The sequence below is a fragment of the Plecotus auritus genome, assembly GCF_963455305.1.
Source record: "Plecotus auritus genome assembly, chromosome: 8".
Classification (NCBI taxonomy): Eukaryota; Metazoa; Chordata; class Mammalia; order Chiroptera; family Vespertilionidae; genus Plecotus; species Plecotus auritus.
The window spans coordinates 65354770-65425370 of NC_137782.1; the positions used below are offsets into that span (position 1 = coordinate 65354770).

The following is a 70601-nucleotide window of genomic DNA, read 5'->3' on the forward strand; positions in this document are numbered from 1 at the left end:
ATGGACTATGGCAGAAGCTGGGGACCCAGGAAGGAGGGTGGCTTGTAAGGGGGCGGGTGTGAGTGAGAAGTACTCAGATTCTGGATGAAGAGATGGAACTCGGGGATTATTGAAGGGCACTATCTGTCAAGACTGCAAGTGCATGTACCATTTGACCTAGCATGTCTGCTTCCGCGATGTAGCCTACATTGTACTGGCACAGGGATGAAATGACCCATATACAAGAACGTTTACTTCTGTGTAAAGGGAGAACTGAACAGGCTGCATAGAGCTAAGTGTGGGTGGAGATGTGGAGATAGTGCTGGGGGAGTGGGGATTGGAGCTGCCATCTGGAGAGCAAGCTGTCAAGTTAAAAAATATATATCAGAGTGTATAAAACATGGCCACCAATTCTCTGGCATTCCTCCCATTGAGAGGCGAGTCTATGTATCTATTCTCTGAATCTGGGCTACCCCGGGACTGCTTTAACTAATGACTATGGCAGAAGTGATCCTGTGTCAGTTTCTAGGCCCAGGTCTTAAAAGACTAGCAGCTTCCACGTCCTCTTTCTTTGAATGATTGCTTGGGAGAAGCTAGCATTGAAAGAAGTTCAACCATTCTGAGACTGCCATGCTGTGAAGAAGTCCTTTTGGCCATGGGGAAGTGCCCCCTAGGATGAGATGCTCTGTGTGCGTGTGTATGTGTGTTGTGGGGAGGCCTAGGTGCATCAAGGCTGCGGATATGAATGAAGAAGCCAGCCATCTTGGAAGGGAACCTCCAGCCTTGGCTGTCTCAGCTGACACCACATGGTTCAGAGATGAGCCACCCAGCTGAGCCCTTCCTGAATTCCTAACTACAAAATGGTTGTTTAAACCTCTAACTTGAGGGTAACTTATTGTGGTGCAAAATATAACCAAAACACATGTAGCTGATGACCCAGCAATTGTACTCTTGTCTGTGCAGGAAAATTCTCATAGAGCCCAGAGAAGGACATGGCAGTGCTGCTGTGGTGGCAGAGACTTAGAGACCACTCAGGTGCCCATTGCTGGGGCACTAGAGAGGAAATGAGGTAGATGCAAACCAAGGAGTTCTAGGGGCCACAGCTTGAGCCACAATCCCAATGCACATTAAACAGGAAATGAGCACTAGAGCAAAAATAAATTTAAAACGCATACACAGAAAGCAACAATACATATACAATCATATTATGTCCTCCAAGAAGGCTAACATATCAAAGAACACACATAGAATCCATCAGAATGGGTCTACAGAGGTACATAAAATGGGAAGGGGAAATGAGATTGTTGGGAGCGACCTCAGTTGACAAAGTCCTGAGAGGGCAGGTTTCACAAAGTGGCCTGCCTGTTCCCAAGGTTAGTCATGCATCCTGTCCCCCTTAGGCTTATAGACCCTTAAGCACAATAGTTTAGTAATCACACATTCTGCCCCCTACAGCTTAGTTAATCTTCAAGCACAGTTTACGTAGAAGCGTAATTATCCTTTAGCAAGAAGCATAGCTAGATTATCTCATGGAAAGGAACTTAGGTGGCGTCAAAGGTGTATGTACAGGTATAGCCGTTGGAATCTTAGCCAAGATAAGGAGCTTTGTGTAAAGGTCAGTAGGAAACCTGACACAAAGGGGTATAATTATGTTTACCACATAATAGGAATGATGTATTGTATGGAATGTAACTGACCCTGTATAAAAGTATGGTGAAAAATAAACTCGGGACTGTAAGCCGGAAGTGCTACAGTCCTCCCGACCCCATTCTGTTTTCTGTCTGTCTTTTCTCATCCTCTCCCCGCCTTGCAGGTACTGTTCGACTGATGCCGGCAGGCTCCGGCATGAGATAAATGAAACAGAGAGATAAAAATAAAACCAAGTGTGTGTGTGTGTGTGTGTGTGTGTGTGTGCGCGCGCGCGCACGTGCGCATGTGCGCACGTGTTTGAGAGAGTGTGCACACGTGCACACACAAGGGTCAACAATGAGAATCTGCTATGAACTGAGGAGTTGTTTTTAACTCAACTCTACATTTGAAGTTCAAGAAGTAATTACAAAGGCAAATAAGATAAATGTCTATAAATCAGGGGTTGGTGGAAACAATTACAGCATGTCCTTATGATGAAGTATTATGAAGCTATGAAAAAGAATGAAGAAGCTTGCCATGTACAAATATGGAAGAATCTCCAAAGTGTATAGATAAGGGAGAAAATGGTGTAGAAGGGTGTGTATAATAAAAGTGTATGTATTTCCATATAAGTTTCTAAATAAGGGGTATTTCTATGGAGGAATATCCCTGAAACTAATATAAGTGGGTGCTTCTGGGGAAATGAACCAGGTATCAGGGGTCAGGAGTGGATGGGAGACTTCAGAAGAGCAGGTTCCTGGGAGTGGTGTTCAGAGAAAGAATTGCCACCAACTTTGGGACTTCCTCCAGGCCAGGCTAATGCCAGGTGCTGGGACTCGGAGGGGAAGCAGAGCCCACGCTGCCTTGCTCATGGGTTCTACCCACGATGTGATCTTGGCCGACAAGACCTTGAGTGATGTGGGCACTGCCCACCCCTCTGCCTTCCTCGGCTGCCCCTCACTCACCACTGCTCAGCTTCCCCACTTCCCTTCTCCTGCTGTGCTTCTAAACACATAAGAAATACAGAGAATAATATATTACGTTCTCACCACCCACTTTAAGAAAGAAAACTTTTCAAATCCAATTGACGGTGTCGTGGTTTTAAAATATGTCCACAAAGCCTTTGACACTCCTTTCTTCAAGAGGAAGCGTCTATTCCCCTCCACCTTTGAGTGTGGGCTGGGGGCTTAGTGACTCTTCTGACGAAGAGACTGTGGTGGAGTGATGTTTGAGGCCAGGTCACAAAAAGGATAGAGCTTCTGCCCAGATGTCTGTCTCTCAGTGCTCACATTCGGAATCCAGTCACCATGTGATGGAACCCAGGCCACAGGCAGAGGCCACCTCCAGCCCTGGTCAGGCCTTCAGATGTCTGCAGCCCCAATTGACACTGAATGTAACCTCCTGAGGACCAGAACCCCCCAGCTAACCCACTCCCAAACCCCTGATCCTCAAAAACGGTGAGGTCTAACGAATGACTGTTGTTGCTTTTAAACACCATGCTGTGGGTTTACTTGTTACATAGGATAGATCGCTAATGCAGAGGCCCCTAGAATCCCCCTAATAACAGTTCCTTTCTCTATGCTGAAGAAACCACTATCCTGATATTTATTATTCCCAGGAATGTTTTAACTTTTACTACACACATATAAATCCTTATACAATATATAGGACTGTATTTCATTCTTAAAAGCATAGAGAAATTCCCATGAGATATGACATATGGTTGTATTTATGCTGTGTATCCTGTTTCACTTGCTGTTATCCTTTCACAGTGTGCTTTGGAGATCCGTCTGTGTTGAGGCATGCAGCTGCAGTTCTTTTTCACGGCTGCATAGTATTCCATTGTATCAGTCTGCCACAATATATTATCTAGAACTCCATGTTGATGAACATTTGGGTCATTACTGGGTTTTGCGATTACAAACAACAGTGCTGATAACATCCAATCGCCCTCTACTCTTTTTTACATGACAAAGCCTTTTTGAAGTCTCAGATATCACATCACTGACCACCTCTTCTAGCTAACAGGCTTTCTGTCCCTAACGGTCCCCCAAAGTGGGTCTCTATTGCTACTCCCTCTATTTTTCCTTCCAGCACCTGCTATGCTTGGTCAATATTTAGTTATCTGTTTCTTTTCTTGAGCTGAAGAATAAGTTCCATGAGGGCAGGGGTAGTAGTGGGTTTTCTCCCCAGTCTCTCCGCCATCACACACCTAGCAGAGGGCCTGGAACACAGTAGGAATTGTGCTAGGAATGGCTGAGAATATAGCTTCTTTACTTTGGCCTCAGTTTTCCCATCTGCATAGTAAAGCCTTTAGATCAATTTTGGGTGACTTTAGATTCAGCTTCTGAGAGGCGTCTTGGTGGCCACTATAAGGTATAGAGGAGAAGACCTTCAACTTGCACTAAACAGCTTGGAGACCATTTTCTATTTGCCCATAAAGAGAGATCTCTTGCTGATTAGAGAACCTTATATCCGCCTGAGATGCAACCCCTTCACATTCACAAATGAGGAGCCCAGAGTGGGAAAGGAGCTGGTCCCCAAACTTAGAAGGCAAACAGAATGGGAACCAGCCTGGGACCCCACCAGATTTCACCACTGGGGAGCCAGGCCTTCCTAGGGCCTTCCCCAACAAGATGCCAGACCCAGGCTCATGGCTCTGTCCCAGCCTGGCTTCTCCTCGCCCCCCACCCGGGTTCTCTTCGTAGCTCTCCAGCTCTTGTTAGGGACTTCCCTGCAGCTTCCTGCTGGGCCAGGCCTTGGGAGCCCCATTGATCCTCTGACAGCCCAAGACAGATCGTTGGGGAGTGTGTATTCAGGTGCAGGCCAAGCACATGGAGGCCAGATGAGAGTGGGGTGGCGGGGTGAGGGGCCCACTTGGGTGGGGGATGGAGGGCTGAGGAGGGCGAGGATAGAGGATCCCACAGACACCTGCCTCCTCTCCCCCTTTCCTGCCACCCCCGCCCTCCTTGGAGCTCTGGCTCCCCCAGCTTCCTCTCACGGGGGTGGGGCTCACCCGACCTCTCCTCTCTCCCTGGCCTGGGAGGCCTCGGCATGTGGCAGAGAGAGGTTGGGATACAGTCAGCCCTGCCTGGTGAGAGCACGGCCAGGGCCCTCCTGTGAGTCAGGCCGATGAGAGCTCCTCCCGAGCTGTTCCTGGGACCTGAGGAGGGGTCACGCTTCACATGGGTCCAGCAGGCAGGGAGGCGCGCCTGCACTGTGGCCTCCTAAAACTCCCAATGCTAGGTCCCTCTCTGGTTAGGGAAGCCGCCTCACACCCCCCCTCAACTCATTCGCCTCAGAAGCAACTGGGGTCGGGCCTGTTGACTCCTGGAACCGGCACCTGGCTGCTGAGTTGTCTGCTGGCAGAAGACCTTCAACTTGCACTTAACATCTTGGCGGGGGGGTGGGGGGTGAGGCTGTCCCTGGGCCTCAGGTGATGGGTGCTCACTCCCTCTCGAGATAGCCCTCAGCTCTGCCTTCCTTCTCCTTCCAGAAATCTGTTCCCAAAGGCTTCTGCAGGACAGTGTGGTCCCCAAAATGGAGGGGTCTGCCTGGATGCCCTGTGACCCCCATCCCTAAGGCCTTTAGATGGCATGTGCATCTCCAGTGGGTACCTGAGCATCCTGTGGTATGTGAGAGGGTAGGGGGTTGGGGTGGGATAGGCTCAGAAGGGGAGGCAGGCTGGGTAGAAGTCTGTTCAGAGAGAGGGATTGGGGGTAGAGGAATGGGGCTCAGTGAGGGGAAGAGAGGGCTCAAAGGAGATGTGAGCACCAAAGGGAACAGGGATTCAGTGAAATAGACGGACTTGGTGAGGGTGACAGTGTCTCTGAGAGGCTGGGGGCAGAGGGAGCTGGCGGAACAGAGAGAGGATGGGTTTCAGATGGGAGAGGGTGCAGATTCAGACCAGGGGGGGTGAAGGCTCAGACAGAGGGAGCTGGGGGCAGAGGGAGGGTCAGTTTGGGGAGCAGTGTGTGCACACGGTCTATCCACTGCAGCCAGGGAGGAGGAGGGCTGTGCCTGTGGAGGTGGCACCAGAACAAAGGCCCGGGAGCACCTCCTGCCCAGCTGACGGACCCCAAGCTAATTATCATTAATGAGCAGCTGGGCCTGGTTTCCTGGGATTTGTACTGGCAGCACATCAGCACCTTCCAGCGCTAGCCTTCCAGGGGGTGGCAATTCAGGGAGCCGAGGTGAGGTATTCCCAGGCCTCCTATGGGGCAGGGAAGGTGTAGTTTGGCCTTCCCTGCAGATTAGGAGATGGTAAGAGGGCAGTATCGACTGGAGGCAGGGGGCAGGCATCAATTATCCATCCTAGGCCAGGGCCAAGGGAAAGGGCCCTGGGGTGGAGTCAGGGGTTGTAGCTCCTTGTAAAGCCTAGGACATCAGGCTTGGAGCCCCTTAGGTCTTGTGGTGAGCTGCCCGCTGCAGAAACAAAGGAATAAGTCAGAGAAGGGTAGTGTGTTGCTCAAGGTCACACAGTACAACAGAAACACATGTTGAGCCTGTCTGGACCAGACGCTGTCCAAAGCACTTTACTAAATCCTCACTACCAACCCCAGGAGGTGTCTACTATTATTAACCCCATTTTACAGATGCGAGGAGGCGCGGGCACAGAGAGGTCAACAGCCAGGAAGTCCCCTGGGGGATGGAGCCCAGTCACCCTGCTGGCCCTGCAGGGGTAGCAGTGCTAGGGAGCTCTCAGACCTGGGCTTCCCTGGCTACAGGCTGAGTGCCCTCTCCCCCACTCCTCTCTCTGCAGGGATGCCGGTTTGTTTGGTGCCCCCGGCAGGGTTGGGAGGTGAGACTTAAGTATAAATAAATAAATAGGGAGCAGATGGTGGTGGTGGTTGGGTGGGACCAGGAGGGGCAGGGCCAGGGCCTCCTGCTTCTCCCTGGGAAAACATTGCTGGCCAGAGCAAATGGATTCCAGACTCAGGGCCTAGGAGCTCACTCCCCAGGCTGGCTCTGCTGCCTGCTGGTCTGGACCTGGCCCAGCCCTTGGAGGAATGGCAAGCTGGGCCCTAAGTCCTAGGTTCTACCCACCTCTCATTTCCCTCTCTTTTTCCTATGCAGCCTTGAGCAAGTCGCTTTACTTCTGTATGCCTCCATTTCCCCATCTGTCAAATGAGAGGAGAATAATGAGTGGAAGGGGGTGGTCAAGTGTCTGCTCAAAGGCCACCTCCTCAGGGGAGCCTTCCTTCATTGCGCCAGGTAGACTTCGTTAGAGCAACAGCTTAGAATATCAGGGAGGATAATGGCATTTGTGTCTTTCATTTCACAGCAACCCATTCAGCAGACACTTGTTCAGAGTCTACTATGTGCCAGGCACTATGCTTCTCTCAAAACTGACATAGTGACCAGAATGTAGTTTTTCTCTCTAGCTCCAGCAGCTGGCCCAGAGTAGCTGCTAATAAACACTTGTCATGTGAATGAATGAATGAGTGGGTGGATGTTAGAGGAGATGAGGTGCTGCCCTGTGGAACCTGCATCACTGGGATGAGGGAGGGAAGTGGACAAAAGATGATGTGGGTGAATAGCAACAAGGAACAGTCTATATTCATGGGTCCTGCATCCACAAGTTTGACCAAATGCAGATTTAAAATAATTCAAGAAAGCTGATCCCTAAACAATACAACTAGAGGGTCTCCCCAAAAATGTATACACACTTTGAATAATTATAAAGGCAGTGTTTATTAAAACATATCTCATATCTCATTTGCAAAACGTAAGAGCTAACAGCTATTAAAGTATGTATACATATTTTGGGACACCCTATATTTACATAGCATTTACAGTGTATTAGGAAATTGTAAGTAATCCAGAGATGATATGGGAGGATGCCTGCAGGCTATATGCAAATACTATGCCATTTTATTTAAAGGACTTGGGCATCTGAGGATCTGGGTGTCTTCAGGGGTCCTGGAACCAATAGGGGATACTGAGGGGGAGACTGCATTAAATAACAGCAAACCCAAAGTGAGAAAGTCATTCTTTTTTCAACATTTCCCAGTCATTCCAATAGGCTAAGCAGAAAGTCTCCAATGATGCCAATAACACCTTTCTAATATTGGGAGGCTTCTCTTTCTCTTCTTTCTTTTTCTAATTTGGAAAAAGCTGGTCTTGGGCTCAGAGTTTCTTATAATGGTATCCACCTAGAATCTGAGAATATTATTTTGTTTCCACTTTTTATCTCGGTCAGTTACTTTTCAGTTGTGGTAAGAGATTCTGGTTCTTCATGTCTGTTTGGATATTGCTGGGGGGTTGCAAACTGGTCCTGGAGAACCTCTGGATGTGTGTTTGGCACTTTCCGATAAAGTGATTTTTTGGGGGGACAAGGGTAGTGATGGGGGCCTGACTAAAAGGGGCACCAGGACACTTGGGGCAGGTGATGGAAATGATCTCTGTGTTGACTGAGGTGGTCGTTATGTGGGTGTGTATATTTTTCAAAATATATTGCACTGTACACTTTAAATAGGTGTATTTTATTGTATGTAAATTAAACCTCAATGAAGTTATGTAAGCTGACTTAAGATGTTATATACATTTATGTACTTAAGATGTTAAGTACAGGTGCCATGAGGGTGTGACCAAAGTTATGAGGTTGTTTACTACACAGTAAATCTGGGAAACACAGAGTCAATGAAAAATGGATAGACAGGAGTCAGATTGAATGAACAAATGGGTAAATGAGCAAGTCAATGAATATCTACCGCATGTATGGTACTGAGTCCATCCCACATAGCCCAACACATTGGGTGGTCCTGATCCAGGGTTGTCGTATCTCGGCTTACATAACTCCTGTGATAGGGTCCTCACTACCCCATGACATAGTCCTTCCCATTGTCTGATCACTAGGACTGTGTGAAAGACCTTTCCTCGTGTTAAGTTCATCTTCCTCATGACCCCCTGCCCTCTGCAGCTCCATAGACACAGGTGCTCCCCTACCTGGGGACAGCCTAAAAGCTGCCTCTGCAAGTCTGCCTTCTGTGGGCTCTTCATCCCAGATGCTAGCTGCTCTGTCCACCAAGTTCTGCATACACAGAGCTTACGTCATGATGAGGCAGCAGGACAAAGAACAAGTATACAGGCAAATAAGGAGTACAGTTATGCCCTAGCCGGTTTGGCTCAGTAGATAGAGCGTCTGCCTGTGAACTGAAGGGCCCTGGTTTTGATTCTGGTCAAGGGCACATGCCCGGATTGCGGGCTCAATCCCCAGTGGGGGCGGGTGAAGGAGGCAGCCAATCAATGATTCTCATCATTGATGTTTCATTTCTCTCTCCCTCTCCCTTCCTCTCTGAAATCAATAAAACATATTTTACAAAAATACAATTATACACCACGAAGGAGAAAACAGGGTAAGAAGAGTGGGAAGACCATGGGAGGGATGAGGAAGCAGGAGAAGCCTAAGGAACGGACATTGAGCTGAGCGCTGGAGAACGTGGAGGAGCCAGAAGAACCAGAGGAAGGGCATTCTAGCAGAGGCAAGATCCAGTGCCAAGGCCCTGAGGCCAGAGAGCACTTAGGATCTGAGAGGCAGCCAGCCTGGCTGGAGAGGGATGAGCTGGGGAAGAGCGGATCATTCAGGGCATTGATGAGGAGGAGCCTGGAATTGTTTTCTAAACTTGATCCTTAGGCAAGGGGTGATCTGATATTACTTAAACTTTAGTAGAAACTCAGTGAATACGTACTGAAGGCCCTTCTCGTTCCAATAGTTTGGCACTGTCTAAGTGAAAGTGATATGCCTTCAATGATATGCCTGACTGAATCTTGGCTCTGCCTCATCCCTGCTGTGTGACCATGGGCAAGGGACTTCATCTTTCTGAGTCTCAGTTTTCTCATCTGCAAAGTGGGGATAATAACTTCATGGGGTTGTTGTGAGCATCAAATGACTTTATATTTGGAAAGCGTTTAAATACTGTCGTAAATGCTTTGTGTTTCTTAAATAAAATGAAAAAAAGGGTGAGGACACAGAGAACAAGATGATCCTGACTCTTGCCAGGAGAGTCCTGGGTTGGAGGGGGTGGGTTTCTCAAACGTTTGCTACCAAGAGAGAGCCCCCGTGAGACACCAGATCTGGAGGAAGTTAGGAACAGTGTTATGTTTATGTTGTTTATATTAACAGCTACATTTACTTATGTCACATGATACTGACTTTCCACTTAGGCTGGCTATCTCAAGTTTCCTTTAACATTTTTTAATTTAAGCAAAACAAAAGCAGATGGATTTAATGATTCAAAAACCATGGTCCCTGAAGTTGATTCCAAGCCCTCCTATCCCAAAAAGTGGCCCAAATTGTGAAGGAGGCTCTCAATGGGACTTTTAGAAAGTTTTTTCTAAGCTCACTTTCTCACTGTGTTCTTGGGGAACTGGGGCCCTACTATGAAGGTTCTGGTGGACTCCCAAATCTGGGGGTCACTGGGGTCTTCCCTTTCTGTCATCCCTCAGATCCAGTTCTATCCACTAGAAAATTCTGGAGCTCCCTCTTCAAATTACTTCTGGATTCTGATCACTTTTCACCACTCTGGTCCAATCTACCAACTGTCACCTGGGCCTTGGTGACTGTGGCAGCCTCCCCCTTCACCCCTTCCTATCCCTCTCCACCCAGCAGCCTCACATATTTCCCAGGTCAGTTGGAGGAAAAGGCAAGGTCCTTACCACCTACAAGGCCCCTCCCAAGTTGACGTACCCACCTCTCCTGCCTTATCACCTGCCAGCCCCACCCCTTGTCCTATCCAGGCTGCCCCACCACACTGACCTCTTTGCTGTTTCTTGGACACTCCAAGCAGGCTCCCACCTCAGGGCTTTTACATGTGCTATTCCTTCTGCTTGAAACACACTTCCCTCTAAAATCCATGTGGCTTCTTTCCTCTCTGCTCAGATCAATGCTTTCTCCTCAGAGAGGCCCAACCACCTTAATGAAATCGATATTTCCTATCTCATTCTCTCTCTTTCCCTTATAGCACTCATCACGGGCTATTATATTTTACATTTTATACACATTTTGTGTATGTGTTTCCTGCCTATCGCCCCTGAGTGAAATGTCAAGAAGATAGGAGTTTTATAGCTGCTTTGTACTCTGATAGCCCCAGTGTCTGGTACAGTGCCTGGCACACAGTAGATGCCCGGTAGCAATTTATAAAGTGAACATCAAGGGAGGTGTGTGGTGTGTGGAGGGTGGGGTAGTGGTGGCAGACACTCCCAGCCCTGCCCAGCCCTCTCTGTGGCCCCTTGGTCCCCCTTGGGCATGGCTTCTCTCTCCTCCTGCCCTCACCCCATCAACCCTAACAGGCACAACAGGATGGTGAAGCTTCTCTCTCAGGGGAAAGGTTTCCAGCTGCAGGCAGAGCCTCCTCCTGCTCCTCTCTCCCCTGTAAGACTGATGGGAGCCATGGCCACAGGAGCCTTGGGGAGTCCTCAAAAGACAGAGGGCCCTGGGCGCAGAGGTGCGGAACCACGCTGGGTGTCCCTGGGCAAGCCAGGGACCTGCTCCCAGTCCCTGTGTCCCATCTGGAAAGATTAAGACGAATGAGAGCGACCAGCCTGTGGGAAGTTACTGTGCTTGTGTCTATCGCATAGACAAGGACACAGGCCCAGAGAGGAGAACTTGTGCTCCGGACAGCTGGAGCTGCAGCTCTCCTCTGTGAAATGCCAGCAGCACCCCGCCCCTAAGGTTGGGAGGACTGAATGAGTTCACCTGCAAGCACTTAGTGTCTGGCACGCAGCAGGTGCTCAGGAAAAGCTGGTTTCTGCTGCTGTTGTTCCCAGAGGCGCACTTACCAAGTCCTACAGCCAGCAGGTGGCAAAGCCAAGATTCAAACCCAGGTCTGCGTTAAAGAGCCTCCCCCTGGCTTCCACAAAATCAAACACTGATCGCCATGGTCACAGCCAAGACAACAGTGACAGTGTCTTCCACCCCATGTGGCAGCACTCGGGGTGAGCATCAGGCTCTCAGGTGGCCGCACCTGCCCCGGCTCCCCGCCGGCACCTGAGCACGCATTCCCCCTGCGCGCTCCATTCCTCCGCTGGGACAGGTTAGCAGCCAGCACAGCCTCCTGCGGGGGCGCCCCGGATCCCGCCGCCTGGGGGGCCACGCGGGGACCTGGGCGGCCGCGGAGCCCCCGGGGGGAGGCGGGCGGCTGCGGCTCTGGAAGGAGCTGCGCGGCCTGGAAGACATTACACGGCTGTCGGCCGGGGGCGTCGCCCGGAGTTCCGGAGGGGGTCCTGGCGGCGGACGCGCCGGGCGAGGGGACGGCCCCGCCACAAAGCGCGCTTTGTTCTGCGCTCCCCCCCGGGAGCTGGAACCAATGGATTGGCGGCAGCTGAGGTCATCTGTCAGGCAGTGCCGGGGGTCAGGCCCGGGGAAGGGGCCGCGGGGGCGGGCGGGGCGGATGGGCCGGCGGGGTCGGTGTGTGCGGGCCCATTAACCAGGCTGCTCTCCCAGGGGCTCTGCGGCAGGTCGCTGCTCCGCTAGAGGCCGCGGTTTATCCATCTGTCCCACAGGAAAGGTCATTTCTGCCCTGTCCACCTCTCAAGACTATGGTGTCAAGGATGGAAGCGATGATGATGATGATGATGATGATGATGATGAGTCTCTGTAAGAGCACTCCCTACCTTCCTGTTCTATGGAAGTGACACAGTCGGGACTCGAACTCCAAAGGCTGGGTCTGACTCAAGAAGCAAATGTGGTCTGTAGCACACAATCCCTGTGCCAGGCCCAGGGGAGTCAGAGCGCTTCCTGGTTTCCTGCTTTGACCCTGGATGCCAGACTTGGGCTGCCTTTTGCCAGAGCTGAGAGCTATCAGCCCTGAGTCCTGGGATTCTTGAAAACCATGGTAGGGTGAGGGTGGGGGGATGTTCCAGGGTAAAGCAGGGCTAGAACCCCTTTCCCTGCCCCCTGATAGATGTTTTTTTTTTTTTTTTTTTTTTTTTTTTTTTTTTTTTTTTTTTTTCTGACTGGAGACAGGTCTGGGTCTGAACACTTTCCTCCACCTCCCATAAAACCAGGTCCCATTCATTAATTCACTCACACCCCATCAGCATGTGCCTCAGCGTTCCCATCCATATCATGAGATGATTAGGCTTCTAAACACTCGTTACAGGGTCCCCTGGGCGGGGGAGGGGAGGGCGAGGCCATCAAGTCCAGGGAGCCCCAGAAATTGCCCCAAGTATTTGTGTGTGTGTGTGTGTGTGTGTGTGTGTGTGTGTATTTCTGGGGAAAGGGCTCATGGCTTTCCTAGGATTCTCAACGGTCTTCATGACCCTAAAAAGGCTAAGAAGTACTGCTTGGAGTGTAGGGAAGGAAAGCAGCCCCCAAACTCTGCTGGAGGGGGGAGAACTCAGAACAGCCATTCTGGTGAGCAATTGACTAGTACCTTGGGAGTTGCAAATTGAGCTATGTGCTGGCCAGACTGTCCACTCCTAGGTGTACAGGCGAGAGAGCACAGAGAGTGATGGATGAAGGAGTTCACAGCAGCAAAATAACTGTAAACTCTTAAATGCCCATGGACAGGACAATGACTAATACATTGTTGTATTCAGACCCTGGAATGCCATGCAGCAATGAAAAGAATAAGCTAAACCTATATGGAATTTATTCATTCAACGGGTATTTATTGAACACTTACTATGCACTACCCATTGTTTTGGCAATGGGCCTACAGCAGGGGTGGGCAAACTTTTTGACTCGAAGGCCACAATGGGTTCTTAAACTGGACCGGAGGGCTGGAACAAAAGCATGGATGGAGTGTTTGTGTGAACTAATATAAATTCAAAGTAAACATCATTACATAAAAGGGTACGGTCTTTTTTTTTATTTCAATAGTTTTATTCATTTCAAACATTTTAACAAGAAGAATGTAAACACTAATTATTATAATTTGAAACTTCAAAAAATAGAGGAATCATAGCACAATAACATACCTTATATTGAAGATGGCAAAGGCAAAATAAAATTGCCTAACAAAGGAAAGGTACAAAAGCCTTTCAAATTAAACTTAAATATAATAAAATAATTTAAAACTAAAACAAATAGAAAAGAACAAAATGTGTAAACAGTAAATTAAACATTTTCTTTAGTGCAACTTCCAAATTATGCCCGGGACATAGATGTAGATGGCAATGTAGACTGGGTTGAAAGGTTTTTTGTCTTTAAAACATCAACTTCAGTGGGAACAGTGTTGTTGGTCTCCTTTTTTAGCTAATGCATCAAAGTCTGGAGTTAGTTTTGTTGTGGCTATTCTCAGGATAGATCTGAGGTGTTCGTCAGTTAAGCTGGATCTGTGAGGGGCTTTGTTGATGTTCATGACGCTAAATGTCTGCTCACAAACATAGGTTGACCCAAACAGCACCAGTATCTTCTGTGCCATCCTCCGGATGTTTGGAAAAGTGGCTTCATTAAGTCTCTTAGTTCAAGAGAGCATAAAACTTTTAAGTCATAAACAGACACAGAAGGTGATTTCAAGGAGTGTGATAAAGGCCAAAAAGAAAATAAAACTGAGTAAGGTGATAGAAGGATGGGAGAGGGGCTGTTTTAGGCATTATGGTCAGGAAAGGCCCCTCTGAGGAAGTGACCAGAATGAGAGAGACTCAGGGAGAACTAAGATTCAATGAGATAGATGGCTAGGGCGCATTGACAGGGAAGAAATGCAATCTGCAAAATAATGTATAAAAGAAAAGCATTCTTTATTTGCACACACTAGCACTACTACAAAGTTAGAAAAGATTCTGGAAGGGTATATGCCAAATTAATGAAGGTAATCATCCCAACTAGGGAGGCAAAGGGACAACCAACACTAGGCCTCATGGTGGACTTCAGATTCCCTCTAATATTTAAATTTTTTAATATTTAATTACTCAGCATTTTAATATCTCAATGATTTAAAGGTGAATATACTCACATATAACTTGTAAAATGTTAAAAAAGTGTTTAAATCTACCACGGTGCAGAGGCTTGGTTCCAGGCAGTGAGGGGACTAAAGGGTCCCTACACACTGCCTTTCATTGAACCCAAGTTCCTGGGGGCAGTGGTTTGTTTGGGGAGAGGACACACTGTTGGATCAGGGGAACCCAGAAGAGACATGTAGCTCAGCCTAGAGAATCGGGAAGCTTCTTGGAGGAGGTGCCTACTTTGCTGAGCCTGAGACCAGCTGGCTCAGCATCCCCAGACATCATGATGTGTGCAAGGACACAAGGCAAGAGCGGTCAGAATAAGGACAATCTGAAACTACAAACTGCCAGCTGAGTCTCCTACTCATGCCTGAACCCCTGCTTCCCCGGACCTCCTCTCAGCCAAGCCCTTCCATCCACCCCATTCCCATAGCTCTGCCGGCTAGAGGCCTGGCTGGCTCCGTCAGGCCGGAAAGCATCGCCACCTGCTGGCGCAAGAGGGAAGTGCAGCTCTCACTCTCCACTGCGCAACTAGGTTTCACCCTTCAAAACCTACCTCCTCTTTCTTCAGAATTGACCAACCCCTCCCACTCCAAGTCTGTTCTGCTCTCCCCAAACAGTGCCTGGCAGGGCCCCTAGCGTTGCCTGCTTGAATCTTATCTGCCAGAAGAAAAAGCCTTTTCAGGAAGGGGCAACCATTCTGTCATCTAGTCAATGGGTGCAGAAGATCATTCATTACTCACGTGAAATGGTGGCACCTCACGGCAGCATAGTCTACAAATCATATCTACAGATTCCTGATCCTTGCTACCAACCTTAGGGATAGACAGTCCATTTCACAGCTTGGAAAAAGCCCCAGGGGAAGGGCTTGTCCAATGTCACAGTGAAATGTGTGCACAAGCTGGCCCTAGAACACAGATCCCCTAGAAGTCAGCCCAGTGGGGGTTCAGGGGGTGTCACCATGATGCAGCCTAGATCAGTGATTCCCAGCTTGTGGTCCCTGAACAGCCGCAGCACCTGGGAACTTGTTAGAAAAGCAAATTCTCAGGTCCCACCCCAGACCTACTGAATTAAAAACTCTGTTTTAACAAACCAGTTTGAGAACTGAACCATTGGTCTAAAGTAATTCACTCCTCTTTTTATTAAATAAACTTTTATTTCGGAATGATTTTCGATTTACAGAAAAGTTGCCAAGATAGTACTGAGCATTCCCAGCCAACCCCAGCGTCAACATCTTGCATGGTACTAAGTTGTTACAGCTAAGAGATTGACATTGGTGTGTTATTATTAACTAAAATCCAGGCCTTGTTTAGAGTTCCAGGGTTTCCACTAATGTCCTTTTTTTTTGTTCCAAGATTCAATCCAGGCTATCACACTGCACTTAGGACTACATTCTTTTTAAATTCTATTGCTCACCTTAGTATCTTTCCCTGGGACAGGGAATGGGTGGGAAAACTATTGTCTTCATTACTGGGCTTGGGAAACTGAGACTTGAAAATGCCAAGTGACCAAGATCTGTTGGCCCAAACCAGCTCCCTAAGGCAGGCAGGGAGAGCAAGGCCTGCCTCACTCTACACCCTTCCTCACTCCACACCCTTCCCATCCCCCCAGGACTCTTGGCTTTCAGAGCCCCTTTGCAATGTCCCACCTGACCTACCCCATCCCACCAGTGCAGATAATGAAATGTCCCTAGTAGAATGAGCCCAGCCCTGGGAGAAATCCACCCTGCCCTATCACCTCTTCCCTGAGATTTAATGCCCAGGACAATGTCTTAGAGACTTCAGCCAGGGCAGAGATGCCGTGTGTAAGAGAGTGAGAGAGAAACACTGCTATTTGCCTATGCAAATAATTTGTGAGAGATGAAAAATGCCACAAATTATTTTCCAGTTTCTCTAAGAGGAATAGTCTGTTTCCCCACGCCTTGAATCTGGGCTAGCCTTATGATTTGTTCTGACCAAAAAAACTTAGCAGATATACCAATTCTGGACAGAGAACTCAAGAAGCCTCACAGCTTCTATTCCCATTCTCTTGGAATCCTGAGGCCATTGGGTGATTAAGCTTGAGCTAGCCTGCTGGAGAGGCCACATAGAGGAGAACTAGTCACCCAGCCAACAGCCCGCCAACTGACAGACAAGTGAGTTAGGCTATCCTTGATCCATCTGAGATGACAGCTGATTGCAAACAGTCCTGGGAATGACCCTAGGCGACATCGGAACTGTCCAGATTACACCCAGTCCAAACTGCCAACCCACAGAATTGTGGGTAAATAAACGACTTGTCTTTAGCTGCTAAGTTTGGGGATGGTATGTTACACAGCAAAGACTAGCTGATACAATTACTCATTTCTCTCTTTGTAGTGGGATTCCGATTTTACGTCAGGAGGCAGTGTGCTAGTCGCAGGAGATGGGATATGATTGGTCTACTGAATTGTGACAATTCTGTTTCCCGCTGTCTTAGCTTTCTTTGCATCTTGGGGTAGCAATGGTAGCTGGTTTGGGCCCAGGAGACCTAAGTGGAACTATGCAGGGCAGAGAGCAGGACAAAGGCCTCTGAAAAAGGTCTGACTTTATGACAGAAGTTGACAGGCCCACCTGGCTCAGCCCTTCCTTCTCCCCCACTACTTTCCTCCTTGAATATACCCATGATTCCTAGAGGTAAAGCAGCCATCTTGTGACTATGAAGTCACAAGTAATGAGGGAAAGACTGAAAGGACCACCGAGATGTGTGCCTACCTTCGCTGAGTTGTTAAAGCAATACTGTTAGTCATCTGTCTCCAAAATTGATGCTATGTGGAAAAACAAACCTTTCATTGTTAACCTAGGTTTTCCTTCACTGACAGCTAACTGTATTCCACATAATAGGATATACAAAGACAAAAATGCAGAAGGATCCTTGTCCTTGGGAATGTGGAGCCAGCCACATGTGGTTCTCCAACCCCATCTCCTTTCTCATTTCATCCTCTTAATAATCCCTCAAAAGCAAAGACATGACCCATTTTCACAGTGGTGGGACCTGGGTCCCATGCCATTCAGGAGTGAGTCCAAGGTCTTGTAGCTAGCAAAGAGGGTGCTTAGAGTCAGACCCTCCTCCCTCCAGGCGCAAAGAGAATGCTCCCCTGCTACACCTCTGCACAGCCCAGCCCACTGGAAACCAGGTATATCTTCTTCTGGGCTTTTAGGAGTGGTGGCAGGTGCCAAAGAGCCTGCTATTGCAAGTCCGGCGTGGAAGAACCCAGGTACACCCTTAGGTCTGAGATGGTGGACTGGACAAGCTTGGCAGGGATGGTCTCTCGCTGTAGCTGCTGGTAAGCTGCGTAACGGTGGCAGCCCCCGAAGGAGTAGAAGTAGTCACCACCCTGGGCTCCTTTGATCCAGAGGACATCAATGGGGGGGACGCTGTCTGGGTTCTCCTGGAGAGAAAGGGGCACATGGAACAATGAACATGGAACAATGCTTGACAGTTTGCAAAACAGACTTTGTTAGCCTGTGTTGAGTTCCTACAGGGTGCGCACACTGGTTCATGCTAGCTTGTGAGAAACACTGTCAAATATTCAGGAAGTTTGTGTGTTGGTTGACATCACCTTAGTAACTTGAAATTCAGCCATGGTGAGAGTATTTACACCAGGGAAATGAGCAGATACTACAAATCAGGGCTTTTCCTCCCTAGAAACCAGGTTGTTAAACATTTATCAACACACCACATGCATATATACCTACATATACATACAAACACACTATATATCTACGTGGCACTGTTTTAGACTCTGGGAATAAGGTACAGCCGGACAGACACAGCCCTTGCCTTCATGGGTCTGTCTACTGGGACAACTGAAATGAAGGAGTGTTAGAGTGATAAATGCTATGAATACAGTCATACAGGCTGACATGTCAGGGATGGGGGTCCACAAGGCCTCTCTGAGGTGACAATGGAGCAGAGAACTGAACATAGAGAAGTCCACTTGGAAAGATAGAGAAGTGGAATAGTTTAGAGTAAGAGCCTGATTTCCAGGTTCAAATCTCAGCTCTCCTACTTACTTGCTCTATGACCTTGGACTCTAATCTCTTTGTGCCTAAGTTGCCCTATCTATCAAATGGAGATGAAGAAAACATACTCATCTCACAGAGCTGGTGGGTTAAATGAGTTAATATAAAGCACTTCAAACAATGCTTGGCACACGGAAAGCGCTCAATAAAAAATGTGAGGGAAGATCATTCCAGGCAGAGGAAACAGCAAGTGCAAAAGGCCCAGAACAAGTTCACTGTATTGGAGGAATGGCAAAACTGCCAGCTGACCAGAGTAAACTCAAGGGGGACTGAGGAGTAGAAGAGGTCAGAAAAATCAGCAGAAGCCACCACGCAGGCTTGTTTCCAAGAGCAGTGGGTAGGCCCTGGAGAATTTCATTTTTTTTTAAAGCAAGAGAGGAAGGAAGAGAGAGAGGGAGAGAGAGAGAGAGAGAGAGAGAGAGAGAGAGAGAGAGAGAGAGAGAGAGAAATAGATTTGCTGTTCCATTCATCTCATTTATGCATTCATTGGTTGATTCTTGTATGTGCCCTGACCAGGGAGTGAACCCACAACCTTGGCACATCAGGGCAAAGCTCCAAGCAACTGAGCTACCCAGCCAGGACCCCTGGAGCATTTTAAACAGGGGAGGGTGACATGACCTAATGAACATTCTATTAAGTTGTCACAGGAGAGCAGGCTTGGTGGGGTGGACAAAGGCCAAAGCAGGAGGACAGAGGTGAGGCCTCAGCAGGTATTCATTGGAAGAGAGTGGCCTGGGTGAGGGAAAAGGGAGAGGCAGACAAGTTTGGGATATGTTTAGGGGCAGATCTGAGGGAACTGGCAGGAGGGGTGAATGTAAGGAGAGAAAGAGAAGAATCCAAGCAGACTTCCTGTTATGGACCTGCAGCCAGCTGAAGGGTAGGTGGTCCTCTAAGTGGGGAAAGCCTGAGGCAGGGCTGGGTGGGGGGCAGAGCACGCTGGGGAGACCACATTAATAAGTGTGAGCTGCCTGGGAGGCCTCCTGCCACTGGCCCATGGGTTCTCTCTTATTATGCTGCTTTGATGGATTCATTTATCCTTTTATTCCAGAAATGATCATTAAGCAGTAACTTATGAGCAATTACAAGCTAGGGCTCTAGATCTAGGCAAACCTGAATTTGGATCTCAGCTCCTCCAAAGAGCAGCTGAGCATTGTTCCTAATTGGTACAATGGGAGTAAGACACTCTATAGGGCTGCCGCTGAAAGCCGAGAAGCTGATGCAGAGCGCAAAGCAGAGCCTGCCTGGCAGTGGAGCCCTAACGAGGGGCAGCCATGCCGGGTGCTAGGGGCAGCCATGCCGGGTGCTAGTGGCATGATGGTGGGTGGATGGGCAGAATAACAGCTCCCCAAAGTGTCCACATCCTAATCCCTGGAGCCTGTGAATATGTTACCTTATATGGCATAAGGGTCTTGCAGATGCAATTAAGGATCTTGACACGGGAGATTATTCTGGCAGAAGAGGAGGTCTGATGTTGCTACTTTTGAAGATGGAACAACGATGCCATGAGCCAGGGAATGTGGTGGCCTCTAAAAGCTGGGAAAGGCAAGGAAATGAATTCTCCCCTAGACACTCCAGAAAGGAGTGCAGCTCTGCTGACACCTTGATTTTAGCCCAGTGAAACCCATTTTGGATTTCTAACTACAGAATAACAAATCTGTATTGTTTTAAGCCACTAAGTTCCTGGTACTTGGTTATAGTAGCCATAGTAGAAAATACCTATGGTAAGCAAAGACAGGTCTGGTTCTCGCCCTCACAGATCATATGGTTCTAACGAGGAAGACAGGTGTCTAAACAGCCCATTAAAACCCAGTGGGATCAGAACTCTGCTGGTGGGCATGCAGGTGGCTAGGGGCCTACAGGAGGCCTCTAACCCAGCAGGGACTGTCAGGGAAGACATTGACCCTGAGACAGGAAGATGGAGGAGTTAGAAATAATAAAGAGGAGATGGAAGAGTTTCCCTGGCAGGGTAAAAAGGCTGTGTAAAGGCCCAGGGTGACAGACAGCATGCGGGACTAGTCCTTCATCAACAGCCAGGCACTGTGCTGGGAATGGTCCCTGCTCTTGTGGAGTTCACAGGAGGTGGAACAGACAGACAACAAAACACCCACAAATAAATGTATAATATAATCTCAGGTGGACATAAGTGCTTCATGGAGAAATAACTCAGCTTAAGGGGGATAGTGTGGTGACCAGGCTCTGACCTTGAAAAAGTTGCTTAAATCCTCCTGTGCCTCAGTTTCCTCATCTGTAAAAGGAACAACAGAAGTATCTACCGCATTCTGTTGGCATGAAGAAGCTAAGGCACTTAATGCTACTCCTGGGCCCCTACGAAGTGCTATTTGCTGGCGATCGTTACTTTAATCATTTCATCAATCCCCTACTTGCTCAAGGGAGGAGACAGAGGCTCAGGGAGTCCAAGCCAGCTGCTCAAGGTCACACAGCAAATGCAGTGATCGGAAGGAACCAGGAACCAGCCCCCTCTAGCGTCCAGTGCGACCTGCCTCCTCCGGCGCCCTCCCTCCGGCCGGTGTCCCCGGGGCCTCACCCGGATCGTGTCCACCAGGCTCTGTACCTTGGCCGGGTCCAGCACAGACGGCAGCGGCCGGATGAGCACACTCAGTGGCACGTTGTGCACCGCGGCGATGCAGCCCGAGTGGATACTGCCACCCTGAGCGCCGCCGCTGGGCCCGGGTCCTTCGGGCGCCCCCCGGTCCGCCCCGGCCCTACCCAGCGATCCTCCCGCGCGCAGCCCCATCGCACCGCCGCTCGCCTCGCCGCCTCCCCCATCCAGACCTTTAACTCGGCCCGGGCCGTACCATTCCCGCGGGCGGGAGGGGGGCCCGGGCCGGGGTGCCTTTCTACCCCGGCCCCTCGGTGGTCCGGCCCCGTCCCGGCGTCCCGAAACCCAACTTCGGCTCGGTTCGCTGGGCGCCGCGGAATCCGCGGGGGGTCTGGCTCTCAGCTGGGGGCGCCTCGCCGGCTCCCCTCCGCCCTTTGGAGTCCTGGGAGTGGAAGCGCCCAGACTGTCTGACTCAGGGTGAGTCTGCAGGTCGTGGGGCGGGAGAGCGCGGGTGAGTCACTGCCCGCGGTGACTCAGGCCTGCGGGGTCCGGGGCGGGGACAAGGGGGAGTGGTGGCCGGACCTGTGGGACCAGGATGAGTCGGCAAAACCCACAGTACTTGGCCGTCTGGCGGTTGGAACCCTATAACCCTCGAGTGATAATACAGACAACAGTGAAATTACGAATCTGGTGCTGTGTCAGACACTGTTCTAAGCACTTTGCATGTATAACAACTTACTTAAATCTAAAAACAATCCTGCAAGGTAGGTATGATTATTATTCCCTTTTTACAGATGAGAAAACTGAGGCACAGTGACTTGTCTAGGAAATGGCTGAAGTAGGGTTCAAACCCAGACAGGCTGGCTCTAGGGTGCGCTCTCTACCCCACCGCTGGCTGCCTCCCTTCAGCAGAAGTAACTGTGACCAGGAAGGAGCCTTCTGGAATCGTGCTGACAGTGTGTGCGCACTGCCCCAAAGTTCCACACTGTCTCATCTCACCTTGACACCACCACTAGTGGTTATTGAACAGCTTGTCCAAGGTACAACAGGTGAAAATGAAAGTCAGGTCGTCTGAGCCTAGAACCCTGGGCCCCTTTACCACAAACACCTGCTTATAGATGTGGACACTGAGCCTTCAGAGGACGATGATAATGACTTAGGTCCAGACATGCTGACTGCCAGCCCCACTCTCCTGTTTAAAGCCCTCTGTCCCCTTGTGCCCAAGTTCAGCACCGAGTGTCCTCTGGGGCCAGAGAGAGGTAGGGAGAGGCTCCTGGTTTAAATTCCAGGTATTTATCAGCATCTTTGTCAACATTAGGGCTTTGGCACAGATGGGCCTGGGTTCAGGCCTCATCTGGCCAATCCCTAGCTATGTGGTCTCAGGCAAGTTGCTTAACCTCTCTGACCCTCAGCCTTCTCTTCTGTCAAGTAGCTGTGGGGAGATTGTGGGGACACTCAGAGATGATGGCTGATGGAGGGCAAGGTGGAGGGTAAATCAGTACATAGTGGTCGGCCAAGTACTTAGTGGCAACCAAGGAAGATGACTGGTTTTATCATGAGCACCCAGAATGCTTAAGGAGAAGCTAAGTTTGAGAGTATCAGGAAAGGCTCCCTGGACAAGGGGCATTCAGACTGGTAATTGGCTTGGTCCTAGAGAGGGAGAGGGAAGAAGTGGGTGATGGTTTAGAGCAGTGGTCGGCAAACGAGCCACATGCGGCTCTTTGGCCCCTTGAGTGTTCTAACGCCACTTCTTCAAAATAGACTCGCCCAGGCCGAAAACCGACTTCTGCGCATGGGCCACGAAGTTTCAATTGCACTGTACGTGCGCGCCCGCACGTGGTATTTTGTGGAAGAGCCACACTCAAGGGGCCAAAGAGCTGCATGTGGCTCAAGAGCCGCAGTTTGCCAACCACTGGTTTAGAGTGTAGGCTCTGGAATCACTCGAATGGCATGGATTTGAATCCTGGCTCTATCACCACCTACTAGGTGTGGTGCCTGGGCGCAGGGGTGGTACTCTACTTCTCTGTGCCTCAGCTTCTTCCTTGGATTGCCAGGGAGCATCAATGAGGATAACACATTAAGTGTTTAGAAAGGTACCTGGCACTAGAAATTGCTGGATGAAAGGTAGATGTGAAGGACATTCCAGCCACCGGATCAGCTTGAGAGAAAGCAGGGAGGTGGGACAGTGCCAGATCTGGTTGAAGACAGGCATGTCTGGTTTGGTGTCCTTCTCACCCTGATTGGCACCTGCATGGAGAATGCACAGTCACCTTCTCAGCTGGAGAAAACTAGGAACGGTACTCACTGTGTGTGTGTGGGGGGGGGGGGGGCGACTGCTGCTACATGGGCCAGTTACTGACACTTTCTGAACTCTCTGCAAAGTGGGGTAATGCTGCCCATCACTCAAACTTGTTACGAGTGTGAATTGAGAGGATGCACATAAGTGCTCAGTGAATTGTGTAACACCCATTTTACCATTGAGGATCATTCATGTTGGGTTCTTAGTCTCTTGCAAACCATAGAACGCTGAGGCCATTAAAATATAATCCCTGTGAGCACCTAAATCATACTTTGATTCTGGAAGTACAACTGACACCCACACCTCAGCTCCACAATTATTGAGCCATCAGCTGGGAGGTGACTTGATAGCTGGGGCTGGAATCATCTGGAAGTGACTTCATTTACACACCTGGCAGATGGTACTGCCTGTTAGCCAGAATACCTCCATGTGGCCTGGACTTCCTCATAGCATGGTGCTGGCTTCCAAGAGCTACTGCTTCAAGGGAACCTGGCAGAGCTTCATGGACTTTCCCAGTCTAGTCTTGGAGGTCATATAGAATCATTTTTTGCAGCATTCTATTTGCAGGAGATGAACCAAGTTCAAGGGAAGGGACAAAGACTCCATTTCTTTTTCTTTTTTTTTTCAAACCAGGTGTTGTTGTTTTTTAAGATATATTTTTATTGATTTCAGAAAGGAAAGGAGAGGGAGAGAGAGATAGAAACATCAATGATAAGAGAGAATCATTGATTGGCTGCCTCCTGCACGCCCCCCACTGGGGATTGAGCCCACAACCCAGGCATGTGCCCTTGACTGGAATTGAACCCGGGAGCCCTCTGTCCACAGGTTGACACTCTGTCCACTGAGCCAAACCAGCTAGGGCAAGACTCCATTTCTTAATGGTAGAGTAGCAAGATTCTAAAAGAGCTTGCGGGTGGGAAGTATTGTGACCATCTTAGAAGATACATCTGCTGTAGGAGGTGATCCCAGGAAGGACTGGGGAAGGGAGAAGTGGCAATAGAGGGCACACTGGTGAGCAGGTTAACTTGGCGGGCAACTGGGGCTCACACCTGGGGGCTCTGAGAAGAAACATCATGCATGATGTATCAGCATTGTCCCTCTGAGGGTCAGGGGGTAGGGGGCTGGGCATTTACTCACTGACTCGTATCCCTCATTGGTTGCCTGAGGATGTTAACTCCTTGCCATTTCTAGGCTGCCTGTACTCCAACTGAGCAAGTGTCTGAGGACCCAGAGGATGAAGCTGCCTGCTTATAGTGACCTCAGAGGTGGACTAAGGGAATAAGGGGCAGGACATCAACACATTCTTTTTGTCCAAACCAGCTGGAGTCCCTGTTTGTAACTACCTGTTCTCCCCATCCTTCTCCTGGGCTCCCTGCCCCGCCCCTTCTCTTTAATTTAATTTTTTTTATTTATGTTTAGAGAGAGGGGAAGGAACGGGGAGAGAGAGAGAGAGAGAGAGAGAGAGAGAGAGAGAGAGAGAGAGAGAAACAATGTGAGAAAACACTGATCAGTTGCCTCCCGTATGCACCTCGACTGGGGATTGAACCTGCAACCTAGGTATGTCCCTGACCTGGAATCCAACCCGCAACCTTGTGGTGTACAGGATGATGCTCCAACCAACTGAGCCACCTGGCCAGGGCTTCTCTTTCATTTTCGACTAAGAATCTAGTACCTCAAGCATTTGAGTGTGCAAAAGACTTTTCTGGGGAGACCAAAGGATTTCTGTGCCACAAAAGGAACATTAAAATTTCACATTCTCCTACCCCCAAATTGCTCAAGTCCATTTCTACAGCTTGGCTTACAAGGCCCTGCCATGTTGCTTGGTGCCATTCTGTTTTCTTCTCCATTTCCTCTTTGTCCTCTCTACAAACCCTTAAGTTCCTGTATTTACTGTAGGCAGAAAGTTTGTCATTTTCTTCTGCAGCTTCAGTGACTGCTGAGCATCTCCTTGGGGTCTTGAAGCAACTTCCCACCTTTTTTAAAAAATCAAGTTTTTAATGTATGAAATTTGAATTCTGTCAATGATATGATACCTAGCATCCTCAATTTTTTAGGTCAAAGTTGTGACTAAACTCACTTTTAAATTCACAGTTCTAAGTAGCTGAGCCAGGTCTCTGTACCTTGACAGTGTTTCCTCCCAATGAGATAAGTCTGCTATAACAATCTGTACTAATTCCATCATAATATGTATCACATTGTATTTTAATTACTAGTTTATGGGTCTCATCAGATTGGGGCTCCTTGAGAGCAGTGACTTTCATGTTCACTTTGCCTTTACGTAAGTACCAAATTATTTACTAAATGAGTAATGAATAATATTTCTATTTCAATGGTATGTACCCATAATTGAGCATTAATCTAAAAACAGTCTGTAGCCGAAACCGGTTTGGCTCAGTGGATAGAGCGTCGGCCTGCGGACTGGAAGGTCCCAGGTTCGATTCCGGTCAGGGGCACGTGCCTTGGTTGCGGGCACATCCCCAGTGGGAGGTGTGCAGGAGGCAGCTGATCGATGTCTCTCTCATCGATGTTTCTGACTCTCTATCCCTCTCCCTTCCTCTCTGTAAGAAATCAATGAAATATATTTGAGGAAAAGGAAAAATAAAATAAAAAAAAATAAAAAAATAAAAACAGTCTGTAATTTGATTTAAAATTCTCATCATTTAAACAAGAAACATATACCAAGACTTTGACTTAGTTTGTGCTAAGTCATTTTTAAAATGTGTAGCTTTGGGACATTTTATTATAAAAAGCTGGTTCTCATATACATAACTAGCAAGAACTTAAAATTCATCATACATTTACTTCATTTTTTAGCTTGACCTTCTAGTAAATCTTTAGCTTCATTGATTTTGGCTGCTACCGGTATATAAGGAGATCCTCCCTTGTCTGGGTGAATTGTGTTGGAGAGTTAAAAACTATATTTCTCAGACTTCCTTGCAGTAAGAGTACTGACAGGGAGTTAGGTTCTGCTTTTGTGGGGTTTGGATGGCAGGAGGGGGCAGGACCATTTTCTTATTGCCTTGTCTGTTACTACGGGCAGGGCGGTTGTGGAGGTGCCGAGTTTTCCTCTAACAGTGTCCCATTGTGGAGCCACCAGGGCAGTAGGCGACGGGAGACAGTCACTTACAGGGGCAGTGGCAGAGACCTCTTGATCCCTGGGTCACACCTACTGTGTTGTGTTCTTGAACTCAGTGGGGCAGCCTCCTGACTGGCCCAGTGTGGTTGTGAAAGAGACAGCAGCTTTGTTGCTGGGCTAGTACTATGGTGATGTTCGGGGGTCCAGCTGAGGGCCTTCAACCATTTTGTCAGCAGCCAATTCCCTGCGTTAAATACTTTCCACTTCAAAGGGATTTAACAGAGGAATTAGATGTTTATAATATGCTGATCTAGCGTGGGTTCTTCTCTCTGAGCCTGAAGCAGATGTAGCTGATGCAATAGCCAATCAGGAGCAGTGTGTAGTAGCCACAGAGGACTGTGTGTGGTTGGCTAAGGAAGGCAACAGTGCCTGGGCCCCTCAAAATCCCATTGGAGACTTTGTGGGGGTTCCCACACTGCTGTCATTGCTGGAGACACCTAGCATGCAGCTCAGGACGCGGTTGCCGGTCCAGAGGTGTGTGAAGGGCAAGGTGGACAGGCACTAGGGCAGGGGTGGGCAAACTTTTTGACTCGAGGGCCACAATGGTTTCTTAAACTGGACCGGAGGGCCGGAACAAAAGCATGGATGGAGTGTTTGTGTGAACCAATATAAATTCAAAGTAAAGGAGCGGAGGGGAGAGCAAGAGAACCAGATAGAACAGCCGGATCCGGCCCACGGGCCGTAGTTTGCCCACGGCTGCACTAGGGTCTAAAGGCAGACAGGATGAGGGGCTAAAATTGAGTGCGCTGCCTACAAAAGGAGGAAACCTGAAAGGCAGCACCAAGAGAAATGGAGTTACAGCCTTCAGCCCCCACTCCCTTGCCTAGCATCCAGCCCTCAAAGCACACAGGCCCCACCTTTCAAGGAGTCTGTGTTGAGGGTTGGAATTAAGTGACATGGTGTTGGAGGTCCCCAGTGAAGTTTTTAGTAAGGCAAGGACAGATTTGTGTTTTGAAGGATCACCAAGACAGCACAGAAGATGGATTGATTGTCCAATATCTTCCCGAACACCTTTAATGACAGGTAGCTCATGAGCTCTGGGGGCAGTTCACTGTTTTTGGACAATTTTGAACCTTTTTTGCATGCATGCACTTGCTGCTTGTGCGATCAGTAGGGCTGGCCAGAAACCTGACCAGAGCAGTAAAGCGTGTGGTGGGGAAGAATATAGGGGTTGTAAGCTGGCTGTGAAGGGACAAGTCTGGCTCATAGTTTGTTTTGGAGGTGTAATTTGAATTGCAGTTCTTTAAGCTGAGACATATTCTTTCCTGTTAGTCACAGGCTCCACCATTCCACAATGTATTAAGGCAACCTGCTTTATTCACTTATGTTATTAATGTGGTTCTTGAGCCCTTTTGAGTTTGTGACCCCAGTACTTGAGGAATATTTAGGACTGAGGATGTCAAGGGACCCCTGGATGTGTGCGACCCCTGGTGGCAGCTACTGGCTGGTCAGGCTACAGGGAAGGAAATGGAGTGGAAAAAACCGGGTTTCCTCTCAGGAGCGCTCCCCACCCTATTTCCCTCCATCACAAGGTCTAGAGGCGCTGGAGAGTGGCCAAAGTCCCTTTAATATCCCTGAATTGCGTTACAAGTAATACTGCTGGAGGTGAGGAAGGAATGGGGGGTCTAGGGCAGGAGACGAGGAGGAGGAGAGAGGGGGGAGCGCAAGCGCTCATACAAAATATGGCCAAAAGGCTTAGCATGCATGGAAAATTATTGCTGTCGGAAGTTCCTATTTACAGGGTCAGCACCCTCCATAATTGCTTCTGTGAACCCTCTCCCTCCCCCATCCCTGCCGCCTCCCTTCCCGGGTGGGCCGGGAGTGGAGAAGCCATAGAGAAGTGCCCCTGCTCCAGGGTCCCCCCCTTGTGGCTAGGGGGAGAGGCGGAGGGTTGGAGGCTCCAGGACTGCTGTCCCCGAGGTGGCGCCTAGCGACGGGGCAGAGTGTGTGCTTAAAGCAGAGAGGGCCGGCCCGTGAGCGTGGAGGTGTGTGCTTCGATCCTCGCCCGGGCAAGCCAAAGAGCGGCGGGGGAGGTAGTGGCGGCCAACGGGGCAATGGCAGCCCTGGCCCCTCTGCCCGGGAGAGTTGCATAGATGTGGCTGGGAGGGAGCGCTCCTCCCGGGGAGCGAAGCAGACCGAGGCCCCAGCTGGGTCCGGGGCTCAGTCGGTCCCTGGAACCTGGGGTCCCTCGAGAAGAGGAGTAAATAGGAAACAAATGAGGAGGCTCCTCTCTCCAGTCTCCTGGAGGGGGAGTGGAAGGCTCAGGAAGGTGGGGACCTGCCCCATGACTGGACCTCCTGACACCTCCCCTCCCACCCCCCAGTGAGAGTCAGCAGGCGATAATCCCCCCGTTTTTGTGTCCCCTTCCCCAGCGAGTTCAGGCTCTGATGAGGGTGGGGCTGCTCCCTCACTCCCCAAGATGGGGTGAGGGTGTGGGGGGACAGCCCTCTATGGCCTTTGCTGTCCTCTCCCTGCCTGGCTCCCTGACCTCCCAGTCCAGCTGGGGAAGCCAGACCATCCCTACGTGAGGACAAGAGATTAAATAGAATAATAAATAGATAAATAAATAAATACACAAATAAATAATTGGAGAGGCCCAGCCGGACAGGGGAAGGGCATCTGTGAGGTGCCCCAGACGTCCCCCCAACAAATGAGGAGGGGTACCTGCCATCCTAGGGATGGGGAAAGTGCTCAGAGAATCTGGGGAGAGGGCAGCTTGAGTTTGGAAGCTCAGGGAGGGGCTGTCCTGGGGTAAGAGAGGGACTACTTGAGGGGGTGGGGCCTGAACTGCCCCTCAAGTCTGCCCCAGGTCAGGAGAATTCAGAGGGGTGAGAGATGATAGAGGGATGAGGGGGTCTGGGGACAGTAGGGGGTGGGGGGGGGGCGGTGAGAAGCCCAAGAGGGTGGATGAGTGGTGGTAGTGTGTGAATGGCTGGCCTAAGGCCAGAGTGTGGAGGGGATCTGGACGGATACAAGGAAACTCAGCAAAGAGGCCAGAGGAATGGCCTGGGGTTTGAATGTGATCTGGAGGCTGCAGGGCCCGCATCGCATCGCATCGCATCGCATCGGGAGTGTGGAAGGGAAACCGCAGGCAGGCGGCAGGGGTGAGTCAAGGGTAGGTTTGGTTCTTACTAGTAGATTAGGGCCTCCAATAGAGGAATAGTCACAGGGACTTTGCTGAGCAATGCGAGGAAAGATCTGAACGTCAGAAGAGGAAAGGTGCAGGGTCTGGGTGAGAGAAAATTCCGGCTCTGGGGCCCGGGAGAGGCGCGGACCTGGTGCCTGAGTTGGGAGCCTTGAGGGCATGGACAGGGGGTCAAGGTCCGAGTCTTGGAAGCCAGAAAGGACTATGTGGGCCAGGATGAGTTGGGGAAACAATGCCGGGAGTCAGTTATGGGTTTGGGGCTGGAGAGAAAAGTTCCGGGCTGGGAGGCTGGGGGGAGGGACTGGGGGGAAAGGGGGGTTCTCACAAGAGTTGGAGAGGGCGCAGGTGGGGGTCCCGGGGCGCGTGCAGAGCGAGTTCCGGGCGTGGAAATGAGGCGGGAGCTCAGCAGGCGGGGCCGGCGGGGGGCGGCGGGGGCGGCTCGGCTCCCTTGACGCAGGCGGCCTCGCAGTGCTTGTGGAGGTAGGACTTGAGCGCGAAGCTCTTGTCGCACTGGCGGCAGCGGTAGTGCTTGAAGGCCGAGTGCGTCTGCATGTGCGCGCGCAGGTTGGAGCGGTCGGCGAAGGCCTTGCCGCAGTGCGCGCAGCCGAACGGCTTCTCGCCCGTGTGCGAGCGCATGTGGCCCTGCAGTAGCCAGGGCCGCGAGAAGGCCTTCCCGCACACCCCGCACTTGTGGCGCAGGTTGTGCGTGAGCACGTGCATGGCCAGCGCGGGCATGGACACGTACGCCTTGCCGCACGTCGGGCACTTGCGCGCTTGCTGGCTGTCCAGGCTGCGGTGCGTCTGCTTGTGGCGGCTCAGGTTCGAGGACGTGGCGTACGTCTTGCCGCACTCGGCGCACGCGTGCCGGTGCCCGCCGCCCGCTGGCGCCCCTGCGCGTCCCGCGCGCCCCCCGGAGCTCGCGGTGTCCCCCAGGCCCCCCGCGTCCCCGCCGGTCCCGCCCCGCCGCCGCCTCGAGCGCCCGTCCGAGATGAAGAAGGCGTCCATGGAGTAGCTGTCGGTCACGGCCGCCTCCCCGCGAAAGTAGCGCGCCGACAGGCTGGACTGCGGGCTCTCGGGGTCGCTGTACTCTTCCGGCGCCGCCGGCGGGTACGGAGGCTCCACAGGTGCCAGCTCCAGGCCCGGCTTCTGGTCCACATCATAGCTGGTGGGGGGAAGGCAGTGCGGGGCATAACCTGGAGGGGCGAGAAGGTAGCGGGAGAAGGTGAGGCGCTGAAGAGGGCTTCTCCCTTGGGGCAAGTCACTGCCCAGGCTCTCCAGCTCCGCGTTCCTTGACGTCTCTGGAAAGATGATGGCGGCTGGTAAGACAGTGGTCTCTGTTAGGTGTCTTTGCTCTTGGTGTCGGGCGGCATAGGTTCAGAATCCTTTTGTGTGTGGGCCCCAGTAAAAATAATCCCCACCCCACCCTCATGGAGCACAGAGCCCCCCACAGTTCTACTGGCTTTGTTTTCACTAGCTTCTTAAGTGCTTACAGCCACACAGTGTAGGTCTTATTTTTATTACACCCACTTTACAGATAGAGAAACTGAGGCACAGGGTCTAAGCTCACCACTAGGAAATGATAGAGCCAAGATTCAGACCTGGGCAGTCTGATACTAAAGTTTATGCTTTCTCTCTTCTGACATTATTTTGCCATTCCAGTCCTATACCTTCTCAGAGTCTGTTTCCTCATCTACAAAATGGAGCTTATAATTGGATACTCCTTCCCAGGATTTGGAAGTACTGAATAAAATGATGACTAGAAACATGTATTAAGCTCTTACTGTGTGCTAGGTTCTGCCTTGATGCTTTACCCATGTCAACCATTTAATCGTCACACACCCTACCAAGTAGAAACTCTTATGATCCCCATTTTACATGGAAGGAAATTGAGAGAAAGGGAGCACACAGTAATTGCTATATAAGTGTTAGCTATTATACTAGTAAGTATGCATTTTACTTGGTTGAAAAAGTGATTTCACTGATGATTATTTGTCTGCCTTCCGCACCAGACTATGAGCTTCCCAGGGCTGGATCTGTGTGCCCAGACTGTGCCTGGCTCAAAAGAGGTGTGTAATACATAGATGTTGTGTGAATGAGTCACAATCCTGTTAGACCCCCCAGCCCCACCTCAGGGTTGCTGGAGGATGTAAGGGGTCAAGTGCGTGGTCTGTAATAAGTGCTCTAGGGAGGGGACTTCCTTGTACTTGCTCTAGAGTCTACTTTGCTCCTCTAGAGGCCATCTGATGTCCCTCTGTGAGAATTCAGCTCCGCCTCCTCCTCCCACCTCTCTAGAGTTGTACCAGAAATACTGTGCATGTGGGTTTGAGTGATTGGTGAGTGTGCAGGCTGGGGCTCTCCCAGGGGATTCCACAGGGGTTTCCCAAAGGCATGGGCCACCCCAATTTGTCTCTGCCTCCCAGGGCCTACCATGGTCTTAGCACTCTCCCCAGGACCCTGGGGCTTGGGCTCCCAGGAGAGTTTTGGGCAGACATGTTCAAACTTACTATCCTAGTACTACATTACCAAACGTTTCCACTGTCCTTTGATTTCAGAGAACAATGGAGTTTAGCTCCCTTTACCTCTCATCTGGCGTTTAGGATGGTCACGGAGTGAAATCTGTGCTGTCTGCCAGCCCTGAAGAGAGAATGTGTCTTTATGGTTTCCTCTGTCCCTCCAACTGCTTGCACAGGACCCACTGCACACAGATGTGATTGGGGTTGTGGGGGTGGAGGACTCAGTAGGGAGGGGCTCTGTGGTCAGATGCAGACAGGGCTGTGGTGGTAGCAGTTTTTTAATTGGGCGAGGTTTGCATAGCCTCTCAGCATCCTATTCCCCGCCTCCCTCTTTTATGCCTTCAGTCTGGAGATTCTCCTACTCCAGGAATCAGGCCCGGTATTCAAGCCCCCAGATATTCAGGGAATATTGTTTCAGACTGAGTTAAATATCTGTTGGGCACACCTAGATCCCCTTCTTCTCCTTTAGTATTTTTCCCATTGTACTTATTGATGGTAATAATAATTGCTTATATTTATTAAGCACTTACTATATGCCAGGCTCTGGGCTAAGTGCTTCATTTCCATCACTCACCTAATTGAATCATCACAAAAATTCTTGTATTACAGATAAGGAAACTGAGGTGCAGAGTGGTGATGGTATTTGCTTAAGGGGTGGAGCAAGGAATAGAATTCACTGCATGCTCCCTAGTTTTCCGTATCTTGGGAGGTCCCTGAGGAAGGGGCTGTGGCTGGATTGTTCACTTCCTATAAATAGGACCAAAGCTAGTGGGCACTCAGTATTTGTAGAACGGGTGATAAAGGTTTGCCAGGCCAGCCCAGTAGGGTCTGTTGCAGGCTGTTCTGTCTGCCTGGTTGTGGGATGACTTGATTCCCTACATAGATTCTAGCTGGGTTACCTTGAGTAAGTCATGCATCTTTCTGTGCCTTAGGTCCTTTCTCTGGATATGGGGATAGAATACAAACTATTTGGAGGGGGTTGCTGACCGTGTGACCAGTGCTTTGCATGTTTTCTGATGAAGGGAGGAAGGCATATTGATTAAGTGTATACTTTAGTGCCAGACTGCCTGGATTGAGTTTCAGCATTACTATTCACAGCTGTGTGATTTTGGACAAACTACTTGACCTCTCTGTGCCTCAGTTTTCCTAGCTGTAAAATGATGGTAATAAAAGCATCTAATTCATACAGTCCATGAGTAAACAATAAATGAAAAGCAAATAATAACCAATACTCCTAGAGTACTTATGTGTCAGACACTATTTTAAGGGCCTTACACACATGAATGCATTCTACCTTCATGACTCTAAGGTTGCTGCCATCTTACAGATGAGGAAACTGAGGCACAAGGTAGTTAAGTAACATTCCCAGGGTCACACAGCTAGTAATTTGGAGTTAGGATTCCAACCCGGTGCCTGGCACATTGTAAAGCCACAGTACATGTTGGCCATTATTGTTAAATAATAACAGTTCCCCAGAGATGTTTCTGTGCTGCAGTTTTCTTGGCATCTGCATGGATATATCTTGCTGCTCCTCTCTGTTTCCTCATCCAGAATGTGTGATTTCTACCTCAAGTTCTGATGAGAAAACTTCTGATGGGTAGTAGTTTTCACCCAAGCTGGGCTCTCTGTAGGCATCGCCATCTGGTGGCAGCCTGCAGCACTGCAGCATCTTACTCCTGTCTCATGGAGGCTCTTTATATAGAAACTAGAGGCCTGGTGCACGAAAATCGTGCACACCTGCACCCTCTCCAATCTGGGACCCCTTGAGGGGTGTCCAACTGCCCGTTTAGGTCCGAACCCACTGGATCGGGCCTAAATGGGCGGTTGGACATCCCTCTCACAATCCAGGACTGCTGGCTCCAAACTGCTCACCTGCCTCTGCCTGATTGCCCCTAACTGCTTCTGCCTGCCAGCCTGATCACCCCCTAACCACTCCCCTGCCAGCCTGATCGATGCCTAACTGCTCCCCGGATGGCCTGATTGCCCCTAACTGTCCTCCCCTGCAGGCCTGGTCACCCCCAACTGCCCTCCCCTGCTGGCCCGGTCACCCTTAACTGCCCTCCCTTGCTGGCCTGGTCACCCCTAACTGCATTCCCCTGCAGGCCTGCCCCCCCCAACTGTCCTCCCCTGCAGGCCTGGTCCCCCCCCCAACAGCCCTCCCCTGCTGTCCTGGTCTCCCCCAACTGCCCTCCCCTGCAGGCCTGGTCACCCCTAACTGCCCTCCATGCTGGTCTGGTCTGCCCCAACTGCCCTCCTCTGCTGGCCCGGTCACCCCTAACTGCCCTCCCTGCTGGTCTGGTCTGCCCCAACTGCCCACAACTGCCCTTCCCTGTAGGCCATCTTGTGGTGGCCATCTTGTGTCCACATGGAGGCAGCCATCTTTGACCACATGGGGGCAGCCATCTTGTGTCTTGGAGTGATGGTCAATTTGCATATTACTCTTTTATTAGATAGGACTAGAGGCCTGGTGCACAAAATTCATGCACTGGGGGGGGGGGTTCCTCTCAGCCCCACCTGCCCCTTCTTGCAGTCCGGGACCCCTCAGGGGATGTCTGACTTACTGACGGCTTAGGCCTGCTCCCCACAGAAGCGGGCCTAAGCTGTCAGTCGGACATCCTTAGCACTGCCGCGGAGGTGGTAGAGGCTCCCACCACCGCCACTGCGCTCACCAGCCGTGAGCCTGGCTTCTGGCTGAGCAGCATTCCCCCTGTGGGAGCTCACTGACCACCAGGGGGCAGCTCCTGCATTGAGCGTCTGCCCCCTGGTTGTCAGTGCATGTCATAGTGACTGGTCGTTCTGCTGTTTGGTCGATTTGCATATTAGCCTTTTATTATATAGGATAGGGATACCTCCAACAAAGGTTGCTCATCTGCCTAAAGACAGATGTGGAATTGCCTTTGGGACAGGAATTTGTGGGACCAGACCTGACACCCAGCAGCTGTGGAGTTTAGCATGGGCTGTGAGGGTAGGGTGGGGATATTAAGAGGAGGTTTGCTTTGTGACCTTGGCCAGGTTGTTTAACTTCTCTGAATTTGATCTGTAAGGTTGAAGGTTGGGATGCTCTAAAGACATCTTCTGCATCGTGCTGAATAGATCTGTCAGTGATGCCCATTGTCCTGTCCCTCACCCCCATCAACTCTATCTCATTCTTCTCAGATCCACAGACCTCTCCCTAACTATGTGATCTCTGGCAAGTTATTTAACCTTTTTGCGTCACATCTGTATAAGGAAGCTCATAATAGGATTGAATGAATTAATACATATAAAGCCCTTAGTACAATCCTGGCACACAATAACTTCTCAAATTGTTATTATTATTCTCATTATTATTATCCCTTAATTTCCTGGTGACATCCTTCTGATCTGCCAGAGAGTAGGAGACACACATGGGTGTCTCAGGTACAAGGTAGTTAAGTAACATGCCCAGGGCACATGTTGTGTGGCCTTGGGCAAAGCACCTCACCTGTCTAGGCCTCAACCCTGGAGAATTCTTTAGGAACTATAAGTCATGCTCTAACTCTGTTCATGGAACCCAGATAGGTTTGGGGTGCCTTCCTCTGTCCCACGGGTGACTATAAAAGGCTGAGCTGGCTGTTTCTCAGCTGAAAGGGAGAGACAGGGCTCTCTTGTTTGGGTCCTTATATAGGCAGGGGGGCCTAGGGACCCAGGGAGAAGAGACCTGGCGTTCATCCTGGCCCTGGTACTCATACCCTAGATCTGTGACCTTGGGCATGTCATGCAGCCTCTCTGGGCTCAGATTCCCCCATTTGAGGGATTCAAACTAGAGACACCCCTGCCATGTGGGGTGGCAGGAAGGCTCAGAAACACTTTGGCGATGTGGAGATGTCTTGTACATGTCACCTGAGAATGATTTCTGGTTTTCCCTGCCTAAGAGTCTTGATAGTTCAGATTGGAGGTCCAGAATCCTTTTTTAAACATCCTGCACCCAAAGGAGTGGTGGGAATGGAATTTTATGAGAATTAATAAATTCTCTGCAGACACTGTCTCATCCAGCTGCGGGTGGGGGAATCTCTGATAAGTACGGCTAGGACTGCTATTCCAGCTCCCACTGAGCCCTCCCCGTGGGCACTGCACTAATAAGCCCAGAGAGGGGAGAGATTTGTCCAAGATTACTGGAGGAGGTGTTAGGGTTGAAACCCTTCAAAGTCTGTGGCTTTCCCAAAACACCTGAGTGGGCATGGATACCTGCTGGGGGAGGAAAGATTTTCAATTGGCCTGTGGCTGATGGGATGATGGGGTGATGGAGGTAGGAGAAGCCATTGTTCTAGAAAATGCTGTAGCCCCTTGTAAATTTTTGTAAATAATTAATAAAAGTGATGACTCATACTGTTGAGCACTTACTGTGTACAAGGTACCCTATTCAGTGCTTTAATTAGCTTGTGTCCTAGGGAGCATGATGGCCACTTCTTCTGGTGTCCTAGTTCTACAGAAACAGGCCCAGAGAGGGGCCTAGGCCCATCTCAGATCACAAAGCAAATTCAAGTCCGAGTGAAGCTGGCCTCCTGCCTCCCAGTCTAGAGCTCCTTTTCCCAGTCTCTCCCAGATTCCCAGGGTCCCAAACGTTTTACAGGGAGTTTCCAGCCCTACTTGCCTGTCTGGGGATGGGCAGAAAAAGAGAGGGCTAGGTGGTGGGCCAGCTTCCCAGGTGGCCCACTTTCCTGAGGAGAGCCCGGCCCTGCTTGGTGGTGGGGGCTGGAGGGGCTGCTGCCTGGGTATATTTAGAGCTGCTTCTTGCTGTGCCAGGGCCTCGGGCCTCAAGAATCAGCTCCAGCCAGCTGAGCAGAAAGCCAGGTCTGTCAGCAGCAAAGCGGGATAAAAATAGTTTCTCCTGTCTGCTCACAGAGCTGGGCAAAGGGCTGGTACCTCCCCTTCCCCTTATTATAGCATCTTTGTTAGCAGTTCTCTGGGCACTAGACCAGATATAACACCCATATCCTCCAAGGGCCTGGCAGCGGGTACACCTGCCCATTGGGGAGGGGTCTCTGAGTCCAGATGAGCAGGGGCAGAGTGAGGTCTGGCCCACCGTGACCAGGGCTGTAGGGCCTGGTGGTCATGACCCTTAACCCCTGACCCAGACCCAGGGAGTTTCTAGAGGATTCCAGGGCCCCTTCCCACCAACTCCATCTCCTGAAATCCCCCACATTCTGTTTTTTCCTTACTGTGACCCAGTTCCTGTGGCCCACAGGGAGGCCCATAGCTCTGAAGGAATCAATAGGAAAGATTTTTCAAGGGGTCTGGAGATAGAAGTGGGTGGCTGAGGGTCTTGAATTGCCCAGTGCTGGTTGGTGGAGCAGCCTCCTGCTCCTTCAGGGAATCTCCGATAGGCCATTTCTGGGCCTCTGTCTGGAGAACAGGTGTCTTGCACAATGTGTGCTCGCTCTCCAGGACTCCTGCTTCCTGCCCTACCCTCTCTCTGCCCAGAAGGGTGTAATCAGAGAGCCCATTCCAACCTCCCTTCCTGCCCAAAGGCTGGCAGTGGACACTCCAGGAGGGACCACAGCTGGGAAGGAGGCCAGTTCTGGGGGCATCATCTCTCTCAGCATGGTCTCACCATGCCCCCCAGAGGCCTTCAGGCTGTGGGGCCCCTAGAATGTGGATGAAGCATCCACCAGGGAGGTGTGACAGGGTCCCACCATTTATGCCCTTGTGACCTTGGGCAAGTCATGGGCCCTCCTAGCCCTTGGTTTGCCTCTGTAGGTCAGAGGTAATAGTCCCGTGTGCTCATCGTCTTTTGTCCACTGTGTATGTGTGTGCGTGGAGAGTCTTTGGGATAGATAGGGTGTCCCAAAAATGTATAAACACACTTTGAATAATTATAAAGGCAGTGTTTATTAAAATGCATTTCATTTTCAAAATTGAACTATCAGCTGTTAAAGTGTGTATACATTTTTTGGGGACACCCTATATAAATTGCTGTGCTGACATAGGGACTTGATATACTATCCTGCCCTCCCTCAGGAGCCACAAACAGACTGTTCAAAGAGTGGAGCCTCAGCTTGGGCCCCTCATGTACCCCTTGTTGACCGTAGGCTTTAGGGGGAACCATGAGCCCCAGATTTCATATCCCACATAGGCCCTATTATTCTACACTCCCACAGACTAATTCTTAGGAAAACCAGATTTCTGGATCCTTAGAAAGTCAGAGCTCAGAGAAATCAAATTCAACTGCTTGATTTCATGAGAGGGAAACTGAGGCTGGGGTAGGGAAGATTAGTCCAAAGCCACAGAAAAAGCTAATGATGGGTCTAAGACTTGAACCTAGCTAGCCTTGAGAATGGTCCTGGACATGACCTTGGGCTAAAAATTGGACCTGTATTTTGATTCTGGACCCTGAACATTGACCTGGACCTGATCCTGGACATCGAAACTTGAACTTGGACATGGATTTGTTCTGAATCTTGGACTGGACCTATAACCTTAGACATTGGCCTTGGACCTAGACCTCGGGCTTAGTCCTAGACCTAAGGTTGAATATGGACATTGGACCTGGACCTCAGATCTGGACTTGGACATTGGACTGGATCTTGGACCTGGACCAAGACCAAGATGCCTGGGAAAGTCATGGTTAAAGAACACCCAGATGGGTCTGCTCTGTGTCATTGGGCACCTCCCCAACCTTTTCTGGGCTCCCTCTACCAAAATATTGGGGCAGCTCTTTTGTATCCCTGCTCCCCAGATGAACATTCTGAGGTGTGGGGTGTACACGTTGGGGCCTTTCAGCCGGGCTCCCAGGCCTTGCCTGGAGCGACTCCCCGGCGCCATCAGAGGGAGTGAGAGGAAGTGGGCACTGGTGTAATGTGGTCAACTAGATAAGCCCATGGGCGAAGTAGGAGTGCTTCCTCAGCCTTCTAGCAGGGGAGGCTTAATGTAGCTGTGGAGGGCAGACAACTGTGTTATTGGATTGGCATTGATCCCTCTTCTGCCTGGGTCAGATGCACTCTGAAGGAGTGCGTGGGGAGTGGGGGGGCGGGGGCGGGCAGGACCAGGACAGGGTGCAGAGGAAGGGAGACCTGGGGCCCAGCTGGAGTGCAGAGTTAAGGCCCAAGGAAGGTAAACATTCATTTGGGGTCCACAGAGACCACTGCTGTGCAGAAGGGTAGGCAGCAGTCTCTTCTGGGATGGTGAGACTCCCCAGCATCTCCCAGGAGAGGAGCCTGGGCCTGTGAAGGAGTGTGCTTGATGGAGATGGAGGGACAGGTACTGAGAGGGTTAGGAGGATGTGAGTTGGCATCACCCACAGAATGAATCTGCTCAGAATCACCCAGGGGAGAGGCAGAAAACAGTGGAGGAGCAAGAGGAGCAGGAGAAAGAGGCATTATATTGGAAAGCGTGGTGAAATTAGAACTGGTCTTCCTTCTTCGGGGAGCTCTGCAGAGGGACCTGGAGCTTTCCTCATTTGAAGGCTGCCTCTCCCCTATTTATGGGTTCTGTAGTTTGGGGGGAGCCTGGAGACCAGACACCTGCTGCACCCTCTGCCTAGCCCATAGAAGCAGAAAAGGAAGGGAGCAGGAAGGCAAAAAAAGAGCATTGCTCTGTGTGTGTGTGTGTGTGTGTGTGTCCTCCAGGAATTCTCCAGCACTCCCAGGCATTCCTGGCGCTGGGGGTACACCTTTTTCATTTGGGGTCTTGCATCTTCATCAATTAGGAGCTGTGGTTCCCTTTACTTCCACATTCACAGCCCCACTCCTAACTGCCCCCTCCCCCCTTTCCCCTCCCACCATCCTCCTCCTGACCCTGCAGCCCTTGCTGTAAGAATGGGTTGTAAGAGGATCTTTCTTATAACTGGAACTATCTCCAGCCCCAGGCCCTCCCCTCCCCTCCCTCCCTCCCTCCCTCCCTCCCTCCCTCCCTCCCTCCCTCCCTCCCTCCCTCCCTCCTTCCCTCCCTCCCTCTCTCCCTCTCCCCCCTTCTTTTCCCTCCCTCTCCTCCTTCATTTTCCTCACCTCCCCCCCTCCTCTCTTTCTCCTTGTTTACCCAGCACACTTACACACGCTGGGAGAGAAAAACGTCAGCTCAGCAATTTTTCACACTTCCCTCAAACGCTCAGCAAGGTTATTTCCGGCAGAGCTGAGACAACGGACCACTAGGAGCCGGCAGGCTCTCCAAGGACCCCCAGCACCCCTCCCAACTGTGGAGTGAGAGAACCCTAACTGCCTCATCTGGCCACACCCCAGGGATGGGAGAGGCCCCTAAAAACAGGATAAGGCAGACCCTGAGTTTCCTTGGCTGTACCAGCTTGAAGGGTCACCCCCTGGTCTCTGGCACCAACTGTCTATACAGATACTGCCAAGGCAGCCAGGCCAGAGTGCCTGTCTTCACCATGGGGCAGGCTGCAAAGACTGAAGCCAAGAAAAATGCCAGGTCTTAAAAACTCTGCCACCCTCAGCCAGGCATCAGATGGTAAATAGAGCCCTACAGAATCCCTGACAATGCCCCCCCCCCCCTGCATTCTGTTAGACCCTTACCCAGGCATCAGATGGTAAATAGAACCCCACAGAATCCCTGACAATGGCCCCCCCTGCATTCTGTTAGACCCTCACCCAGGCATCTCCCACACTTGACCTTCATAGAAGCTGAGCTTGTCAAAGTTGGAAGGATACTTAGTTCATGCTATCTAAACTCTTGCTGCTGGGGAGATGGAGGACCAGAGAAGGGAAGGCACTTGCCCAAGGTCACGCAGCAAGTCAGAGAACTAGAGCTCAGTCCTCCCAGAGTTCCAGGCCAGGTATCAGGCTATCGGGACAGTTTTGGGATTCCCTGCAGGCCAGGGAGCTGGTCTGGAGCCCTTTGGGGAAAGGGCCAAAGATAGAGGTGCTTCTAGAACCTCCACAGGAACACCTCTGCTGATGGCTTTGCCCTGACCCTGCTCTCCACCATTCACTCAGGGGCTCATTGTAAGCTCTTTAGGACTGAATTCAAGGCAAGGCACTCCTGCCTCCCTCCTGAGGAACAACCTGCAGTTTTGGCTATGCATGAGAAATTCTCTGGGCTTCTTTGGGTTTCCTCAACTGGCCTGGAGACAGAACCAAGGGCGCCTCCTGTGGGAGCCCAGGGCTTTTGTCAGTCTCCCGTGGGATCCACATTGCAGTCTTGCAGGCATTTCAGTTTCTACCCAGCTCCCAGCACACACACTCCCTAGCCCTGGCATGGCCCCAGGTCTACCCTCTGTCCTGCCAGCACTCAGCCAAGCCTAGCCACATCTCTTGGCTTCTGTCCTGGACCCCAAGAGGCCCTGGGGTCAAGAAAAGAAGACAGTAGAATAAGGAGTATGTGGGTAACAAGAAAGGGGGTTGGTTCTCTTGGCAGTCTGGGTGAGGCCAGGGGCTGAGGGACTGTCGCTATATTCCTGATCACTCCCTAATTTCTTTGACCTTGATGAGGTCACAGAGCCCTTTGCCCAGCGCCCTCTTGCTACCTGGCTTGGCATAGTGATGGAATGTGGGTGAAGTGCTTGGAAATCCCCAAAGCAGGAGCTCCCACCCTCCTGGGCTCCTGCCTTTTCCGGACCAGCTTCCCCCTTATCCTCAGCCCTTTCTTCTTCTTCTTCTTCTTCTTCTTCTTCTTCTTCTCTCTCTCTCTCTCTCTCTCTCTCTCTCTCTCTCTCTCTCTCTCTCTCACACACACACACACACACACACACACACACTCACACACACACCCCAAAGCTCATGCCACATGTGATGTCAGATTTCTGATTGCCTCTTCTTCAGACACCTGCCCTGGTGGGAGCCATCAGTGGAGACCAGTTTTGTGATCCCCTTGATTGGGGATAGGGGCCACAGAAGCAGTCTCTGGTTCTTCCCCACACCCTTCAGAGATCACCCTCTTCTGGGCCTGAATGACCTCTCTTGTCCCCCAAACCCTTGTCCCTGCAGGAACTTGCTCTGAGAAGAGATGGACTGTGTTGTGGGTAGGGGGCTTACAAGGAGCAGCAGGGCTGCCTCTGGAGGAGGGTGAGGAGCTGGAGTGGGGAGGGAGTGCTGCCTAGGGGCACAGGAGCCACTTTGGGGGAACCCCTCCTAGAAATCCCCTTTTTTTCCGCAGTCCCCAGGACAGGCCCTGCCCGTTGGCAGGCATGTGGCTGAGGGTAACAAAAGAGTTGCTGAGAGAGGGGGCCTGAGAACACTTGTCTGGCATCGCCAGGGGAAGCAGGTTTAAAGGGAAGGAGGTCGCCCCCAGCTATCCACAGGGAGCCAACCCCATCACCCCAAAGACTGGTAGTCCAGGTTGGCTTACCTTCCCGGAGGGGACCATACTCAGGCAGCCAGTTTCCTTCACTCAATCAGGGAGAGTGGAACCTCAGACTGCCTTGTGCATTAGCTCCCCAGCATTAGCTGTTCATGGGCGTCCCTTTCTCTCCTTTCTCTCACCACCCCTCACTCTCGCCCCTTCTAGGGCCACAACTTTCAAAGTCCGGTCTGGCGCGTGTCTTGGGGATGGGCCGACCCTGCGACTTTCCCTTTGTACAGACCTAGCTCCTGCCCCACCCGCCCCGGTCCCTTGGAAGCCCCAGAGGCGCACACCGCACGGGGAAGTCTCTTCCCGGGGTTCCCCTCCGCGCGCAACCCTTGTAGCCCGACTTGGGGAGAGCCTGAACCCCCTCCTCTCTACCGTCCTCCCACCCCCAACCCGCCGGGTCTCACTCACCGTTGTCCCCGGGCGGCCCCCGGGCTCCAGGCAGCACGTAGGCGGTCTCCAAGGGGTGGTAAGTGGGGGCCGGCACCCCGCTGCACTGGAAGCCGTCCCCTTTGATCTTCTTTACCAGGAAGGAACGCGGCATGGTGTGACTGGCGGGGGCTCGGCGGGGGCACTTGCGTGGTGGCCGGGTGGGGGAGGCGGCCAGCCGGGCGCGATTGGCTGTCTGCGCAGGGTTTCAGCACTGGACAGCTCCCAGCGGGCGGGCGGGCCGGCAGCAGCGCGGAGCCGGCCCCAGTGGCGGCGGCCCCGGCTCGGCTCGGCTCGGGCTCGGCGGCGGTGGCGCGGAGACAGGCGACTGCTGGAGCTGTGCTCAGCACTCCGGCTGCCGGCTTTATATGGGACGCAAGCTGGAGGAGATCAGGTGGTCCCCTAGCAATGGAACTGTTCAGCGCTCTAATCCATCAAATGTCCCCCAGGACAATCGCTCCGCACACGTTCCCCTGAACCGGCGGTGGTGGGGGCAGGCCAGGCGCAGGGAGCAGTGGGCAGGCAGGAGGGGAGTAAGTGAGGGTGAGAAAGGCGCGGAGATGGAGACAGAGAAAGAAGTATGTATGGAGTGGGGAGAAGAGAGAGGAGATTCACGGAGAAAGATAGAAAGAGACATGCAGAGAAAAAGAGACACACACACTGAGGTAGAAATAGAGAGACCAAGATAAGAACAAAAAGACACAAGAAAAGCAGAGGAAAGACAGAGAGAAGTAGCAACGTACATTCACACACCCATGGGAGGCAAAGAGAGATCCAGACACACAAAAAGAAAGCCCCCCAGCGATGCAAAGAAAGGAAAAGAAAAGTGCAAGATAGAGGGAGAAGCTGAGGGGAGAGAAGGGAGAGCAGTTCCGAGCAGGCGGAGTTCACACACATGGGGACACAGGGAAGGGGTGCAAAGAAAAGAGTGTGAGCTCGCCAGCGGGGACCCTCCTGCCTCCAGTCCTCTCCTTCGCCCCCAATTCTGAAGTGGCCAATGTGGACACTCAGCTTTAACTAAAGGAAGTCGTCCCCCTACCCCAGCTCAGCTTCCCATTGAAGCCCCCTGTTGGGTTTGGGGTTCAACTTTCTTCTCCCAGACTGGTGGGGGGAGCAAGTCCTCCATGCGATGCCTGCCCTGCTCAGCCGGTCCTGTTCCGGTGGCTAGCTCAGGCGGGCGCTGCAAGAGGAAGTGAAAATCGTCCAGTAATTAATTTCCCTGCTGCCGGGGGTGGGAGGGTGATGGTGGTGGTGGTTTTGACACATCCGAGGCTGTGTCTTTCCCTGAAGCGGGGAACAGACAATAGAGACACGTGGACTGGGAAGGGAGAGGGGGGGAAGGGAGGGGGAGCGGGGCTCCCGCTGGAACTCTTTGCAGGTCAGCTCCTTTGTCTCTGGGAGGATCTGAGCAGACCCCCCCTCTCACCCCCCGCCTATCCAGCCAAAACCTGGTGGAGCTCCCATATCTTGACTGGACCGAGGGATCGGAGAACTCAGCCCCCAGCCCAGAAGCTGCTTGGCAAAGTGCCATAGCGGTGGGCTGGCCACAACAGTATGGAATGGCCCGTGCACAAGAGTCCCAAAATCAAACTCTAGGAATGCCAAGATCTCATTAGTCAACAGTATTCTGTTTATGGGATGCAAGGCTGAGGGAGCAGGGACTGGGTCATCCAATACCAGTTGGGAAACTCAACCCCGAGAGGGCCTGGAGATGCCCAAGGTCCCACAGTGAGTCAGCAGAAATTTCTGGAGACCCCTGTGGTCTTTGGGCATCACTGAGTTAGGGCCTCATACAGTCTTTGAGGTGTGGCTTAGAAACCTCAGAATAAAACTTTAGTCCCTGATCTTGCCAAGGCCCCTTGTGATCTGGGGTACCCTGCCCATCTTCCCAGTCATCTTGCCTCCTATTTCGTCCTCTGGGACTTTTTCAACTTCAGTCAGTGCGGGTTGAGGTGACCACACCCTCTGACTCAGGGCACACCCCATATTCCCTACTCCAGCCACACAAGCCTCCGTCTAGTCCCTCCGGTTTGCTCCTCTCTTGTTTGTCTCTTGGCCTCCATTCTGTTCAGATTGTCCTTCCCTCCACTTCACCCTAGCACACCCCTACTTGTCCTCAGGACTTAGCTGAGGCATCACTTCCTCCAGGAAAGACCCTGACTTCCCACATTGTGGGCTAGGCCAGCTTACCCATTAGCCCCTGGGCTTCATGAGGACAGGGACTCGGCCCCCTGTTTGGCTCCTCACACTCTACGTACTAGCCATGGGACCTTGGGCAAATTATTCAACTGATCTGTGCCTCAGTTTCCCCATTTATAAAATGTTAGTAATAATTGTTGCTATCTCAGGGGTTGTTGGGAGCATTACAAAAAGTTGGTTAGCATGGTGCCTGGCATATAGTAGGTGCCCAATATCTGTGGGTTCTATGTATACAGTTGTGCCTGGAGCACTCAGGATCCATTTATCACATGTTTTGTGGGGTTCTGTGGAATAAGTGGTGACCTAGCTAGTCCTTGTCCCTGCTGTCTTGGAGGTGACATTCAAGGGACAGTGGATGGACACTGAACAAGGAAACACTGAAGTCCACAATATCCTTTCAAATAATTGTTTAGTGCTGTGAGGAATATAAAACGGGGTAGGTAATGGAAAGTGATGGTACCTTTAGACAGGGTGATCAGGGTCTCCTGGAAGAGGTGACATCTGAGCCCAGTCTTGAGTGATGAGATGGAGCCAGCCCTGGGAGGAGCGAGGAAAGAGTGCTCTAGACAGAGGCTTCATGAAGTCAAAGGCTCTGAGGCAGGAATGAGCTTGGGCCATAGAGAAAGTTGTTGATAGTTATTCATAGTGTATTCGTATTTTGGAGTTTGGGTTCTGGGGTCTCTCTCCTCTAGGGGTGCCTAGTCCAGTGAGGTAGATAAGGGAAGTGGGTGCCCATGAGCTCACCTGCCTGATGGTTCTGTCATTCCAAGTCCTACAAAGAGATGGTAAAACAGCCTAGAGAGTTTCACAAGACACTGTGGGTCCATGGTAACTTCGGGACAGAGCTGGGACAGGACTCTCCCTCATCAGGACTTGTGGAAGATGGTGTGGGCATCTTTAGTAGATAAGAAGAAGTCTTCAGCGCAGAGGTGAGGTTCAAAAATACCTATGCTTAAGCATTGGTGAAATACACAATGGCCAGCAGGGTTTCATCACTAGGACATTGAGAAGGGTATTCCGTTCCCAAGCCTTCTCCAACACCAGTTTACTGGTTTCAGAAAGTCCACTGCTATGCCTGGCCGGCATGGCTCAATGGATGGGTGTCAGCCTATGAACCAGGAGGTCATGGTTCGATTTCCGATCAGGGCACATGCCCGGTATGTGGGCTCGATCCCCAGTGTGGGGCATGCAGGAGACAGCCAATCAATGATTCTCTCACATCACTGATGTTTCTCTCTCTCCCTCTCCCTTCCTCTTTGAAATCAATAAAAATATTTAAAAAAGAAAAGAAAGTCCACTGTTAGGAATGTATTTCTCTAAGTCACATCAGATAAAGTTCCCAAGTTAAAGAAAATGGGAGATGGTTGTGAAGAAGACTTCGCTGGATAGAATATTCTCCAGCCATTAAACATTATCGTATGGGGGGAAAGCTCATGTTAAGTGGAGGTTGCAGAATCCAGAAATCTCTCACAGAATGTTTGTAACTATGAACCAAAGAAAAAATAAACATCCACAGAAAAGTGAAAGGAGGGTGGTAGGGCTATAGGTATTTTTTTAAAATTTATTTACCCCTTCTTTTTGCGCTTTCCAAAAAGACCATAAAATGTTTTGATTCACCAAGCATTTATCTTGAGCACTTGCTATCTACTCCCTTCTTTTTTTTTTAAAAAAAATATATTTTATTGATATTTCACAGAGAGGAAGAGAGAGGGACAGAGAGCCAGAAACATCGATGAGAGAGAAACATTGATCAGCTGCCTCCTGCACACCCCCCACTGGGGATGTGCCCGCAACCAAGGCACATGCCCTTGACCGGAATCGAATCCGGGACCCTCCAGTCCGCAGGCCGACGCTCTATCCACTGAGCCAAACCAGTTTCGGCTACTCCCTTACTTCTTAAGAGAAGAAATGATAAAGTTCCATAAAACATGTCAGGGTGTTCATTCTCCTGACTTTGGGGAAGATAGCACTGCTGGTGGCAAATTTCCCCAAGGACAACAATAATTACTATTCTATCAACAGCAACATTACTGAGCAGCTGCACGTGCATAGTACTGTGCTGAACACTTACCCTTCACAGAAGCGGCTTTGCCAGGGGCTTTAGACAGAGTCAGCCTGTATTCAGTTCAAATCCATGCTCTACCTTTTCCCGGTGATTCTCTGTGTGTGCATTTCCTGATCTGGAAAATGAGGATATTTATAAGGCCTGTCTCACACCATTGTGGTGATGATTAAATGATAATGCACCTAGGAAATGCTTAGAGCAGTGCCTGGCACACGGGAAGTTGACTTGATAATTGTTGACTATTTTTATTTCCATATCTTCTCTCATCTAAGCCCCACCATGGCCTCTTGGGAGAAGGCTCTATTATTGGCCCATTCAGTAGCTTGGGGTGAAATGACTGTCTCAAGGCCTCACAGTCACTGTTTGGAGGAGTTGAGGAGGGTCCTGCTGCCTGCCTTCCCAGGAGCCCAGGGCTTGGCATAATGTGCCTAGCTGGTGGGGGCTGTAGGCTTGGCCCTCCTCACCCTACCTAGTTTGCTTCCATGTCTTCCGGATTTCAACCCTGCCCTGCCCATCAAGAAGGAGGGTAGTTACTAGTGTCTGGGTGTGACTCTCAGTGCTGTGTGACCCCAGGTAGCTGGCAGAGCTGCCCTGAGCCTCTGCATATCTGTAAAAAGGGCATGCAGCATCGTATCTGCAGGCTTCACTCTGTGGTGTTAGGAAGGAGCACTGCCCTGGGAGTCAGGAGCCAGATTCCAGCCCTGGCTCTCCTCCCTCTACTTCTCTTCCGGCTCTAGCTTTCTCATCTGTCAAATGGGCATGGGACAAGATGGTCCCTGAGCTGCTGTCCAGAACTGATAATGGAATTCTGTATGAATTCCAAGGAGGAGAGTGGCTACAAATGCATCCGCTCCACGCTGATGGGGCTCTTTCTCTGGTGAGCATCACTTTCCCTGCCCTGTTTCTCCAGTGTTGTTTACCCGGGCCCTTCTCCTTGGAGCCAAAGGAGAGGGGGTAGGAAAAATACGAAACAAGCTCTTTCACAGCTGTGTACACCGAGACTCGCAGAGAAGACTTGCCCATGGGATGCGGTGGGTCCTCTGGAATCTGTTAAACGCTGCAGTCTCTCTTGGGTCACTGGTCCTCCGGGAAGCAGATGTGCCAATGGAAGTGGAAGTGCAAATGATGCATTGGAGATAGCACCTGTGGTGGAGAGGGTGCATAGGTCACCAGGCCAGGCACAGGTCTGGCACCTGTGAAAAGAGAGGTGGGAGAAAGGAAGATTAGAGAAGAGGAGCCTCAGACAGCTGTGCAGCTCTAAGGAAGTCTGGGCATCCCCACAGGAAGCTCCAGGGCAACGAGGAGTCCCCTGCTGGACAGAATGTCCGGGCGCTAGTTTTCTGCTGTGCTCAGTCATTGGCCAGGGCTGTCCTGGGCTCAAACGCTGGCGGATTGAGGGGGTGCTGTTGCTGGAGGCTCTCAGTGACTGAAGTCTATCGCAGAGCCAAGTAGCAGGCACCTCCCCAGGGCCCCACATGTTTTGCTTCACTTTATTTATTTAATACACACACCTCTGGGCTATGTGCCAGCTACTGATCTACACACTTTTCAAATATTATCTTAGTTAATCCTCACACTTGCTTTTGAGGCAGACAGTATTGTTAGCTCCATTTGACAGAGGAGGAAACTGAGCCCAGAGAGGTTAACTAACTTGTCCAAAGTTTCACAGCTAGTAGGTGGTGAGCCACAGGTCCAGCCCAGTTTGCTCCAGAGACTGTGCTCTGACGTCTGCACCACGCTGCCTCTTTGCCAGCTGCAGAGGCTCTGGCATAGATTTCTGGGAACTTCTCCATTTTCATCCTTCATGGCCTCAGGAGCTCTGAGCCTCAACAAACTTTGGGAGGGGGCATTTGGGGGCATGGCAGGGTCCTATACCCTCCTAAAGCTTCTACCCTGCTACCCAGAGCACACTTCTCTCCCCTCTTTGCCTAGTTAACCCCTCCTTCCATTGTTCCCTTGCATGACCCCAGGATCTAGCCCAGAACAGAGATGATATGTGGTAGGAAGAACCATGTTTCTAGGATATAATAATGCTAGCTGACATTTACTGAGCATTTATTATATGTCGGGGGCCAAATCCAACCCTTCATGTGGATTAGTTCATTTAACCATCACAACAAGCTGTGAGGGGCCTGTCACTATGCCCATTTTACAGAGGCATAAATCAAGGCACAGAGAGGCAAGGTGACTTGTCCAAGGGGACCCAGCTAGGTGTCAGGATTCAAACCAGGCTATATGGCTGCAAAGTCTTGATTTTAAACCAGAGTTCCTTTCTCTAAGAGACTGCGGCCTCCCTTCCCTCTTTCTCCCCTGCCACGGCTCCTCAAGTGGGAGACCAGATTCTCTCCATTCACTGCCACACCCCATCATCCACAGTGTTGAGCAGTGATAAATGCTCAATAAACACATCCCTTGAATGAATGAATAAACTAATGAATGAAAAACCTCCTGTGACCCTCATTCACCTTGGTCCCTTTTGGCCTGAGTTCCAATTGATTTGTCAACTCTCACGATTTTCCCTTTGCTTTCAGGCATAATTGAGTCCCTCTTCTAATGATCACAGACCTTGACATTCCCCAATTAGTGTCTTTTCTTCAGAGTTGGAGATATTCCTGAAAATGCTAACCACTGCAACATCACCCTTCAGCAGCTCCCTGAAACCTCTAGAAAGGACTGGTTGAAGGAATCTGATCACCAGGCTTTCTGCTGGGTCAGGATGAGTTGGGGGTAGGGTGGCTAAAAGGCCCTTATGCAAGAGCCCCAGCAAGTGAGCTGGTTCAAAGTTTGGGCCTGGGTCACCCTGAGCCACGTTTTAATCCCAGCTCTGCCTCTTTAAGCTGTGTCACTTTGAGCAAGTCACTTTCCTCTCTCTGCCTCTATTTCACCTCTGTGAACTGAAGCCAACAATAGCATCTAAACATAGGGCTGTACACAAGGCCTGGACCATGGTTAGCCCTTGATAAATAGAAGCTCTATCTGAACAGCCTTTGTGATATGAGCATCATTCCTTTCCCACTCCCACTTGACAGTTGGGGAAACTGAGGGATGGGACATGGACATGTCTTCTCTGGGACTTTCAAGTTCCTGCCTGTCAGATCAAGGCTGGCTTCCTCACCCCATGGTGGCCTCTCCTGTCTCCCTCTCTTCCACACTCGCCGAGCCCAAAACCATCCCTAGCAGATGCTAAGGCGTCTGTCAGAGCTGCAGAGTTGGCATTTCCGGGCTCCCAGGGCTCCTGGAACAGAGGAATCAGCCCCCCTCAGCACCCTGGCTCTGCCTCCTGCTCCCTGCCTCTGCTTACCACCAGCTGGGACCCATTGGCTTCTGGAGAAAGTCAGGAGGTGGCCCAGGTGTGTGGAGGCAGGGGGCTGTCAGTATTGACCTGTGCCTGACCCCAGGCTCGGTGGGTGGACAGACTCCTAAGGAGTCAGAACACCCACGTGCCCCAGTGCCCGCCTTCCCAGCCTCCCCTGCATCTCCCCTAGCTGCAGAGGGGGAGGGGAGCAGAGAGGTTAAAAGCATGGAAGGCCTCGTTTCACCTCCCTCTTCTGCTACTTACTAACAAGTTATTCTGGGCAACTTACCTATCCCTTTTGTACCTCAGTTTCTTTGGCTGTCCACTGGAGATACTGATACTAATGGTACCTACCTCACAGAGCCATGAGGTGTTTAGGATTGCACACAGCTGGTACTCAATCATACCGGCCATTGTTAACCTTGACTCCACCCTCTTCCAGTTGACTTCTTGGACCTTTTGGTCCCAAGGAGCATCTGCTTGTTGACACCTGTGGCTCTAAAGGTCAGGCCCTGCAGTGAAATCCTGCTGCTGGCCACTGCTGCCCAGGCAGCGCTTGTTAAAAGGCCAGCTTGGCTGTGATACCACATGAACTTACAGAATCCTCACAACCATTTTGGAGGTAGACAGTATGGTTATACCCATTTTATAAAGGTGGGCACTAGGCACAGAAAGGTCAAGAAATTGCCCAAGGGCTTCCAGCCTTACTAAGTCCACAGAGATGTACTGAGCACCTCGTATGTGCCAGGCACTGCACTAAAGGGTCACAGCAGTGAACAAGACAATGACCTGCTCTCATGCAGCTCACAGCCTACGGTGCCGACAGATAATAAACAAGTAGGTCGATATGCCAGCTTCCTGTCTACAAAGCACTAGGATGATAAGTGTCACGGGACAAAGATAGGATGGGTGGGGGCTGTTTTAGATGGGGTGCTCCAGGATGACCTCTCTGAGGAGATGACTTTTGTGTAGAGTCCAGAACAGTCAGGTGCTTGGTTGGGACATGGGGATTCATTCTAGCATTACTGTGGCAGGTTCCATCTGCGATCCTAGAGATCCCAGGACTGGTGGCACCTAGGGCTCAGTTGCTGGTTCAGCTTCCAAGTGGGTAAGGATCCCCACCACTAGCTGGCCCACCTGTGTGGAGCAGTTAAAAGAACAGGGCGAATGTCTTAGAGTCTCTGAGCCTTAGAGTCTCTCTCATCTGTAAAACGGGTGCTGATAAGCACAGCCACACGCCAGAGAACTGAGATAATTAACAGAAACAATCCCTGGAAAGTGCTGAGCACAGAGTAGGGCCCACCGAAAGCCCCTGATCTGTGGTGGCTGGAGTGGACAGGTAACCTTCCTTTCAGCTGCCCAGCACCTCCAAACACCCTTGCCTTAAGAGACCCCTCCTCCCACTGGTGGGGACTACACTGGCCTTCCCTGCTTCCCCTGCAGCCAGGGGTGGTCCTGTGGCCCAGGCAGCCCTGTGCCATTTTGGCTAGAGAGTGGTAACCTGTCCGCTGAGTGTCCAAAAGCAGCGGAGACAAACGTCCAGGTGTCAATGTCCAGCATCAGCAGCATGAGCTCTGGCTTTGGGGTGTCATGGTGTTAGCAGTGAAGTCTCCCCCAGGCCAGGGCTTTGACCCAATTTGGGGTGTTTCCCCCACCTGGATATGTGAAGCCTCCACTCCTGGTTTCTGGCTCTCTCAAGGGATTCTTCAAGCATGTTTGCTGTTGTGGATCCTGGGTGGTTCAGCCACCCATGCCATTGTCTGTATACTCCAGTAGTAATATTTTTCTCAGGTTTAGTAGAATCCCACAGACTTCATCCTTCTGCCCAGGATGGCCCCTTGGGGATAATAGGCAGACACCCTCACTCCAAGCACAGGGGCCTGGGCTTGTTCACATTTGTGTTCCCAGTTCCTAGCACAAAGTGGCTCAGAGGAAAATATCAATACATGCTCATCATATGAATAAGTGACACAGGAATGGTTTTCACACATCTGCCCATCCTGGTTGCTCCCCTGAACCATGTTCCAGTTTTGATGTTTTTCTGAAAGGGTACAACCCACAACCGAAATCCCAGCCATATATGAGCAGAGTTGAGCAGAAAGGGACTGTCACTTTCCTCACTCTAGATACTGGTTTATAATAACATGACCAGACATTTCAAAAGCTTATTGGTAACTGTTTATCCTGATGAGATACATTAAGCTTCCATCGAATGTTCTGTTTTTAGGCCCCCTCCTATATTGTTGCTAAACCTCATTTTACCACACTTCTCCCATAATTTCATTCTTAGTATGGCATTGCCCACATCCCCCCCAACACCTCAGAAATGACAAATTGATTACAGCTTAAGAGAGCCCATGTTGATTGGTTGGTCTCAGTTGCCTGGAACATGGTGTTGAGATGGATTCTGGAACTGAGCTTGGGCTCGGTGGGAAAGACTGCTGTAATTGACTAATGATGCCTGCCAAGATACAGGAAGGGAATGCTTGTACGCTCTTGATGTTCTTGTTATTCCCTGTCACAGGTGTTCCTAACCTGGGGTCCATAGAAAGAATTCAGGGGGTCCAACATTAACTTGAATAAGAAAAGTATTATGTCTTTAATTTCACTAGCCTCTCTCTGAAATTTAACTTTCCTTCAATGATGAATACAGGCAACAGACCACAGTGGTTTTAGCAGGACCCGTGACTTGGCCACCAATAGCAATCACAGATATTTTCTTATCGTATTATAGATGTTCCAGGTATCTTGAGATATCATTTACACTCATGATGACTTAGAAATTATAATAGTTATTTGCTAAACTTGTGTTATAATTATAATAAAGAAGCACATGTATTACTGTAATGTAAATTTGTTTTTAATATTTTGATAACTGCTTAAATATAATTGGTTTCCTTTGTAAACTATTTATTTATTTATTTATTTTGTTAATTCTTACCCGAGGATATTTTTTCCCATTGATTTTTTTTTTTTTTTTTTTTTTTTTTTAGAGAATGGAAGGGAAGGGGAGAGACAGAAACATGGATGTGAGAGAGACACATCGATTGGTTGGCTTCTACATGCACCACGACTAGGGTGGGAATCGAGCCTGCAACCGAGGTATGTGCCTTTCTTGACCTGAATCGAACCCACCACCCGTTAGTCTGCAGGCCGACACTCTAACCACTGAACCAAACTGGCAAGGGCTGTATTTTATTTTATTAATTTAAAAACATTATTCTGAGAAAGGGTCCATAGGCTTCACCAGATGAGAGTTCCATGAACTCTGGCCTATCAGGCTTGAGGAGCTCCCTCCCCATCACTTTTCCAACTTCCCTTCATTATCACAGATCAGGGAGAGGAGCAGGAGGATGAGATGAAGTCTTCCAGACTGAGAGAAGCTGACCACACAGCCAGCTTCTGTGCCAGCTGCCCTGAGATGATGGGCCAGCAGAAGCCTTTAAGTTGATAGAGAAGAGGTTGTACAGACTACTTCTTGGTCAGGGCTGGATTATCTCATGACAGAGTTGAGAAGTTGGTGTTTCCAAAGGGAGGAGGCTGAGCCTGACCTCCTAGAGGTCCGGCGGAAGTTTTAGCCTCAAGGAGGCCTCCCTTTGGGGCTCAGAGGCCCTGCCCTGCAGGAGCCTGTTGCATGGGAAGGAAGAGGCCCATGGGAAAAGGAGGTCTTAAACCTCTTTGTCCCACATATACAGCTTAACAGTCATCACTCATTCATTCACTTATTCATTCATTCAGTCCCATTTACTTAGTGCCTAGTAAATGGCCTACTGATAAGCCTGGGCTGGGCACTAGGCAAAGGAAGATGTATAAGACTCAGTTGTTCTTCAAAAGACACAAGCAAAAAGACAATGACAACATAAAGGCTTGATGCTTTCAAAGGAGAAAGTGCATGAGGTCCCTAACTCAGCCCAGAGGGGATCAGGGAGGGCTCCCCAGAGGAGCTGACCTCTCAAATGTGTAGGAGTTAACCAGGCCCTTGGGTGCTCAGGAAGAGAGTTCTGGAAGCAGGAATGATAACGTGCATAGAAGCTGGGGAAGAAAGAGCAGATAGGGGGTTTGCAAAACATTCAATTAGGGAGTGGAAGTGGTGAGGGATGGCTGGAGGGGTTACACAGGAAGCCTGGAAGCCATGCTTGGGCAGTTCCCTGGCTGTGGTAAGGAAGGGGTGCGGGCCCCTGCTGCCCCATCTGTCAATGGCACTGAGCTGTGACTTCACTGGCCTGGGGAAGTTCAAGGTCACTGTCTGGGGTGGAGACCATCTCATCAGGGCTGGCAAAGGCCAACTGGGAAGCTGGGACCCGTGCCTGCCTCATGGCAGTGCCACGAAGGTCCTTCTGCTGCGAAGGCTGGAGTGGGCCCTGTTCCTTTATTTATGGGCTGTGTGAGCAATTTGCTCCTTGCCGGGCCGGCTGGCTGGGTGTGTGATGCGGAGATTACTCATGCCCCAGTTGTGGTCCGGCCTCTGCAGGCTCGGGGTAATGAGTGAGGTAATTAAGTGTAAAAGACAGGAGTGAGCAGGGGAGGGCTGAGGGGGGCGAGCAGTCACTGGTTCTTTTCAGGAGCAGGGGAGTGAGATAATGTGGGATAATAGCTCAGCCAGGCCCTGCCCAGGCAGCCCAGCCTGTGCCGAGAGGTGCCCCCCAAACAGCCAAGACAATTCAGCCTTTTCAGGGAAAATGGAGGGGCTCCGGCAGGGCCGGGCTCCTGGGGACAGCTGTATGGAAATGACAGCTCCTCTTCTTGGTCCTGTCCTGTGTTGGCTGAGGGTGAGGAGCAGGCTACTTTGGCTGGGGTGAGGCTGAGAAGAAGTGGATAAGGCCATGAAAGTGTGACAAGCAAGATGAGGGGTCCATGAAGGGCTGGGAGACTGAGCTGTGTGTAGGGAGAGAAGAAATGTGTTGAGATCAGTAGGTGAGGTTGTTAGTGGCTCCAGAGTCTGACTCAGTGGGTGGGAACTGTGGTGTGGCCTTTGTGCTCCCTCCCTGGGCCTCTGGGCTCTCATCTTTAAAGTGACGCTGTCAAAACAGTCCCTACCTCACAGGGGAGTTTGGAGGATTGGCAAGAAGAGGCCTAACACCTAGCACACAGTGAGCACTATGTACACCAAGCATGTCAAACTCAAAGTCTGACACAGGCCAAATAAACAAGGTTTAAGTTTATGTGGACCGCAAAATAAAACAAAAGCTCCAATAATCATAGGAACGTGGGTTTATTTCGATAGAGACATGCTGAATGCAAAGGGCTGATATAAATTAGTCATCGTTAACATAAAGTAATAGAACATTTTAATAAAAATGAATATTTTGTCTTGAAGAAAATAACTTATCAGACAGTGAATAACTGCACAAATTAATAAGCATAATGCAGCCGAAACCGGTTTGGCTCAGTGGATAGAGCGTCGGCCTGCGGACTGAAGGGTCCCGGGTTCGATTCCGGTCAAGGGCATGTACCTTGGTTGCGGGCACATCCCCAGTGGGAGGTGTGCAGGAGGCAGCTGATCGATGTTTCTCTCTCATCGATGTTTCTAGCTCTCTATCACTCTCCTTTCCTCTCTGTAAAATATCAATAAAATATATTAAAAAAAAAAAATAAGCATAATGCAAATAAACCTATTTTTCTTGTTCTCCAAAAGCAAAATATTTCCTGTTGTGCACACCAAACAAGTCAGTCCAAGACTAATGACGTGGCAATCAGCTACTAAAATATTCGCTGCTAGTATTAGTGGAGAGAAATGGTGCGCCTGCACGTAAGGTGCATAAGGGAAATGAATGCAACAAGATTATAGTAATCATTGTAGTTCATTATTAATAATTATGTATAACAGGATATTGTAAAAATTAAGTTATGAAATTTTTATTAAAACAGTTCTTACATACCATTATATTGGCTGGGCTTCCAAAATATCGTTGTGGGCTGCGAGTTTGACCTGATTGATGTACACGCTTGAGACAGTCAAGTTCAGAATCAGAGAGCATTGGTCATTCGTTCGTTTACTGACCACATTTTATTGAGTGCCTACCATATTCTAATGGTTTCTGGTGCGGGGGAAATAGCAGGGAATAGATCATACATACATCCATGTGTCATACATATGCATGAAGAAAGAGCTCTCTTTCTGACAGTAGAATGTCTAATAAAAAAGCTAAAAGGGAGGATGGAAATATAATAATTGATTCTAGCAAGAATCATCACTGGATGCTAAATGAAAGCCGTTGTGTGAAATGTGTTGGGGGACAGGATATTTCCACAGTCTTAAAGTATTTCACCACAGATAATGTATTAATTACAGAGGGAAGGGGAGTAATTTTATAGTGGAGAAAGAGAGCAGCAGATACTACCTTAATCAAGTGATCCAAGGCAACTTCGCTGGTTATGGGACAAATGGCATGTGCCTCCTGGTAGGCTACACAAAGAATCACTTCTGTGATGTCCCTGCTGAAGATGCAAACCCTAAATCTAATCATGAGGCTCCATCAGATAAACTCCAGTTGAGGAACCTTCTACGGAATAACTGGCCCATAATCTTGGTAACTGTCAAGATAATGAAAGGCAAGAGGAAAACTGAGGGACTGTGCCAGATGAAAGGAGATGAAAGAGATAAGACAGCTGAATACATGAGTATTTCCGGATGGATCTTTTGGCTTAGTATAAAGGACATTATTGTTGGGACAACTGACAATCTTTGACTGGCATTTGAAGATCAGGTGATAGCAATGTATCAATGTCAGTGTCCTGATTTGGATGATTTTATTGTGGTTAATATGTAAGAGAATGTCCTTGTTTGTAGAAAATATGGACTAAAGTATGGCAGGGGTCACGGGCTTTGGACCAGCAACTTAACAAATGGTTCAGAAAAATAATCTCTCTATACAAAGAGAGAATGATAAAGCAAATGTGTTTAAATGTCAACATTTGGGGGTTCTGGGTGAAGGATATATGGGAATTCTTTGTACAATGTTTGCAACTCTTCTCTAAGTTTAAAATTATTTCAAAATAAAGTTTAAAAGTTATTCAGATGAAACTTAAGTCATGTAATGTCAGGTAGTGATAAGTGATATATAGAAAAATAAAGTGGGCAGGGGAAAAGCAGATGAAGGGGTGGTGATGTTCTAGATGGTGTGGTCAGGCAGGCCTCTCTGGGAAGGGACATTTGAACTGAGACCTGGGTGAAGGGATGGAGTGAGTCCTGTGGATATCTGGGGAGAGATTCATCAGAGAAAAGGCCCAAAGTGGAGCCTGCTTAGCACGCATATTACTTTCTAATACCACGTAATAAATTACCACACACTTAGTGGCTCAGAGCAACACCCATTTAGCTCCTAGTTCTGTAAGTCACTAGTCTGGCACAGTAACCTGTGCTATATATCATAACCTAATCACACCAGTAAACGCCATCATGTTCGCAGTTCCGGGGAGTGTGCTGGGCAGGTACACCTGGGGCGGGGGTTGGAGGAACTGGAAATCCCGGGGGTCATCTTAGAGTTCTGCCTGCCACGGAGAGGGGGTTTGAAGAACGCGGAAGCCAGTGTGACTGGAGAAGAATGAGCGAAGGGGTGAGGGGTAGGAGAGAGCAGAGTAACGTTAAGTGGAACTATGTAGCCCAATAGGAGACTGAGGTTCAGAAAGTGACCCTGTGCAGTTTGGCTCCTGAGTACAGGGAGGATCCCTGCCGATGTCCCATGGACTCATTTGAATTAAAGAGCAATCCCAGGGTAGAACCCTATAGATGATTTAAGTCAACGGAATGCCTACCTACGAATAGCCCGTGGGGAATCTGTGGTTCTGCTAGGCATGGGTGATGACATGCATGTGGCCCTGCAGGCACAGTGCAGGAAGTCACAGGCTCTTCAAGGGTCTGTGGAAAAGTCTGAAACCTAAAAAATGTTGGCTGGAAAAACAAAACAAAACAAAAACTTACCAGAGTTGAAAGCAATATGATTTAATTGTCTACAAAGTAGCTTATGCCAACTGGTGACCAGTAACTGATTCAACTCTCATAGTAGTTATATATGTGTTATATCTAATGGGACTGTATTTTGTTTCCATTTTTTTAATGACTATTTCTACATAGTACCATATGCAATGTACAAAATAAAAAGGTACAAAAGGGGATACAGTAAAAAGACTCTCTCCCACCCTGAGGTGAGTGTCTTGTGTTAAGATGTATGTATGCACGTCCAGGTATATATACACTTAGCCTCTCCTCCCCCACCCTTTTCACAATGGTAGCGGCTCAGCCTGCTTTTTCCCCCCTTGGCAATGGATCTTGGAGATGCTCGGATTGGCTCCTATGGAGCCGCCATTCTTTTTCACTGCAGCAGAGCAGTCTTTTATTTGGATGAGCTGTCGTTTATGAACTAGCCCTACCTGCAACCCTGCCACCTCTTCTCCTAATACCCTGAGCACCCCTGGCCTCTCCCTGGCCCCCAGGACAGTCACTGAAGTCCTAGCTCATCCTGCTATTTCCACTCAAATGATGAGCGTGGGATCTGGCTTGCCCAGTGGCTGCCCTGCAGGCCTGGGTCCCCTCACCCCGAGTGTGGGAGAGTTAAAGTCCCAGCCCGGAAAGTCACAAGTCTGGCACAGAAACCTGTGCTATATATCGTGATCTAATCACAGCGGTAAGCGCCATCATGTTCACAGTGCAGGGGAGTGTGCCGGACAGGTACCCTCCCCTGAACTGTGACCATTGCCCAGTGAAAGTTAAAAGACACAGTGACAGGAACTGTGGGGAAGGGCTGAGTCCTGCCAATATAAACATCGTTGCCCACACCTCCTGTGCTTATGTACATGTTTCTCTAGAATGTCTCCAGGAAGGGGATTGCTGGGTTGTAGAGTATGGTAAGTGCAAAATAATGGCCAGTTGTTCTCCTAAGTCAGTGATCGACAAACTCATTAGTCAACAGAGCCAAATATCAACAGTACAACGATTGAAATTTCTTTTGAGAGCCAAATTTTTTAAACATAAACTTCTTCTAACGCCACTTCTTCAAAATAGACTCGCCCAGGCCGTGGTATTTTGTGGAAGAGCCACACTCAAGGGGCCAAAGAGCTGCATGTGGTTCACAAGCCGCAGTTTGCCGACCACGGTCCTAAGTGGTTGTCCAAAGTGACCTCCTATCACTAGTGTCACAGAATCCTCCTTGTTCCGCACAGTGGTTATATTTAAATTTGTCTGGCTTTTAGGTTTTGTCAATCTAATGGACATAAAATGAGCTTTTAATGAGGATTTCCCTAATTGCTAAGAGGTTAAGTATCTATTTATATGCTTATTGGCTGTTCATGTTTTCTATCCTTTATATCTGTTCAAAGCTTCAGACTGTTTTTCTTTTTGATTGTTTGTCTTTGTTTTATTGATTTGTAGGAGCTCTTTATATATATATTTTTTTTTTTTAAATATATTTTATTGATTTTTTACAGAGAGGAAGGAAGAGTGATAGATAGTCAGAAACATCGATGAGAGAGAAACATCGATCAGCTGCCTCCTGCACACCTCCTACTGGGGATGTGCCCGCAACCAAGTTACATGCCCTTGACCGGAATCGAACCTGGGACCTTTCAGTCCACAGGCTGATGCTCTTCCACTGAGCCAAACCGGTTTTGGCGCTCTTTATATATTTTGAATACTAACTTTTGCTAGATTGTTACAGTCATTTCCTAGCTTGTGGCTTATCTGTTTATTTTTTTCATGGTGAACTTTGAACAGAGTCATAATTCTAAGGTAGATTAAGTTATTAACACTTGCCTTTATGGTTTGGCCTTTCATTTCTTGTTTAAGAAATTCTCTGCAACTCATATCCATCCCAGTCTTTCATTTATATGTGTATGTAATGATATTATGCATAATATTTTGTAGCTATTTTTCTATTTAACAATATAACATGAACATTTTCTCATGTCAAAATATTCTGCAGCACCATTGGTAAATGGTTGCATACGTTTCCATTGTATGGAATATACTATTTACTGAATTCCCTATTGATGAACATTTAGGTTTTAAACTTTTCACTGTCATCAGCGATGCTATAGCTATTGTGGTTCACATTCATGATGATTTTTTTTAGATAAAGTCTTAGGAGAGAAACTGCCTACCCAATTAAAGGTTTCTGATACAGTTTACCAAATTTGCAGGGGTCTCACTGTTGATACATTTCCTGGAAATAATATGCCATTGTGTTGAATTGCCCTTCCCAAGAGTCTGGAATCGGCACAATGGACGGATGGCATTGGATAGGGGTCCTGGAGCCTGCGTTTGTAGCAGGCATGTTTTATTGCACATATGTGTGTGGTCATGCTGATCGATGAAGACCTTTCCCACTCTCTTCCTTCCCAGCCCCCACAGGTAAGTGGGCTTGGGTGGTGTTGAGAGGAAAGAACCAAGAAATGCCCAGTAATGCTGGTATGGGTGATGATTGTCTGCTAATTAGTTGTATTTTGAAGGGCGTAAGTTGCTGCCTCAACGAGGCCCTCTGTGTTGAGGGCTGGAAATGGGGTCACTGATAGCTGCTGCCACCTGGGCTGGGCACATACTAGCAAGGTTCTCATGGAATGTTTGTCCAGTGAATGAAGGAACTTTAAAAAGTTCCCCAGAGAACTCTCAGGCCGAGAACTTGAAAACTTTGCTGGGGGCATCAGACTTTTAATACTTAGGCATTTTTTTAGGGAATACCCGCATGTATCCTTTTTATAGCAATTGATGATAATTTTAACGTATGGCAGTGGAGTAAAGCTTCCCATTAGCATGAATTGACTTTCTTTTTTAAAATGAGGCAATTTAAAGAAAATATTACTTACTAGAGGCCCGATGCACGAAGATTCGTGTAAGAATGGGCCTTCCTTACTCTGGCTGCCGGCACCGCCTTCTCTCCGGCTCGGAGCCTCCTTTCCGCCTTCCCACGCTGCCCAGAGGCCCGGAGCGGCTGGGGCGGTGCGAAACACCTGCGTTGTTGCCATGGCGACAATGCAAGCGTCCTGCCCCGCCCCCGGCTGCTTGGCGCCTGCACATGCAAATTAACCCGCCATCTTTGTTGGGTTAATTTGCATACTAACTCCTGATTGGCTGGTGGGTGTCACGAAGATATGGTCAGTTTGCATCTTACTCTTTTATTAGTGTAGATAATGAAATACAGACAGACTGCAAATGGGAGTGGGAGGAGGAGGTGGTATGATTATGCAAAACTTTGAGAAACCTTCCTCAGTGGAAACCTCTTCCTTGGAAGAAGCCTAAGATGTGGCTGGGTTGGGTCAGGAAGCAGAAGGAAGGATGGGAGAAATGGAAGGAGAGATGGATGGAAGGAAGGAGGGACGGAAGGGAAAGGGAGTGGTAGTCAAGGAATAATGTCACATTTGGAAGGGGGCAGGCAATCGGGAGAAGCGTGCAGAGTTCTTTGTAGTATTGAAATCATATTTAGGGAGGGTGGGGGAGAATGGGGGAATAAGGACACATATGTAATACCTTAATCAATAAAGAAATTTTTTTAAAAAGTAAAAAAAAGAAATCATATTTAGGAACTAGAAATTGTCTTCCTCTTTATGTCACTTGGCACTCATAACAGCTTTGTGAAGTTTCAGGCAGTGAGGAGCCAGCCCATCACTGTACAGAGGGAAACTGAGGCATAGAGAGAAGCGGCAATTTGCAGTGTGGTCCTGGCGGAAGTAAGGGGGAAGGAGGACTTGGTCCCTGTGTTGGGTTTGGAATTTGTGGAGGAGTGTATCCCGACTTGGGCTCCTGGCACCAGGACACCAGCCCTTTCATGAGGACAATAACAGCAAAATCCATTAGCATTTATTGAGCGCTTACTGTGTGCTGGCTCTCTGCTGAGCAAATTTGGCTCTCTCGATGAAGGCTTTACACTAACCCTATGGCAGGGCATCCGTCATTATCTCCCAGAAAGTGTCGAGGAAGGAGTTATTGATTCATGGTGCCTGCCCTTGTAGAAACTTGCATTCCAATAAGGGAGAGGGGAGACCGAAAATAACCACAGGAAGACATAAATAAATGGGATAATTTCACATAATGATAAGCGCCATGAAGAAAAGCAACAGGGCAATATGACCTGGTCTCTGGCAGCAGGGAAGGGACTGCTCCAATATGGGACCATCCGGGGGGCTTCTCTGAGGAGGTGCCATTAGAGCTGGAGCCAGGAATGTATTGGATTTGAACCTGGGCCATTCCAGAGCTCTGCCTGTGACCCCCAAACCTACTCCACCGCTGTCACAGAATGCTTCGGCCAGAGATGTCTTGCTCCCTTATTAAGAATCCGTAGTCGTGGCTTAAGGGTGGGAATGTCTGGGGCTGAGGAATGGAAGGGTGGTAAGATATAGGAGCCAGAAGAGTCTCACCCTGGGGGCTGCCCTGGCCAGCTCCAGGGCCCTGTGTTCTTGGCCTAAGCAGACCAGTTGTGTGACACTTGAAGGTCTCTCGAGGTGGTTCCCCTGGCCAGAGGGAAAACCGAGTCCTGAAGGGGAGACTGGCTGCCAAGAGCTGTGGCGTACAGTGCACGTTGTGCTGGGCTCAGGGGTGTCCAGCCAGGGCTAAGAGGCTGCCCTGCATTCTGCTGAGGGGCTGCCTTGCACCAGGAAGAAGGGGTGCCTATTTCTAATGCACACAAAGGAATTCTCTGGGCTAGTGGCAGCCTGGAGCCTGGTGGAGGATGATGGTAGAGATAGCCATAGGGTAGGAGGGTGAGGATCACCACCGAGGATTGCGGCCCTCCATAACTGCAGCAAGGGGACCTTCACGGGTCCATCACAGGCGTTATGGGCAGCAAAGAGGAAGGGCTGGACTCCCTGGGGTCTTTGTGGAGCTGACAGTCTGAGGAGTGGGCAGGGCCAGGGGTGGGGGTGGCCCAGAAACGTCTTATCTCTCTGGGCCAGTGTCATCTCATGTCCCCAGCACAGGCTGGAGCGGCCAGCCCGAGACTGGGGACTGCAGCGCATTTGCATTTATATTGGAGACTTCTGTTTCTAGGGCCCGTGGGGAGGAGGTGGCCACCTCGGTCAGCTGAGCAAGATGCAGGAGAGGAGGGGCCTACAGCCCTGTCCTGCCAGGGGCACGGGAAGTGGCCGGTGGGCTGGGCCTGCCTGGCTGAGGAACAGTGGCACAGAAGGTTCTCTGGGCACAAGGCCGGCCCTGACAGCCTGCCCGTCCACCCTTCCCACCGCTTGCCAACATCAGCTGAGAGTTGGCTCTGCCCCACGGGCCTAGGAGAAAGGTCAGAGGCCCGTGCCAGCAAGGGACCGGGCAAGGCAGAGCACACACTGCGTGCAACTGTATGCTGTCCATCTTCCCCTCCTCTCAACCCGGGAAGTTGTTTCAGCCAAGAAAACCAGGTCTCAGAGGGGCTTAGCAGTGAGTCCCAGGCCATCGGCTCACTATCCAGTGCCCCCTGGAGCTGCCTCCCAGGGACACTCAGGAGTCGTGTGTGCTCTGGGAGACACCCTCGCACTTTGGGGCACAGAGGAGTTGACACCCTATTACTTCTGAGAGTCGAAGGCACTCATGACATTGTCAGTTCTGGTTTTGTGATGGCTGAGGTATCACGTTTCACTTCATGAAGTCCACGGTCATGACCAGGCTTCTCCTGCCTTTGGGGAACGCAGCTTCTCCCTGTGAGACTCCGTAATGGGGAACGGATGGAAGGAAGGGAGAAGGAAGGATGGGAGAAATGGAAGGAGGCGGTGGGTGGAAGGAAGGCGGTCAGGAAGGGAAAGGGAGTGGTAGAGAACAGGAGAAAAGTCAAGGGCAAGTGTGCGGGTTGCCCTTATGGACCTGGTGCTGCTGGGCATACCCTCTGTGATCCTTCCTGGCTGTTACATGGATTGGTGCTCCCCTCTCTGTCCTCCTGCTCCTCCCCCTACAGCTGAGCCTCCAGATCACCAGTAACACCCTGCTCCATGTGGTGGAGCAGTGATGGCCTGGTAGGGGCTCCAAGGAGCAGAGGTCAGGGCCCCTCCATGATCCTAGAGCTCATTTCAAGGTGACTGGGGACCAGGCTGTATCTCCATCCCTCACTGCTTAGCTGCCTCTGGAGGGGGGCTCTGCCTTGCTCCCTGGGTTCTCTTCACTGTCTCCCTCCCCCATCCCACCAGACGGAGGGCTTGGCCCCATTCCCCCAGCCTGTGACTGTGGGCTTGCAGCTGACACACCTCCTGGTCCTGGCTCTCCGTCGTGCAGTACAAGCCCTCCCTGTCTGTCACCAAACAGTCAGGATGTCCTGTTCCACCTGGCAGGCTGGCTATTGCCCAGCTTAGTCTTAGGAAGTGAGGACCAGCTCTGAAACACACTACTTAGGTTCTCATCCTAGCTGTGTGGCCTAAAGCAAGATCCTATGCCTCTCTGAGCCTTTGGCTTCTCATCAATAAATGGGCATAATGATGGGACCTGCCTCTTGGATTATTGTGTGGATTATATAAGATCATGTATGGAGTGCTTGGCTTGGTGCTGGGCATCGAGTAAGCACTCAAGACATATTAGCTCTTATTATCTAAGTTCTATCTTTCAGTGCCTCTTCTAGAGCAGTGGGGAAGTCAGGTTCCAGGGACCTGCCCTTGTGCCTCGTCCATTAACCCCTTTATGCCCAGTATCATCTGATAGGACTGTTTCAACACATACAGGCTTGAACCCTGTTGCTATTATACTATTGCTATTTCTCCCAGCTAACATTGAATGAGTGTTTATGGTGAGTCAGCCATTGTTCAAGCTGTTTTAAAAGTCTGACTCCAAATTCCTTGACCCTCCTCCTGCCAAGAGGTGGGGTTTATGTCCCCTCCTGTGATTGCTTCCAGGAATAAAATGGGGCAGAAGTGACACTGTGTGACTTCTGAGAATAGGTTAGAAGTGGCCAAGCCACTTCTGCTTGGGTCTCAGGGGCCACTCACTCTTGGCATCCTGCCACCACGCTGTGAGGAAGCCCAGCACCCAAGGAGAGGCCACAGGAGTGGTCTGGCCTATAGCCTCAGCCGAACTAGCCTTGACTGCCAGACACGCAGGGGAAGACATCTCGAGATGATTCCAACCCCCAGCCTTCAACTCTTTTCAGCTGAGGCCCTAGATGTTGTAGAGCAGAAGGAAGTCATTGCCATGTGCTCTGTCTGAATCCTGACCCGTAGGAATCTGTGAGCATAAGACAGTGTTTAGCGGCACTATGTTTGGGGTGGTTTGTTAGACAGCAGTAACTGGAATCTCCACGCTAACTCACTGAAGCTTCATGTATGCAGTATTTGTTACAGTCATCTCCATAGAGGAGTAAATGAAGGCCCAGAATGCTTTAGCAAGTTGCCCGAAGTCACAGAGCTCATAAGAGCTGGAATCTGTGCTCAAGGGTGTGCTTGACGCTGGGTGTTGAAGAGTCAGCCCCATCCTACAGGACCTGAGGGGCCAAAGTGGTGATTGGATGTCCATTTGAGGACCCTGGGGGCTGCGGGATGGCACTGACGTGGGATTTGTGAGGCCAGAAGCTCTCTTGGGTGCCACAGGGAGGGTGGGTGAGAAGGGGCTGGCAGTGGCCCACGAGAATGGACAGTGCCATCCTGCCATTGTCCACTGTCCTCTCTCTTCCCTGCCTCTCAGAGCTGCAAAGGCAGCAGCAGGAGCCCTGGTCTTAGGCCCCCATGCGCTTTGCACCTGTCACAGTTTGGCCCAGCCAGGGACACCAGCCAATTGGGCTAACCTGGGTTTTGCCCTCAGATGGCAGAGCTGGGTGGTAAAGGCCAGCAGCTTCAGGGCCAGTGTGAGCAGGAAGATGTACCAGGAGAGTCCTCTGCCCTCACATGTCAAGGTGGGCCACAGAGCTCCAACATCATCTGTACCAACTGGATCTGTTTGTGTTGAGTTGACCGTGAGTGGCAGAGAGCCCAAAAGAAGAGTGCCTTCAATGAGACAAATACTGGTTTCTCTTTCTTAAAATCAGTCTGGAGGCAGGCAGGTCTAGGCTAGCAAGGTGGCTCCTTGATCTCCAAAGTCCCAGCCTCCTTCTATCTTGCTGTTTCATCCTCCTCAACACCTCATGGTTCCAATAGGCTGCTCGTTCTCCAGCCATCATGTTCACATTCCACCCAGAGGGAAGGAGGAAGTGGCAAAGAATGTTTTCCCACCCTTTAAGGACTTCTTCTAGAACAGTGGTCACCAACCTTTGGGACCTCACAGACCACCAATGGTCCACGGACCACGGGTTGGTGACCGCTGTCCTAGAAAATGCACGTGATACGACTTCCCTCCTCTTGGCCAGAATGGAGACACATGGCCACACATAACTTTGAGAGGCCCGTGAGTGTGATCTCTGTTCTGGGTGTCCATGTGCCCAGCAACTTTGGGGTGTTCTCATACTGAGGGAAAGGAAGGTAATGGGCATGGGAACCACCAGCAATACCAGCCAGGCAGCCAGAGTGAGTATTTTGAAACTCCAGATCATTTTACTTCCCTGCTTAAAACCTTTTATAGCTTCTATTGCTGCTGTGATAAAGACTAAATCCTCATCCGGCCCTCAGGGCTGCCAGATCTCACCATGGCCCACCTCTCCACCTTCATCCTCCCCAACCCACCCTAACACTGAACTCAGACCACGGCCACCCCCACCCCCACCCTCACCCTGGGTCCCCACTGTGCTCTGATTACTTGGAAAACCCATATCAGACAGGATCACCCCAGAGGCAATTAACGACTCCTAGTCCTGTGGTCACAAAGCCCTTACTATGTACCAGGTACATTTTCTCATTTTAATTCTCACAACAGCCCCTTGAGGTTGGTATGATCCAGAGCCCCTTTAACAGATAAACAAAACGTGCTGGGCTGAGTCATGTTGTGACCGCCTTACTGCACTGCTCTGCTGATGAGAATGACCTCTATGGGCATGGCGCATCACAGCCTGCACTTTTTTATTTCCCTTTGTCGGCTGATGTAGTCCCCACAGTTTCTGTGGTCCTTTTTGCAAATAAGGAAATGGAGGCTCAGAGAGGGACAGGGTGGTAGCTACGTCCTGATTGGAACCCAGGTTTGCCTGCCCTTTGCCTCCTGGCAGCTGCCCCATTTGCCTCCCCCTGGGGAGTGTGTGAGGATGGGCCACACTTGGACTTTCATAGTCTTGATGAATGTGGCAGGGATTCCAAAGTCCAGCTTTCAGATGAGGAAACAGAAGTTCCTTCCCTGAGAGGGAACTTGACCACTGTCCTATATACCACCAGGGATGCTGCTGGGAAGAGACCCCAGTCTCCTGACTCCCAGTGCAGAGATCTTACGAACTTGGTTCATTTAGGCAACAAATACTTATTGAGCACCTAATGTGTGCCAGGCACTGTGCTAGTGATCACAGTGGTAAATGTGGAGCTGTTGTTCTAGGGGTAGGGAGGAGAGAGGGAAACAGACTCTAACTAAATAAATCATCAACAGCTGCTGTCTTCCCTTTTTATTTCTTTCCTTCAACAAATATTTATTGAGAACTATATTTCTATAAGACAGACATGGTCCTGGCTCTAGCATTGGAGACAGGCACTAAATGAGGAGACGCATAAATAAACAAGATTAATTCAGATTGTAATAAGACTGAGAAGCAAACAAGGTTAAGTGGAGGGAACAGGAAGTGCAAAGGTGCGGAGGCAGGACTGAGCTTGGGATGTGGAAGGAACCGAGAGAAGGGCCAGGGTAGGTGGAGCAGGGTGAGAGGGGACAGTTCAGAGGCGAAGACTGACAGGAGGGAAGGGGCTTAGGAAAGGCCAAGGTGCCATTGAGGGGCACTGAATAGAGAGAAGGGACGACTTAGCCTCCCCCCCCCCGCACCTGATGGGCATCCCTCAGGGAGGCCAGTCATCCCTGCATCTGGGGGTTTCCCAGCCAGACCCCCGAGGGGCGGGGGCCCAACACCTGCTGGCCTGGCACTGCCTGCCTCGTTGCAGATAAAGGCCCCAGCCCCCTGCAGTGGAGCCCCCTCCGCAGTGCCTCCACCTGCACAGCCGGGCAGGGCATTGTGTGCTGGCTCTGATGGCACACCTGGTGTTCTCACCAGCCTGCTAGCTGTCCTGATTTAGGGGGTCGTTCTGGCTGGTTCCGGAGCCTGTTTCCTGAAGTCCACCAGCTGCGACTAGGCTGGCTGATGGGAGGAAGCAGGCTCAGGTGGCCAGGGAAGAAAGCACCCCTCACCCTGGAAGCCCATTGGATCAAGAGAGGTTTCCTGAGGATCTCTGAAACCCCAGACCTCCCCTTTTTGGCCATCCTTCCCTGGTGGCAGAAAGCAGGGACTCAGGTAGAAAGCCAAGTTCAAGTTGAGCTGCTGCACTTTGAATTTCTCTCTCCCTCTCTGGGTCTCAGTTTCTTTCTCTGTATAACGGGTAATTGGCCTAGCTTAGTGGTCGGCAAACCGTGGCTCGCGAGCCACATGCGGCTCTGTTGACTAATGAGTTTGCCGACCACTGGCCTAGCTAAACTCATGGTATAGTCTCTAGAGCAAGCATGTCAAACTCAAAGGCTAATATGGGCCAGATAAACAAGGTTTAAGTTTATGTGGGCCGCAAAAAAACAAAAGTTCCAATTTTCATAGAAATACAGGTTTATTTTGATAAGAGACATGTTGAATACAAAGGGCTGAAATAAATGAGTCATCGTTAACATAAAATAATAGAACATTTTAATAAAAATTAAAATTTTGTCTTGAACATTAACTTACCAGACACTGAATAACTGCACAAATTAATAAATTAATAAGCGTAATGCAAATAAACCTATTCTTGTTCTCTGAAAGCGAAATATTTCCTGTTGCGCACACCAAACAAGTCAGTCCAAGACTAATGACGTGGCAATCGGCTGCTAAAATATTCGCTGCCAGTATTAGTGGAGAGAAATGGTGCGCTTGCGCGTAAGGTGTGTAAGGGAAACGAATGCAACACCATTATAGTAATCAGTCATTAGCGAACGTTGTAGTTCGTTATTAATAATTATGTATAACAGGATGTAAAAATTAAGTTATGAAAATATTATTAAAACGTTTCTTACATACGGTTATATTGGCTGGGCTGCAAAAATATGTGTTGTGGGCTGCATGCGGCCTGTGGGCCGCAAGTTTGACATGCTTGCTCTAGAGCCAGACCATCTGAATTTCTTCACTCTACCATGTAGTGGCTGTTTGAACTTAGCTACGTTACTTTCAGTGCCTCAGTTTACCCATTTATAAAACGGGAAGTATAATAGCACTTATTTCAAGGGTCATGTGAAGATTTGAGTGTTGTGTATCTGGTGCTTAGAACAGTGCCTGCCCCATGGTAAGTGCTATATTTTAACTCTAATTTTTATTATTATCCAAATCTTTAGAGAACTGGAAAGACAGCGGGGATAACTGGGTCCATTTGTAAACTTTTTGTCTTTGGTTTTAACAGAGAAGCTCTGCATTGCTCAAGAGAAATTTTACTCAGAGCCCCAGCTGTTAGGAGGGGATGGAAGGGGGGCGCCTGCCCCACCTGCTCTCCCATCTCTATGTCAGTAGTCCCCAAGGGGGCTAACGGAGCATAACATGAAAACTCCTGCCCAGTTTGACTTCTTCGGCTCACAGTTAGGGAAACTGAGACTCAGAGAAAGGCAGGGACCGGGCCCCACAGGGAGTGAGTAGCTCAGCCTATCCTAGAACCCAGATCTTTCGTTTTCCTCAATGCAAGACAATGGGCAGGGCTGGGAGAAAAGCAAAGACCAGAAGCCGCTTAGGGGACTGGGTACATTGTGGTGTCAACTCATTAGCATGCAAATGACATGCAAACGAATGCAAAACAGCATGTTTTATGCTAATTTGCAGAGTCGAGAGCGACATTTTTGGTAATAGGGCAGCAGTCCTAGTCCCTGGGCATTGCCGAACACGCATCCCTTTTTTCTTTCTTTCTTTCATTATTATGATTGGGCCCATAAATCTTGGTTTGGCTGTGATCCCACCCTTTTTTGCAAGCCTAGTTCTTGTCACGCTCAAGGGCTCCCTCTCTAGTTCCCTGGTCCTGTCTGGGCCCAGAGACAGGTCTGGACAGTGGGTCAGAGAACCAGGACTCAGGAGCCACCAGTCAGTGCGAGGGGCTAAGCCTGTCCAGGAAGATGCTTCTTAGCAAGAGTCTGATGGGACTGGGGATCAGGGCAGGTGCTATTCTGTGTCAACTGGCCCATGGGTATCTGGGACATGACTGCCAGGCTTCCCAA

The 70601-nt window shown here is 50.1% G+C and overlaps 2 protein-coding genes across 3 annotated transcripts; both read right to left on the reverse strand.

Moving 5' to 3' along the window:
* Positions 1-13426: 13426 nt before the first annotated feature.
* On the reverse strand, positions 13427-21333 carry SRXN1 (sulfiredoxin 1). Of its 2 annotated transcripts, none has more exons than XM_080683014.1 (2): positions 21085-21333; positions 13427-17905 (listed from the first exon to the last, which is right to left on the reverse strand). In XM_080683014.1, the coding sequence occupies exons 1-2, from the start codon at positions 21292-21294 to the stop codon at positions 17702-17704; spliced, it is 414 nt and encodes a 137-aa protein (XP_080539140.1). In that variant the 5' UTR covers positions 21295-21333; the 3' UTR covers positions 13427-17701. The 2 variants fall into 2 exon arrangements, with proteins under 2 accessions (XP_080539140.1, XP_080539141.1); XM_080683015.1 differs by having other exon boundaries at positions 13433-17905; positions 21112-21333.
* A 6498-nt stretch (positions 21334-27831) lies between these two features.
* SCRT2 (scratch family transcriptional repressor 2) lies at positions 27832-43584 on the reverse strand. Its single transcript, XM_080684821.1, has 2 exons — positions 42861-43584; positions 27832-30872 (listed from the first exon to the last, which is right to left on the reverse strand). The coding sequence occupies exons 1-2, from the start codon at positions 42991-42993 to the stop codon at positions 30082-30084; spliced, it is 924 nt and encodes a 307-aa protein (XP_080540947.1). The 5' UTR covers positions 42994-43584; the 3' UTR covers positions 27832-30081.
* Between the last annotated feature and the right edge of the window lie 27017 nt (positions 43585-70601).

Excerpts from the sequence above, each read along its gene's own strand:
- SRXN1 (XM_080683014.1), bottom strand. The coding sequence starts at position 21,294 with ATGGGGCTGCGCGCGGGAGGATCGCTGGGTAGGGCCGGGGCGGACCGG. Across the intron at positions 17,906-21,084 it reads GCCTGGTGGACACGATCCGG|GAGAACCCAGACAGCGTCCC; the intron begins GTGAGGCCCCGG and ends CTTTCTCTCCAG.
- SCRT2 (XM_080684821.1), bottom strand. The coding sequence starts at position 42,993 with ATGCCGCGTTCCTTCCTGGTAAAGAAGATCAAAGGGGACGGCTTCCAG. Across the intron at positions 30,873-42,860 it reads GGGGCCGCCCGGGGACAACG|GTTATGCCCCGCACTGCCTT; the intron begins GTGAGTGAGACC and ends TCGCCCCTCCAG.